Source organism: Eschscholzia californica, unplaced genomic scaffold (genome assembly GCF_041429995.1).
Source record: "Eschscholzia californica isolate CP2 unplaced genomic scaffold, dmEscCali1.0.p SCAF_1, whole genome shotgun sequence".
Taxonomy (NCBI): Eukaryota; Viridiplantae; Streptophyta; class Magnoliopsida; order Ranunculales; family Papaveraceae; genus Eschscholzia; species Eschscholzia californica.
Window position 1 is genome coordinate 59,896,968 of NW_028238198.1, and position 71,738 is coordinate 59,968,705.

The window sequence follows — 71,738 nt, forward strand, 5'->3', positions numbered from 1 at the left end:
CTTTATCAAAAATTCCCAGATGGCCCCTTTTTTCAGTTACAGTTAGAACACTGTTAACCAGTCATCAACTATCTCTCCTACATCTCATCACCTCTCTCTGCCACCTCATCGTCTTCTTCGACGAAGGTCGTCGGCAGACGACCTTCGAATATAATTTTTTTTTATTTTCTCTCTCTTCTCACTCTCTAAAAAAATAAAATATATATATATATATATCTCCTCTCTCTCTAAATACTCCAACGAAACCCTCCTTCGCCGGAGTATTTTGAGAGAGAGGAGAGAAAATAAATATTTGTTTTTAGAGAGAGAAAATAAAAAAAATTAATATTTCAAGGTCGTCGACCGGAAAATTGGCCAGCCAACGACCTTCGTCGGAGAAGACGATGAGGTGGCGAGAAGATGAAGTGGCAGAGAGAGGTGATGAGATGTAGGAGAGAGAGTTGATGACTGGTTAACGGTGTTCTAACGGTAACTGAAAAAATGGGCCATCTGGGAAATTTTGATAAAGTTAGGGGCTAGGCAGGAAGCTGGTCACAAAGTTAGGGGCTATTTGCGAAACAACCCTAATACATATTACCTTTTAAAAAAGGGTTATTTCCCAAATGGCCCCCAACTTTGTGACCAGCTTCATGCCTGGCCCCCTACTTTAGCAATAATTCCTGTATAGCCCCCTTTTTCCGTTATCTTTAACATTCTGTTACTCTCTCCTCCATCTCATTCTCTCTCTCCTCCAATTTTCCGGCCGGCGACCTTCAAACATAAAAAATAAAAAATATTAAACTCTTATTTTTCTCTCTCTCTCAAATTTTTTTTTTTTAAAAACCTTCTCACTAGATCTGGTGAATCAGATCTAGTTCACCAGATCAATGGCCTGCGGAACAGAACTTGAAGGTCTGTTTCGCGGCCATTAATGTCTTTCGAAACAGACCTTGAAGGTCTGTTTCGCAGGCCATTGATCTGGTGAACCAGATCTGGTTCACCAGATCTAGAGAGAGAAGAAGGTTTTTTGTAAAAAAATTTAAGAGAGAGAGAGAAGAGTTTAATATTTTTTTTATTTTTATGTTTGAAGGTCGCCAGCCTGAAATTTGGCCGGTCGGCGACCTTCACCGGTGAAGATGATGATGTGGCGTGATAGGTGACTTGGCAGAGAAAGAAAATGAGAAGGAGGAGAGAGAGTAACGGAATGTTAAAGATAACAGAAAAAGGGGGTCATACGGGAATTATTGCTAAAGTAGGGGGCCAGGCAGGAAGCTGGTCACAAAGTTGGGGGCCATTTGGAAAATAACCCTTTAAAAAACACACAAACATGATTCCGTTTCCTTCTTTGAAGTCTAAGTTTCTCTCTCATCAACCTGCTTATTAAGCTTGTTAAGATCTTCTAGCAAAATTTTCTTAGTGCATAGAGTCTCAAACTTTTCAACCAACTAAAGTTTTCTACACCATTCTTCATTCTACCTGAGTATTAAGTTCCAGCCTCATCTATGGGGTTAAAAGGATAGAATAGAGCAACCACAGGCCGGATGGTTGAAAACCTAAACACTCAAATTCCATGGCCTTGCCTGGGAAATATTCGGGTCAGCTTAACAGTCTGACACTTGGTTAATGTTACCATCGACAGACTGCAGTCTAATAATCAAAAAAAAGTTTAAGCATTTCAAACATGTTAGTTCTCCACATGACAGTAATTCAACCTGGGTTAGTTGTGATAAGCAATTCTTAGAAAAGAAGCAAAATTTTGACGCTTACTGCATTTTGTGGCATTCCATATTTCTAGAGTTTATATAGTCGTCGTATAGATATATCAATGAGGCAATATCTTGTAATCATATTTCTAGAGTTTCAATCTTACAAAAGTAGTGCCCTCTATCGCCTTCGCTAGCAGAGGGTCTCAAAAAGAATCATCAACACAACTTCAGGTTTTTTTTTTGTTTCCAATTTTCGTGGAAAGCTACTATGACAACACGAGACATAGAAAACCATGAGGCAAACGAATCCAAACTAATACAAAGATATCAAAAGATTTCGTACGTGGAAAACTCAATGATGTATAACTACGGGAGGAATCTTATATTTACCCATAAGGAATGGAATTACCTCCGGTTTTTCGATCAAATCGTTGTAGAACGCGTATTCCGCTTCATAATCATGCAAATGAAGTTCTGATTTCTGATTAGTATGATAATGATGCTTTGCTTCTGTCGATTTCCCGAACCCAAAAATACTAACTCTATCACAAATACCCAATGCCAACATCACAGCTTGCATACCGGAAGAATAATGGAAAACACTTCCATCATGAGCAGGTCCCCATTCTTCCGGTGACTTACCCGTTTCTTCTATAAACAGTTTTAACGAATAATACTTCACAATTCGAGCACATAAAAGATCGAATCTTGCATCAGTAAATAGTAATGGAGCTTTATGAGATGAATTACAAACTGTATAATCCATAAGATGAATAGCTTGGCAAATGTACATAATAATCGGTACTTTTTCGCCATATGGATGACAAGAACAACTTCCTCTTCTAGCACAAAGATGAAGGATATTACTATTCACGAACGATATACTAGTTTTTGATCCTACATTCCTCTGATACCCTATCGTTCGAGCATTATTAAGTCGGATAACAATCTCATGACTATCAATCAAACTCCCATATTGAGTCTTAAGCAAAATTCCACTATTTCCGACAACTGCACAAGACGAATATCTACTACTTTTCGAACCGAAATCAAAACCATAATGTTGATCAATAGGATGTTTCACTAAGTTTATCAATTGAGACATAATTTCAGGTTGAAATCTTTTTTTATGAAACCAATCACGAAGAATTCTACGAAAATCCGGCCAGTTTCTATCATACTTAGGAGATCGAAAATGAATTGGTATACCTCGATTCGAGTATCTTGATCGTCTACTAAGTCCACTTTGTTTCTGCAAAGCAGAGATCGAACGGTATCTTCCTTGACTACTACCATAGTCTCCTTCAAGTAATTGTTCTATCTCGTGCTTGGTTTTTGCTTCACCAATATCAATCTCTGCAAATTTTAGTAATGTGGAGTTTAATTCTGGCAATGGTTGTTTAACCTGAAAGATATTTTCAGTCGGAAAAGAACTGAAACTCCCGCGAGTTGCGATTTTACAGCTGAGAGAGGTGATTATAGCTAGTAAGAGAAGAAGACTAAACAGGAACCGAAGTGATCTTCTCATTAGAACAGATCAAATCTTTAATCTTCCAATTTATTAGGGAAATTTTGTTAAATTAGGTAAAAGAATCGAACAGATCTTAACCAGATAAATCGAATATGAAATCTCATCATTTCAGTAAATAGAACAAAACCCACTCTCTCTCTCTCTCTCTCTCTCTAGAATTTCTTTCTCTATCTCTATCTATCTTGTTCTTTCTTTGCTGAGCTACCAAACATAAACCCTAACTGGACGAATATAGCTCAGATCTTGAAGTAGAAAATTTGCCATTTTTATTCAGAAACTCAGAGAATCAAATAGAAAACTGAAACAAAATCATATCAAACAAAATGAAATATTTCATGAATCAACCAAAGAAAATGAAAGAAGTTGAAATTTCTTACTTTGTGAAAAAGAAGATTTGCTTAGCTAACGAAATCCCCCAATATCTTGTGAAAAAGTTGTGATTTTTTTCTTTCTCTTTCGAGGTCTGGTAAAAATAATCTGTCGAATTAATGACGACCGCTAGATTATGAAATGGTCGGTTTGTGATTAATTTAGTAACGACAAATGAATAGGGCATCTTAAGTTAAATAAACTATAAACATATCATAAATATATAAAAATAAATAACTATAATAGATTTAATGGGGGATTAACAAGGAATTTGCCTATTTAAGGCCAGCGCTTTGGGGAAAGCAAAATAGTTTCCGGGGTGTGAAGATTTGGTCAAAAGTTGGTCAATTTTGTTCTTCAACAGACCGGAACTCCGGCGAAGGGGTTCTTGTTCTTCAACAAACCGGAACTCCGGCGAAGGGAAACCCCTTCGCCGGAGTTTCTAGAGAGAGAGAGAATGAGTGAATTTTTTTTTTTCATGGTCGCCGGCCGGGAAATTTTCCGGTCGGCGACCTAATCGGATAAGAGAGAGAGAGAATGGTAGGGAGAGAAAAGATGAGGTGGAGAGAGAGAGAGATGTGAGGTGGAGGGAGGTGAGGTGGAGAGTTTTTTTTTTATTTTGAACCATATTCCCTATAAAATATGTTTCCCCGAAAACTTTTCAAAATTTTGCATATTACCTTTAAAATTTCATACCCCGGAAACTATTTAGCTTTCCCCAAAGCGCTGGCCCTATTTAATTAGGCCGCGGCTTTGAAGAATAAAGAAAATTCTCCGGGGAATAAATTCTCGAGGGAATCTAGATTTTTTTAAAAGTTCTCCGGAGAATAAATTTTTATGGGGAATACAGAATACATTTTTTTGAAAGTTCTCCTCCATCTCATCACCTCTCTCTGCCACCTAACCTTCTCGACACCTCATCGTCTTCTCCGGCGAAGGTTGTCGGCCGGAAAATTGGCCGGTCGGCGACCTTTGTCGGAGAAGATGATGAGGTGGCGAAAAGATGAGGTGGTAGAGAGAGGTGATGAGATGGAGGAGCCTTCTAAAATTTGTTTTATTTTGAACTCCCAAAATTAGAAGCCCTTTAGCCATAAAAAGAAACATAAAAGTCAATCTTATTTGACTAATTTTAAGAAAAGTCTTTATTCCCCGGAGAATTTTCTTTACCCAAAGCCGCGACCTTTAATTATCCAGTTAATTACATGATATTAAAGTTGCACGTCCCTTGCCATTATTTATTTTATTGGCTTATTAATATTCAGCTAGATACAATACTATCTACACTAATAAGGGATGAGGGTACATGTCGAGAATATGTCTAATTTTTTAGTAGCTGAAATGACACTTTTGAAGGCCGACAATTTCGAGAAACAAAAATAATTTTCCAGGTGCAAAGATTTTGTTAAAAGTTAGTCATTTTTAGGTGACAAATTTATTTTCTAATTGTTACCGGAAAAAATATTTTAGTTGACCATTTCTACTCAATGTCCAACAAGAATTGTCAGTAAACTGTCATAGATGTCGACCTTGATTTTATTTTTTTCAAATCTTTCTGTCTCATCTTTCTACTTCCGATCACCAACTCTGGCCACCACCTACGATCACTAGCACCATCATTTGTCTCTCTCAATATCTCTATGTAGCTCTTTTTATCTCTCACTGTGTTTCTCTCTATCTCCCATTGCATCCCCCCCCACCCACTCCAATTTTAGCTTTCTCTCGCCGAGTCTCCCTCTATCTCTGACCGAGTCTCTCTCTCTCAAATCTAATTTCTTCATCACCTAAATCTCTGTATTTCTCTCTCCAACAAACACGACCAAAACTTCTGAACTAAAACGACATATCATTACAAAATGTGTATCAATTCTCTTCTACTTTCTCACTCTTCTAGTTATCTTTCTTGTTCTCCCTTTCACAATTTTCAAACCCAAAGACCCCAAAACTAAACTTCTCTCCGCCGAAATCAATGGAGTTTCTCCTCATGTTTCATTTCCATCTCTCAAGATCGAACTCAACATTTCCTTAAACCCCCATACTCATTGTTAGAGTATATGGTCAGGTGTAATGAAGGTGTAACAATCACAAAGCTTAAGTCAAATGATGGTGCCTATAAAATCCTAACAGACTTTCCAAAGTTAGTTATGAAAGCAACAGTCGTTAGAATTCTGTTATGAGTTAGTTATCATCTAACTCTTTCTCTCTAAAAGCTACAAATACTCTATCATGTAATTGAGATGATTGATTGAAGTTTAATAAAATTTAGCTTTCTCTATTTCTGACATGGTAACAGAGCTTGGTTGATTTTTTTTCGAGTTCATCTTCTTCTTCAACTTTCTCTCTCTACTGTGATTACTAAGACAAACTAATTACTCTCTAATGGCATTCTCTTCTTCATCTGCTTCTTCTTCGATTGTTCCGATGTTTGGTAACTCAATCTCTCATCTATCGAATTATGTTTCAGAAAAACTTGATGGATCTAATTACTTAATCTGGAAAATCAATTTGTGCTACACTAAAATTACACCTACCAAATTTATCTCAAAAGATTGAGATTGTTGGATTCTTTGGTGGATAAAGAAAAATCTTCGAGAAAGAAATACTTAGTCAATAAAGATATACTTATGGGGCATATTTATTTTTTAGCTCAAAAATTTGCCTGATTGTTCTTCCTCTAATCTTCACCTCTCCTCTCCACTACAACTTCCGACAACCACCGCTATTGTCGACCACGAACCACCTCAACCACTAAAAGCCTAAACCGAATGTTAAATATCTCAAACGTTACTCAATGGAACACCTTGATCAGAACTAGTGTAAATGAGAACTCCCCTCCTAAAGTTGTCCTTATAGTCCGCCAAATGAAGCAATCCCATTATGAATCGGTTTAACATTTGCTTTCGTAGCTAAAACATCTGCCAAGCTCTTTAACATCAAATTCTCTTAAATCATTCATACACATGTCTTAAAGTCGTTGTTCCAGTTTCATATCTTTGTACAGACATCTACGGTGGATATGCACACGAAATGGGACCAATTAGGATATGCTTCGAAGTTGTTCCATAGAATACCTGAACCAGATGTTCCTTCTAAGGATGTCATGGTTACTAACATATACAATGCATAAATAATTATGTTGACAACATAAATAATCATGTTGTTAACAACATATACAATGCATTAGCCAAAATATTGTTTGTCCATTAATGGGTTTGTCAAATAGAAAGGATAATATGCATAACTTTTTAATTTTTGCAAAATTCAAATAGAAAATGCATTAATCCAAATGTTTTTGTCAAAAACAAAACAAAAAGTGCGGAAATCATTTTTTCTTTACAAGAGAAATCAAAAATGTTTTAGCCAAAATGTTACTATCAGTATGTAATTGTTAAATGCAAAATATATTTGCAAAATAATTTTGAGTTATTTCCTTTTGCCCCCTCCTTCGTGACCAGCTTCCTTCTTGGCCCATATTTTTCATAAATTCAAATTTTACCCCCTTTTTTCAAGTAAATGTCATAACTACCCTTCCTAATTTTAAAATAAAATATTAAGAAAATATATATTTCCACCTCACCTCTCTCTTCTCCGGTGAAGGTCGTTGACCGGAAAATTTTCCGGTCAGCGACCTTCAAACATAAAAAGAAACTCTCCTCTCTCTTTCTAAATACTCGGGCGAAGGGGTTTCCCTTTGCCGGAGGTATATTGAGGTTCAACAAATCTGAAGGCCGAAAAGACCTTTAGATCTGTTCGGAACAGATCTTCGAAGGGCTGGTTCAACAGACTTTCGGCGGAGGGAAACCCCTTCGCCGAAGTACTTAGAAAGAGAGATAGTAGAGTTTCTTTTATGTTTGAAGGTCGCCGGCCGGAAAATTTTCTGCCCGACGACCTTTGTCGGAGAAGAGAGAGTCGAGGTGGAGAGAGAGGTGAGGTGGAAATATCTCTTTTTTAAATATTTTCTTTTTAAATTAGGAAGGGTAGTTATGACATTTACTTGAAAATATGGAGCCAAATTTGAATTAATGAAAACTAGGAGGCCAAGAAAGAAGTTGGTCACAAAGTAGGGGGCCAAAAGAGAAATAACTCAATAATTTTTTAGTAAAAACAAACTTGTTCAGAAATTTACAAAATGGCTGAGAAGTTTTGTTCAGAAATTTTCAAAAATGTTTTTCACGTTAATTTAAGGGTAAAGTTGTACTTTCACAAGTTGATTCTTTTTCCAAATATTTATTAGATTTGGGTCTAGTTTTCTATTATACCCTAACACCAAATTTTGGGTTTTCAAATTATCCTCCGGTGAGTGTAAGTGGTGGTCACCTGTTCAACTCCATTCCCTCTTTTGTCTGTTAATAATAAGAAACCTACTACTTTATTCAGTTGGAGAGTGTGTTTGCTTTAGAAATATATATATTCTTTTTCTTTAGAAAACAAATTTTACTACGCTAATACAAATATTTTGTTGGTTAATTCTTCTTTTCCCACGCAACAAGCACAATTAAATGAAGTTTTATTTACCCTAAAACGAGGTTTTCGAATTTTTTTTTTCTGTATTTCAATGTTCTTTATACCAATTTAAAAAGTTCTCTTACTATGGGCATATATGCATCATGAGAGTTCCAACAATGACAACTATCTAATGTCTTCGTTTCGTTTGTCTAGTTTGAATGATTTCGTAATCTTGTTGCAGTTATGATCATATGCGTTAATTTTCAATTAATAAAAAAAAATCAATTTTCATTTTTTTTATCAATAAAATTGGTGATTTTTCTTGACATCAATTTTTAGCCCGTCTCTACTCTAAATCCTGGCTCCACCTCTACTTAACCCAATCAAAATATAATGAGAAATATTTGAATTCTGTAAGAGTCATTCATTGCTTTGAATTCAAATTGGGGTAGGAGATGTTGTTTGGGTTTCAGAGAACATCATGAGAGAGATGGATGAAGAGAAAATGAGAGATAAAGACATAAGGAGATCAAAAAACAAAAACAAAAAATCGACCTAAAGTGAAGATGTCCCCGTAGGTCAAATCTTATTGACCAAAATCTTTATGCCCAAAAGTCGCAACCATTGAGATTACACCTCTAAAATTTATCTTCAAACTTTCTTCATTGGCTAGAATTAGACCTCTCAAACTTATCTCCAAGAGGTGAAATTATAAATTCGATAAAACTGTTTGTATCCAGTGAACATGCAGTATACCCTTGTAAACTACATAGTTGCTCATTGATATTTTTTTAAAACAATTGTTCTTTAATGAAATACTAGGGTATATCCCGTGACTTAGGGCACGGACACTTGTATAAATCAAATGTTACGAAATTTATTGTTATATTTTATAGAGAGAGAGAGATTTTTATTAGTTATTATTTTCTCTTAAATTAGTTAGGAGTATTATTTTATTGAGAGTGAGAGAGATTTTAATTTTTTTTTAACCCTTAAAATTTTTTTGTTTTTTTTTTTCTTAAATTAGTTATTTTATTTCTAAGAAGGAAAGGACTATTGTTTTTTAAATAGGTAACTTTAATTCTACGAAGGACTATATTTTAAGTTTTGAGAAGGGCTTCTAGACAATATCATTTATTAAAAAAAGATGTTTGTCCCAGTCATCATTTTCCCTTCTGTTTTATTAAATAGACTAGGAAAAACCCGTGCCCATAGGGCACGGGAATGCTAAGAAATCGTAACAATCCAAAGATTCAAATACAAATGAATTAATACCATAAATTTACATAATCAAAATATATAAGAACAAAAAAGATACAGAACAACAGTAGACCAGAAGGTAAAAATAGTTCTACGTATGATACTCCGTTGTGCAAACCTGAATTAGCGTACAAAGAATGTCCCAACAAATTCAAATGGACTCTTGAAAGGTGACAAAGTGCTTTTGTATTGGATCCAGTGTCATATTGAGGACTAAACATTACCTAAATATGACTCACGTGAGTTGTAGCAGAGGTACAATATAACCATCACCTATGCATGACTAAACATTACATAATATTAAACCACAATACATTAACCAAGCACTTTAGCCACAATGGAAACATGAAATACCAAACGAAGAGAACTTAACCTAATTAATATAGTAACTTATTTCGTAGTTTCAGGAATAGATACAAAATGGAAAGAAGGAAAAAAAGGCGGATTAGTAAGAAATACAATAGTCAGTAGATAAAAAAGAGGAGAATAAATGTCAATAACTAATTATCAGAGCTCATTTAGCTATCATTTCTGTTATCTCTTGTGTTTTAATTTAGATAATTTTCTTCAGTGGTGAAATACATTGGGAATAGAGAAAGCCAATAGCGAGGATGGAAAGGCAAACTTATGACTGGAACCAGGACATAAAATTATTTTTCAATATGAGATGAAAGAACCTCAAAATATGAGATATGGAGTTATGTGAACCAACCAAGACAACTTCAGTATCACGTTAATACATTATATCTCTACTTCACTTCCAGACTTCGTCGCTTTCTGTCTCATCACCCTATTACTCACCAACAAACCAAAACACCTCAAAATGGTGCTTACCATATTGCACATGTGAAGAAACAAATATGTTCATAAAAAAAGCCGAGTACTTACAATTACACTGCAAGTTACGTATCTCAAAGTTACACATAATAAGCAATGTCAAAGAGGGCTCTAAGGGGTGAACTATGAGCAAATTGTTCCTCCCCGGAGAATAAATTTGTTCCTAAAAAAGCCGAGTACAATTATATAACAAGTTACATATTTCAAAATTACACATTATAAGAAAAATAAACAAGAAAATTTAATTTTTAACTGTTTGCATCAGGGGGGGGGGGGGGGATTAGTAAGAATACAAAGTCTACCATAAAGACGATGTGCTTTTACTTGAAAATCAAGATATTTTCAATGAGACGTCTATAGATCAAACATAAGATATCTTCTTTGCAACCAAAGCCTACCATAAATAAATTAATCGAAATAGATTCATCCCTCATACATAATATAAAGAGATATTTCAACTAATGAATGAAGAAAACAAACATACCATACTCTAATAAATTAAACCCTCCAATAAGAAAGTAAAAACCTAAAAATGAAAACCTAAAAACCCCCTAATTTAAGGATGTGGCACCTCTAAAACAAAACTAACATATGAAAACCTTGTATTAGTTAATTCGTCAAGATGATGTACTCAGAGATTCTGAAAAAATAAATAAAAACAAAAAGTATAATCCGGGTAACAATATAATAACCTAAACACAACCATGAGAAGTTTTATCCGAAGATTGGAGTTCAAAGCTTCTTTAAATACAAAGGACATTCAAAGTTATACAAAAAGGATAAAAAAAACCCTTCTTGATCACTTACCGCAATAAAAAAATTCATAAAAGTCGTAGAAGATCGAACATATCAAAATTCAGAATTAGGTAGCAGATCGCAACTCACCCGGGTTATCAATTCATCAATTAGGTATAATCTCTGGAACTTGACTTTATGAGAGAGATGAGTCGTGGGAGGAATTGATAATCCAATTTATGCTTGTTGAAAGAAATGGTGAAGGAAGAAAGCACAAGACCACAACATATCTAGATTGTTATGAAGCACTATCAAAAACTCAAATAATAATAAAAAAAATTAGTAAAAATAAAATAAGTTTTGTATAAATAAAATTGTAGTACAAACACACACTCGTATCAGAAAATTACTGATCCATCAATGATGTTCTTCTTCGAATTGATCAGCAGGAAACTTCTCTTGACAAAAACTTTGCTTATTTTAAACAAATCATTTGTTTGTAACCAGTCTTCTTGGTGTATGCTGCTTCAATAAAAGTTTATGCCTTACATGGTAAAATCGAACACTATACAGAATTGAAAGTCATACACAACAGTACAACACCAAACTTATAACGGCTAGAGCACGATCATGCACTCATACTTTTGAAATACAAATAAAATGAAACATTACAAACCATTTCTTTTAATTTATAAGAAGAGAAACTATACATACAAAGAACCCATAGAGAGAGAAAGGAACCTATTCAGGCAAAACATTCAGGCCTTGTAATGGATGAGGGATATCATTTAGAAAACACCATTTATAGAGAGAAAGAAACCATAGGGACAATGTGAAAGTACAACCTTGGGAGTTGAACACTGAAACGGAAAAATGGTTGAGATGCCCACTTAAAAGTCGTATCAGAGAAATGAAAGCGAGATAAAAAAGGGTTATTAGGATTTAGGATATTAAATTGATTGGTGAATTGATTTCTGTTGAACGTTACAAAGAGAAACCGTTACGATTTAGTTATGAGAAATAAAAGTGGGAAAGAGAAATTAGGGGATTAATTAATTAAATTGATTTCTATTTAACCGGTTAAATTGTGGAGAGGTAAAGGTTAAGAGATAAATAATTGAAATTAAGATGGAGAGAAAGACTATTTAGATTAATGAGGGGAGTTAGTGAGAGATTATTTGCATGATCTAATGGCCAACCTTGGATCCTACTGGGAAGAATGGTCATCATTTATATAATAGATTCTCAACGTTAATCATAAATGAAATAATCTAAAAGTTGATCATATCTGACGTCCAGATTAGAGGTTTTATTTACTTTCTTCCATTTAGTGGGTGAATAACTTTTCTTTTTTTAAAGTAGGTAATAGATCAAAGGGTGTGGATTTTATCAAAATCTCAATAAACGACCGGATTTGTCTTTCGACTTGTCCCAGTCAGCACAAAACATTGTGTTTTGTTATATAGATATGAGCAATTCTTTAGAAGTTTCTTAAAGGACGTGTAAGACATAAATTTGTAATATTGTGGCTAACAACCTTTAGTTTAAGCAGTTACTGTTGAAATATCTTTCTATATATTAAGATATCCCATATAATAGATATTAGGAAATATCAAATATTAGAAACTAGTAAGATTTAGGAACTAGTAAATATATTAGTATAAACTATTAAGAAACTAGTAAAATATTAGAAACTAGTAAAGTTAGAAACTAGTAGTATTGTAACTCTATAAATAGAGTCTTATATTTCTTTTGTAATCATCAAGGAATAAAACAATTTCTTTGATCAATTTCAACTTGGTACCAGAGCCAAAAGTCTTAAATTTGTGTTTGGGAATTTATATTGATTGAAAGAGAAGAGCCTTTCATCTTCATCTTGTTTTTTGGTTTAGCTAAAGTGAAGGGCAACTGATGCTTCCGCAATAAGGACTCTCAATAAGGCAAATTCAAATTTTGCTAAAGTTGTTGGTCAATCTGACAAAATTACTTATAAGTGTACACAGTGCAACAAAATTGGTCATACCAAAAGTCATTGTTATGAACTATTAGGCTATCCAGAATGGTGGGATCATAATCGAAAGAAAAACTCTAAGAAGACCCTTTTAGATCCAACTGTTAAGCAAGCTTCATCGACAATAGCCACTACAGGTAATGTAGGCAAGACTTTAAATATGTCTACACAATTTTCGAATAGTACTTGGATAATTGATTCTGGTGCTACAGATCATATGACTTTTGATTCTAGACAGGTCTCAACCATAAACGAATCTTCACATAAATATGTCTCTACTGCCAATGGCACCTCTGCCCCTGTTGTAGGGGAAGGACCTATAACTCTAACGAACACATTGAACTTAGACTCTGTTTTGGTTGTCCCATCTTTAGATCATAATTTATTATCAGTGTCTCAAATAACCACCACTCTATTTTGTGTTGTCATATTTTGGCCTGAATTTTGTGTCTTTAAGGACATCCGGACAAGGCAAACAATTGGTTATGGTGTTAGGCGAGGAAAGTTGTATTACTTGGATTTAGTATCTGAAAGCTCTAATAAATTACGTCAGGCATTAGTAGTGAACAATTCTGAAATAAAAAATAAAGATGAAATATGGTTATGGCATCGCCGTCTGGGGCATGCCTCCTTTGGTTACCTTAAGAAGTTATTTCCATCGCTATTTATTAAATGCGATGTTTCAAGTTTTCAATGTGATGTTTGTGCACTTGCAAAAAGTCATCGTGCATCGTTTCCGTTAAATTTAAATAAAAGTCCAACTCCTTTTATGATCTTACATTCCGATGTCTGGGGTCCATCTAAGGTTCCTACTTTGGGTGGGGCTCGGTGGTTTGTTACCTTTATTGATGATTGTACTAGGATGACTTGGGTTTGTTTGATGAAATCTAAAAGTGAGGTAAAGTTATTGTTTCAGAAGGTTCATAAACTGTTTAGTACTCAGTACAACGCAAATGTTCAGATACTTCGTAGTGACAACGAAGGAGAGTATATGGATCATGAACTTCAAACTTATTTGGTTTCTCATGGTATTGTTCGTCAAACTACTTGCCCAAATTCCCCTCAACAAAACGGGGTCGCTGAAAGAAAGAATCGTCACTTGTTAGAAGTTATCAGGGCTATGTTGATCGAAGCACATATGCCATTATCTTATTGGGGAGAAGCACTTCTTGCTGCAACCTATTTAATTAATAGAGTACCATCTAGTACTATTGATTTTAAGACTCCTTTTCAAGCTCTATCGGATGCTACAACTTCTCCGACAGTTTCAAATTTACCTCCCCGTGTCTTTGGGTGTGTAGCATTTGTTCATCTTCATGAGCACCAACGTACAAAATTAACTCCAAGGGCATTAAGATGTGCATTTGTAGGGTACGGTGCAAATCAGAAAGGGTACAGATGTTATCATCCTCCAACTAAACGAATGTTTGTTACATCGGATGTTATCTTTCATGAAGATTCTAAGTATTTTTCACCTGAGTCTGAACTTCAGGGGGAGAAAACTAAGCATGAAGTTCTGACTCTTGATTATGAAGAAACGGATAATCATGTAGAAGAGAACAAAATTGGGTCTAATATTGAAGTAAATTTGATTCCTGAAGAAATAAGTAGAGCTGAAATTGAAATTCCAGAATTACCAACACCTGAATCGGTAATGGAAGAAAGTGTTAATGAAATCTTTGAACAAATTGTGGATTCACCTCCGACTGAAGCCGTTGAACCAAGGGTTAGTAACACACCAAACCAATCAGTTGTCGAGGATGTTCCTGAAGCACCTTCCTAACCACCTAGGAAAATATTACCGTCGCGTCAAACCAGAGGTATTCCTAAACCGACATATAAACCTGAGCTGACTAGTAGAGTCAAATATCCTATGAGTCAGTATGTGTCAGATCATCGGTTGTCAGAATCAAATAAGTCGTTTGTAAATCAATTATCTACTGTATATATTCCTAACAATGTACAGGAAGCCTTATCTGATTCAAAATGGAAAGCAGCTATGAATGAGGAGATGAAATCCTTACAAAAGAATGACACTTGGGAGCTAGTTGATCGTCCAGAAGATAAAAATCCAGTGGGATGTCGGTGGATTTATTCAGTGAAGTATAAAGCAGATGGTACAATTGAACGTTACAAAGCGAGACTAGTGGCAAAAGGCTACACTCAAACTTATGGAGTCGATTACACAGAGACATTCGCTCCAGTTGCAAAAATCAACATTGTTCGCGTCTTGTTATCGTTAGCAGCAAATTTAGATTGACCACTACAACAATTTGACGTAAAGAATGCTTTTTTGCATGGGGAACTATTAGAAGAAGTCTATATGGACCTTCCACCGGGATGCAAGATACCACAAATACATAGCCAGAAGGTATGTAGATTGAAAAAGTCATTGTATGGATTAAAACAATCACCAAGAGCGTGGTTTGGAAGGTTTACAAAGGCTATGAAGGAATTCGGTTATCACCAAAGCAATTCTGACCATACCTTATTTACAAAAAGGCAGAAAGGAAAACTCACAGCACTTATTGTATATGTTGATGACATGGTGGTTACTGGGGATGATCCTGAAGAACGAAAGGCTTTACAGAATTACTTATCTAAAGAGTTTGAGATGAAAGACCTTGGTCCATTGAAATACTTTCTTGGAATTGAAGTATCTCGATCTAGTAATGGAATTTTCTTATCCCAAAGAAAGTATACTTTAGATTTGTTACATGAGGTGGGTATGTCAGCGTGTGAGCCGATTGATACACCTGTCGAAGAAGGATTAAAGTTGTCAGTGGAGCCTAATCAGATACCTGTTGATAAAGGAAGATATCAACGACTGGTTGGAAGGTTGATGTACTTGGCGCACACGAGACCAGATCTTACATTTGCGTTAAGTATTGTTAGTCAATTTATGCACAATCCCGGTGAAAAACACATGAATGCTATTTTACGCATTTTGAGATATTTGAAGGCGGCTCCTGGAAAAGGTATTTTGTTTACTAAAAATTCGAGTTGTCGAACTATTGATGTATATACTGATGCAGATTGGGCCGGTGAAGTAAATGGTAGGCGATCAACTGCAGGATATTTTACCTTTGTTGGTGGAAATCTTGTTACATGGAGAAGTAAAAAACATAATGTTGTTGCACGTTCAAGTGCAGAGTCTGAATTTAGAGGAATGGCTGATGGCATATGTGAAGCGTTATGGTTAAGACTCCTGTTGGATGATTTAGGATATCCTTCTGAAAGACCAATTCAATTATATTGTGACAATAAAGCAGCATGTGATATTGCTCACAATCCAGTCCAGCACGACCGCACAAAGCATGTTGAGGTGGATCGATGTTTTATTAAAGAAAAGTTGGAAGACAACATTGTAGAGTTACCAAAGGTCCGATCTGAAGATCAGTTGGCTGATGTTCTTACCAAAGCAGTTTCAAGTCGAATATTTTCGAAAATGGTAGACAAGTTGGGCATGTGCGATATCTATGCACCAACTTGAGGGGGAGTGTTGAAATATCTTTCTATATATTAAGATATCCCATATAATAGATATTAGGAAATATCAAATATTAGAAACTAGTAAGATTTAGGAACTAGTAAATATATTAGTATAAACTATTAAGAAACTAGTAAAATATTAGAAACTAGTAAAGTTAGAAACTAGTAGTATTGTAACTCTATAAATAGAGTCTTATATTTCTTTTGTAATCATCAAGGAATAAAACAATTTCTTTGATCAATTTCAACTGTTACCAAATTAGTTTGAGTTTCTCAACAAAAAACATCTATTATATTATTTTTTTCTATAAGAAAAATAATCATTTTATCAATAAGACCAGATTCAACCAGTGATGCTGGCAAGATTGCTAAAAAAAATATAAGAACAAAAAATATTTTTGAAATGATGTAACCTAATGTCAAAGATTTTAAATAATTGAATAAATCATTGCTTTGACAAAATAGAAGTGCTTAGCATTTAGGAAATGTTTGAGATTTTAAATAACTGAAGAGAAACTCTAAAGATGTCATAGAGAGTAGAAAATAGAAAAAGATAAGACTACTATCTACCCGATCGTATTTCTAGTCGTACTTACTTTTTTTTTTTTGTTGAACTCTAGTCGTACACTCGTACTTACTTAATGATGGATAACATGTCTTTGGAGAAAGGGGATTTGGAGAAACAAAATCATTTTTCGGAGAAACAAGAGCATTTTGTGGAGAAACAAGAAAAATTGGGACAGAGAATCGGAATTCACCCACACTTCATTTTTCTCAAATCTTTTTCCTCCTCCAACCAAAACAACCTCCGATTCTCTTTCTCACACTCTCTATCTTCCTTTCCTGGCCTCTCTTTATTTCCTATTCACACTCTCTCCGTCAAAACTACAATATCAATAGTAGTCTAGAAGGTTGGTCCGCATCAATGCATCATCCTTATAATAAATTTTCAGTTATGAAAAAACAAGAACGGTCACCGGAGGCATCCCACTTTTGATTCGGCTACGTGGACATTGGTCAATCGAAGTTGACGCAGTTGACTTGGATGGCAACTTCAGTCTTTATCCCGTTTTACACCGTCATCTTCACTTCATCATCTTCAACACCAGGCACAAGCCGAGGACAACTTAAACCCTAACCCCCCAAACAGATTCAAAGAATGAGGCGAACGCTGCTGAAACTCTCCACTTCTTCTTCTCTATATTCCCGCCATTCAATCTCTAGTAGTTCGACTTTAAAACAAAACCCTACATTCTTTGTCCATCCTCCCACTTCTTCACCTCCATTTCTCAAATTTTTCTCATCAGAAAACGGCTCACCTACTCCTTCTCCTACCACCAGTATACCAGACGTCGACACCAAAGGTAAATAAACTCTCTATTTCAATCAATTCTAGGGTTTCCAGTTAAAACATGGTGTACTCGATTTTTTATTGTGGAATTAATTTTGAGTTCTGTTTTGGGGTTCAGACTTCAAGCGACTAATAAATGAATACTATGATAAGGGGAACGACGATGCAATTCCATTGATCATGGAAGCGATTTTAGCGAGGAAATTATCGGGCAAACACGACGACAGTGATAACGAGTTGATTGAAGAGCTTCCTCCATCACCACCGCCTGATGATGAAGATGATACCGATAAAGATTTCGATTCAGATGGTTAAAAGATAACCTAATCTTACCTTGGGGTAAGCTCCTTCATATGCTATTAGAGTAGTATTCTAGCTCCCATATATACATAGTTGATTTGATTATTGAAGTTTAGATAGGATTTTTTTAAAAGAAAGTGATTTGAAGATATTAACAAAACCCTAGTTGCTGGAAGTCTGCATTTTTGCTGGGTTAGTACAATAGTACATATAGGCTATAGTGAAGGCTTTTGTCCGAAATGTTGTTTCTTTAGTGTAAGACATAACAATTCCAACACTAATCTTGAAAGATGAATCGACTAAAAACGATAAGTCATTAGCTTCATTCTTAACATCACATAGGAACATGCTCGAGTTCTTATAACGATTAAATGAACTAGTAGTATGATATGATGCATCACCAATTCGATAGAAGTCTGTTTTCAGTTTTTTTTTCATTTTGAATCGGGAAATCAAGTTTGTGAATGGTATCCTACTATAAGTTTGACAAACTAGGTCATACGTTTCTAATAGAGAAAAAATTATCTTCTATCTTGTTGCTGGCATGTTGGGATACATCGTGATATATCACAGGCTTTATTGTAAGTACATTCCAAGAAGATGTTCTTGCAAATATTGTAACGTTATCCCCATAGTTAGATGCGGATAGCCCGGGGTCGGTCTATTGTTAGAGTAGCCGATATAAAATGATGGTGGTGGGAGGGGGTGGTGTTCACATTATAAGTGTGAGGGAAAGCCTCACCTCTTGAGCTAGCTTGAAGATGGCAATCCACCCATACACCCGGCTCAACCTGTAGGCCAGATCCGAGGAACTTGTAGTTGTAATCCGAGAACATCATATTGCTGGCTCTCTTATCCGACAGAAACATCCTAAGCAACCCAAGGAAGTTAATTTTATTACATATAGTTTAGGAAACCTCTGTTACGAGCTCTAATATCCATGGCTAAGGTGTCTTAAATTCATAATTGATGTTGTCTTCCTCTAGTGATGGTCTATCATTTGGTATTGGACTGAACCATATTTCGTTTTCCAATTGTACAGGAAAGATATTCAAAACAGTTTATGGAAGATTAATAGAAGCGAAGATATCAATTTTGAAGTCTGCTCTATTTTTCAAGAGGGTTGGCTCTGCAAAAACATTGAAGATCAATCAGCCATGTGGGATGCTTATTCTGAACTCTTGTTTTCATGATTTGTTTGTGTTTTTTCTCTTATTAACTTAATAGGAAGGTCCCTTCAATGACGATTTTCTTTTCTTCTTAGAACAATTAACCAAAAATTATGTACACTCTCAGGTAGAGCAAAATCGCTTAGCTAGTGTTTCTTTGTTGTCAATTATATTATTTTATATCGATTAAATTCGATTTATCTGAAGTTTATCTCCCATTTACGTATGTGATTTTGTCAAACATAAAATAATGTGTTGATTCCAGTTTGGTTTCAATTTGTGAGCGAGTGATTTGGACTCTATATTTGGTTAGGTTTCCAATTTGGCCTCCAAGACTAATGAAATGATTTCATTAGTTAAATTTAACAATCAAATTTATCTTCTCTTTTTTACCTTTTCCATCTTGGATTGTCCAGTAAGCTTAGTTGCAAATCTTCTGAAAACGCCCATGAAACTGAGATGCGGATCTTCTTGCATTTTCCACAAAAACAAGTTGCAGTTATTGGATTATCCATGAAACTGAGTCGCAAATCATCTTTGTTTGTCTATGAAAACAAGTGACAGACTGGAACTCCGGCGAAGGGAAATCCCTTCGCCGGAGTTTCTAGAGAGAATTTTTTTTTATCTTTCTAGGTCGCGGGCGACCTAGTCGGAGAAGAGAGAGGTGAGGTGGAGAGAGAGAGAGGTGAGGTGGAGGGTTTTTTTTCCCTATAACATCTTGCAAAATAAATTTGTCAAACTAAATTGACCAAATTTTGACCGATTCTTCCTATCCCGGAAACTATTTAGCTTTCCCCAAAGCGATGACCTTTTTTTTTTTTTTTTTTTTTTTTTTTTTTTTCACCAATCTGTCAAGAACTAGAGAGAGAAAGAGCTGTGAACGTCATTTAGTTGCCGAGAGGAAACGAATATTTAGAGAGAGGGAAATCGAACCTAGGGCTTGAGCTAATCCAAAGGTAAAAAGATCTTCACTCTTCAAAGACTTCAACTCTTCATCATTTTAATTTTTAGGGTGGTTACTTAAGTGAAGTTAGGATTTAGGAATAATTTTAATTTCTCATGAAGGTAATTAAGTGATTTTGTTTTTCAATCTTTAAATTTTGTGATTACTAATTAGTTATGTAGAGAAAATTAATACTGACTAGGAAAGTTTTTTCAGGCTCTTCTTCATCTTCTTGAAAACTTTGTTTAATTTGGTTTTCACTTTTCAGGAACATTAATTAATTATATATAGGAGATTTGGGATTTCTTGTAGAGATAGATGCAAAATCTTTGCTTTTAATTTGTACATTTTTTATGATTGTCTTCTTCTTCTCCACTTTGATTTCTTCAAAATAAAATAGAGATGATGAACTGATGATGCCATTAATTATTATGGGTTCTCTGTTTTGTGTGAGAAAAGCTTATTCTAGATTCATTGATTTGGTAATTGAAATGGCACTTTCCTGTTCATTTCCATCTCTCTCTATCTAACATAGTTCTGATGAGAGAGAGAGAGAGAGAGATAGTGGGACTATGGGAGCATATAAACATTGGATATTTGGATCTTTATTGGTAGGACAAGACAACCGGTTAAAGTCAAGCTAGTAAGTGACTAAGTGATTATTTGTGACAATAATGTTGCAACGTTGTACTTTGACACCAAAAATGCCTCTACATGTTACTTTCGGCGATTATATATTTACCGTAAGAAGAATTTTAGTTATAAAAAAATTCGTTAGTCCTGTATAGTTTCAAATCCTGGCTCCGCCCTTGGGTATGATGGTAGACCATGAACCGTAATCTAGAGAGAGAAGTAGCATCACGGCTGAAGTAATGTAGTTTCTTCCATTTGAAAAAAAATCCCATAGGAGTTCTCCCGTTGGAACAGATCCCCAATCCGGTTATGCGGGTTCCTGGCAGATTGGGTGGCATTGGCAATGTTGACATATGTCTTCGTTTTAGAGGTTAAATTTGTAAAAATAAAATTGAAATTCTGGTCAAGAAGGCGGTAAAGTAGATGGTACATATAGCATTAATTACTCATTTTAAAGAAAAGGCGAATAGGTATGTATTTTCTTGTGTGGTTTATTCAGAAAAAACGAGTTTGGCGGTGATGATGAGGAACCTCGGAAAATTACTGACACGAGTTCTTCCTCGAAGACGATTTTATCAAACAGATCTTCTTCCTTCTTCAGCTAGAATTTTTCTTCCTTTTTCTCTTCAGAATCAGAGATACTTTTCTTCTGCTTTCACTCCATCCAAATCTCCCTCTTTTGATTCAACAAGATGGAATCCTTTCGGAGGTTAGTTTTCTCTTCTTACCTTTTACTTTTGCTTTTATTTCCATACGTTTAGATGTTCACTATGTATTCAAAACCCTTTCAGAACTAATTTCTATGTGATGTTTAGGAATCTCGAGAGAGCTTATAGGCATTAGTTTTTTGAGTTTTTTTTTCCTTATTTGGGTAAATGGTTATTGTTAATTATCGCTCATAAAATGTTGCTATATTCCTCTTTCCTAGATGATGTCGGCATGCTAGCTTATCGACTTATCGCTCATAGAATGATGCTAACTTCCTAGAGGGTGTTGGCATGCTAGGTTATCGAGGCTTATCACTCATAGAATGGTGCTATCTTCCTAGAGGATGTTGACATGCTTAGTTATAGACTTTTCGCTCATAGAATGGTGCTGTCTCCCTAGAGTATGTTAACTTGCTACCTTATCGACTTATCGTTCATAGAAATGTGGATATCATCTAGTTGCTGTGATTGATGTACATATCCTATTTGTGCGGCAGGTGGAGGGAGATATGTTTGTTGGTGGTTTTGTTTTCCGGTTTCAATGTAGTTTGGGAATTTTATATATGGTATTATTTGAACAGGACAGAAGAGGAGTATGTTCATTCAAACTCAGTCAACACCAAACCCTTCATCTCTCATGTTTTACCCTGGGAAGCCAGTTATGGAAGTTGGAAATGCTGACTTCCCGAATGCTCGTGCTGCTATGAACTCACCACTAGCAAAAGCGCTCTACGGCATTGATGGTAAAACAACTCCGGCTCTTGTTTAATTTTATTCCTGATGTTAACCCATTACAACTGTCGAATGACTGCCAACTGAAACCGCATGTGATGTTAAAATCTTGAACCCAGTTATTCAATTACTTAGGAAATGTGAAACCTGAAAGTGCAATTACGATATTCACCTATCTCTGTTTGGCTGGCACCTTCATTTCTCGGAATTGGGGTTTGGCTGCCACTTTCGTTTCTCTCCTAGCCAATATATACCCAACAGATTATGATCTTATTTAATCTCCAATTATATTCTCGGAATTGGGTTTGGACTTCCTGCTTATTAAAAATTTGAGTATCTCTCTTTTAGAACTATCCTTAGTTCCTTACTTGAAGTCATCCCACTGGTTTATACTTTTATTGTAGGTTTCGCCTGTATTGTTATATTCAGATGTTAACCAATTTTCTGAAACTCCCAATTTATGCTTTTCTCTACTTACTGGATATGAGGAAATGAATGAAGATATGGTGGAAATATATATGTATGAAAGAGAAATGTTTGACCATCACTCTTGGTGTTGTGAATACAGGAATTACTAGGGTATTCTACGGATCGGATTTTGTAACCGTAACAAAGTCAGAGGAAGCTTCATGGGATTTTCTTAAACCTGAAATTTTTGCAGCAATCATGGATTTCTATACTTCAGGACAACCACTTTTTATTGATGCTGCTGCTGCAGCTTCCAAAGACACAGCCATACATGAGGTATCCCTACGACATCAAGAAGATCGCTAGTTTTCTTGCTTTCCTTGTACTCTCTTTGAAATATCTCGTCGGGCAAAAGTTGTTAAAAGTGATGCTATACACTCCTTTTCGGAGTCCGGTATTTTATTCATAATTCATGTATATATATTCAAAATATATTCGATTCTGCAGGATGATTCTGAAACTGTGGCAATGATCAAAGAATTGTTGGAGACCCGTATTCGACCTTCAGTGCAAGATGATGGTGGGGACATAGTATACCATGGGTTTGATCTGTAAGTTTATATCGCCATGATGACATTTAAAACCAACTTCAAAGATGAAGTGATAATTATACTGATATATTGGCATCTTAATTGACTCTTCAACATCATTTACTTTTTCAGAGAAACTGGAATAGTGAAGCTAAAGCTGCAAGGAGCCTGTAGTGGTTGTCCTAGCTCATCAGTCACTCTAAAATCAGGCATCGAGAACATGCTCATGCATTATATCCCTGAGGTAAGAAGCGTATTTCGATTTAACAAATTCATTCGCCCATCAACATCAAAAAGTGATATTAGATTAGAAGTTGAAAGTAAGTTAAGTAACAACTCTCTCTTATGGGGTGGTTTGAACTACTACTTTTGGTGGGACATTACCTAGTCTACCCAAGATCAAACTAAAATCATTTAATAGGAAGGTATTGGCGATTTGATTACATATTCATTTGTTGTTAGCATCTGAATAAGAGAACATATACTTGCAGGTGAAAGGTGTAGAACAAGAAATGGATGGCGAAGAAGAAGATGCAGCTCTTACCAATTAGATGGTGGTTGCTTCTAAAGGCACCGGGCCAAAAGGCTCTTAGCATCCGAAAAATTTATTGATTCGGGTCAATGACTATTGACTCGAGTTCTCTATAAGCACCGATTTTTAATGTGGGTGACGGTCACCTTCGTTTGCTTCTTCCATCTTCTTTCAAAACAAAAGGAATCCTGATTAATTTTTCTTTTAAAATAAAACCCTAAAAAAGTCTCCGGCAACAATTAAGAACCAATTAACAACATCTCAATTTCATTTTCTATCACCAGAACATCTCACATCGCCCCTCCCACTGGTTGTTAGGTGAAAGACTGTATCTTGATTCTTGAGGAAAAATATATATATATATATATATATATATATATATATACACAGAGAGAGATTGTTGGGTTGATTTCTCTATCTTCTTCTTCTTGGAATCAATCCTTCAACTACCAATGCTTAGGTTTTAATTTAAACAATCAAGAACCAATTAACAACATCACAATTTCATTTTCTATCAACAGAACATCTCGCATCACCCCTCCCACAGGTTGTTAGGTGAAAGACTGTATCTTGATTCTTGAAGATATATATATATAGAGAGAGAGAGAGAGAAATTGGTAATATTACAAAATGGGTTTTAGAGGTAATTAAATTACTGAGTTATATCTAGAGAGAGAGGTAATTGAGTTTTCTATGTGGATTACGTGAAGAGAAACGGATTAGCCAATCCGTGAGTATGTGAAGAGCAACGGATTGGCTAATCCGTGACTTACTAGAAACGGACGGACTGGTCTAGTCCGTCTAGTATGTCTTAGGGCATCATTGTTCTTTCCGAAATTCTGGTTGGATTTTGTGAGAGATGGATGGAGGGGTTAAGGTTAACTCCACTTGACCGGTGCCTACATAGTTAGACGGTGCTAACAGAGAAAAGAGCGGTTGGGCCTGGTGCTAACAGAGATGGATGCTAACAGCCCTTTGGCCTGGTGCCTTTAGAAGCACCCTTAGATGGTTTGTGACTCACTCTTATGTTATATGTCTGAAATTTTGAATATACTTGTTAGTTAAAGAGGGTTCTGAGTAAATTCTGTAGTAACATCCTTTTGATCTTTCTTTTTCCTTTGTATCCACTGAATCTGTGAGTGTTATTCAATAAAAACTTGTTTTCTTTTCCTTCTAGGAACTTACATATCTGTGTTATATCAGTACTTTTTCTATGTAAAACCTTTGGCTTGCAAGCGAGTGGAAGTAATGACCTTTACTTGTCTGTGTTATGTCGTACAATATCGGAAGAATACATATTTCTAGTTGTGAGTCTTTCATTTCTCTTGTTCCCTTGTTGGTTAATATATTATCTCTTTTCCAACTTTTACTTGTAAACTAACCAGAATTGGTTAACTAGCTAGAGAAGTGTATTTTAAGAACAAAACATTGATTGATGAAGATATATTACCAAGATTTAGGGGGTCTGGGGGGTGTTTATTTTCTTTTTCAATTGATTGTTCCACCATGAGAGTTCTTTAAGAGACAGCTAAACTAAAATTGAACTACTACAGGGAACATTACCTCATGCATATGGGTACATTTTGTCCACATAATGTGGACATAATAAAATGTCATTCTACACCATCAAATACTTGGGTTGACAGTGAAGGGTCGAATCAAGATTTAATATGACAGTTTTTTTGGTGAAGGGGAAAATTGACCTGCTATATTTATTTTTCTTTTCCTTCTTCCTTTTCGTCTTGCTTTTGTTAAACCCTTTCCATTGATTTTAAGCAAGGTTAGAGATTAAAAGGACTAACAGTAAAACCTAATTAAACTTATGTGTTAATACAGTAGAAATAATATTAAAAGAACTAACAACAAAACCTAATTAAACTTGTGTGTTAATAATTAAACTTATGTAATTAGTAGAAATAGAGTATGTATTAAGATAACGTAGATCAACTTGGTAAACTGGAGACTATTTGTAACCAACGCCCTTGTTGTTTTTTTCTTTTGAGAAATCGACTACGATCTACGTTAGTCTTTATAAGACATTGATACATAATGAAGATGTGATGAGCACGATAACCGCCTAATTTAAACCATAAATGAAAGAGTGAAATGTGTTGTTGGAGTCCAGACTCTAGAGGTGTTAGGACTTGCAGCATCTTCATTGAAAACTTAGAAAGATTTTTATTAGTTTTTTGTGTCAATATCAAATTGCCAACTGGACTTCTCATTTTATAGGTGACGGAAATAGAAATCTTCAGTGTACAAATTTAAAATTATTTTGTTTATCTATATGACATGGTTATTATACTGTAATTCGTCATATTTAAGATATATGAAGAATTGGTTTCAATTAGTTTAAGTATACGGAACGATAAACAATTATACTCTAAAAATAGAGGGTATTTTTGAGATATTTCAATTTAACTACCGGCATATCACTTCAATGATTCGAATTAAGTTTTGAACCGAAAAACTTCCATAAAAATTCTAAAAATAACTACGACACTTAAAATTTCTAAGATTAAATGTTGCATTGGAGATGCTCCTAGAAGATTAAAACTGAAAATAATATCACGCTAATCTTTCAACAAAAAAAAATGTGACACTCAAGTAGATTGTCAAATAACTATGTCAGATACCATCAGAGGACAAACAGAGGAATGTGAGTGCATAGCCATCCTACGGGCTGTTCAGTGGGCCAACGATCTCAAACTTACACATCTCCTGATAGAAAACGACAACATCAACCTGATAAATCATCTTAAAGGTACGATATTAACTGGCAATCTATGAAGCACATGGAAAGAATGATTTCACTTAGAGTAGAATTTGGAAAGATTCAATTCACCTATGGTCCGAGATCAACCAACACTAAAGCAGATAAATTGGCCAAGTGTGGAAGGAAAAATGAAGTTAAGCGGATCTGGCATTCGAAAGAAGCTATGAACGAGGATGTAGAGTTGTTTTTCTAGTAGTTCGCTCTTTGTTTTCTTTCAAAAAAAAAAAAAAAAAAGTAACACAATTGTCAAATATTGTTCTTCACCTGCCAAACATTTAATTTTAATTACTCGCATAAAAAAGAGAAGCAAATTTGACTCGCCACCAACAATAATAATTTCCATAAAATATTCAATACATGAACTAACGGACGGAAATCAAATTAATGAACCACCGCTGAAACAATCAGGAGTTCAAAATGAAAATATCAATCCATTTTGATCGAAATGATCAAGTTCAAATTTTCACTGTGGTTTTCATATTCAGATTCAGATTGATTCAGATCTTCTGAAGCTTTTCAGCTTTAACAATTGGATTAGCTCTAGCTATAGCTTCTCTTCCAATTGTTTTGAAATCAAAACTACATCCATGTTGTTCCGGATACCGATGAGACGAACAAAACGTTACACCACACTTACACTTAAATCCGGTCAATCCGACACGTTTCCGACACGTTGAACACCGATTCGGCCTCGACACGCCGACACAAGATGTCGGTGATTCCAATTTTGATGTTGCAGCGGTAGGATTTCGAAAATCAGATGATGATGATGAAGCTGGTAGAATCAAGGTAGGAGGAGAAGAGAAAGATATTGTTGTCGCCGATGATGATGATGAAGCGGCGAGAGATTTTTCAACGGCGAATTTAGCAGAAGAAGCTTGTTCTTCTTTGAGATGAAAATCATTGTAACATTTAGAACAAAGATTTAGGGTTGCTGGACTACCGAAGAATCCACAGTTATTAGCGCATAATCTATGACCTTCACCAGGAGCTTCACATCTCTGTTCTTCCGCCATTTTATATTCCTTAATTGATGATAGTCCTAGATTGAAACAAAATCAATAATTTGATTAACCTACCTAAATAATCGACAAAACAACAAGAACTAGAAATGAAAGAAATCAAAATTGACCTAACAAAAAAAGAAGAAAATATATTTTCTTACCTAAATTAAAGGTTTGTGGATTCGAGTGATCTTCAAGAGATGAGATGAAATGAAATAGTTTCTAGAGAGAGAGAGAGAGAGAGAGAGGGAGAGATGGGTTCAGGGGATGAGAGAAGGAAGATTATATGAAGGAGGAGGTTAGAGAGAGAGAGAGAGAGAGAGGGAAGGTGGGGTGGTGTAGGTGAGGCCCCCCTTTTTCAAGACTAAAAAAAGTCCCAAAACTTTACCACTAAGGAAAACCACTCCTCTTTCTCTCTCTCTTTAGCTGTTTTGTGTTGTTGAGTTTTAATACATTTGGAGGGGTATCCAAGCCATGTCACACTCTTCAATTTCATCATTAGGTCCCACCCACCGATATTCTGTTGAGTTAGAGGCCCACCTAATGTTAAATTTAGTAGTAGTACGATTGGAGCATCTTTAAAGTGAATTTTGTGATAAGGACCATGACATATACAATATACCCAACAAAAACCCTTCCATTGCTTTTTTTTTAATGAGTTTTTTTTGTTGATGAACAAAATTTCCATAGTTGTTATGTAGACATAATATAACAATTGAATATATTCATTAAAGAAATGTTAAAAAGAAAAAAAAATCGAATGAATTTAGAACGCAAATTTTATATAGTTCGATATGATTCTTGTTTCTGTTGATTCTAATTTACTAAATTTCAAATCACAACAGACTTATACGGTTCCTATCCGAAATCTTCCTAGATCTTTTGCTTCTCTAACATTATTCGTGAGTTAGATTCTAAATCTTGACGAAGCTTTCTACAAAAAACACTAACTACTGCAGTATTGTTAGTCTCTTATAGATCTGACAGTCTGACCATCGGAAAATTTTGAAATTCTTCTTGTACATATTTGGGACTCTAAAAGATCTTCAACAAATTTCCATGATGAAATTTATGGAGATATATTAACGGTGTAAATACTGTGTTTATCACGTGCAAGTAATCTGCCAAATTTTATTTAAATCTAAGAGCGCAAGGCCATGATACTGCCATGTGGTTCTAGTACCGTCTACTCCACTTGCGCCGTCAAATTACAACACGGCAGATAAACCAGGATGGAAGAATCCATTGTTTTTCCCATTTACAAACAAGTTCATAAATTTAACCAATTACTCAAACATCCCTTGTTTAACCAATCATTCCTTGAACATCCCTTATTTAACTGATTTTGTTGGCATATTCTACAATAAATTATTTCAACTTTAAATAATTCATTCTCGGGACTTTATCCAACACATGATTGAACGCTTTCGGCCCCCATAATACCAAGTCAAGAAATACTTTCAAGTATTTATACTAAAACTCTTAAACATTATTATTATTATTATCCATCATCTCAAATTTAAAAATAAAAGCTTTGTTTGTTGGTGGAAATTTGCCGGTTGGTAGTCGCATTTCTTGAATTTTCTCCCCCTCATGTTTCTCTCCCTATTTCAAAATTAAAGAATAGAAAATCGGTTATTCCACCAGAAGAAATTGGCCCGTTGAGGAAAGGGTCAAGTCGACCATTGCTTGGCCTTGACCGTCACCTTACACAAGACTAACATATTAGAAAAACACATTTCCTATTTCAACTCGTTTTCTCTAATAATTGTTAATTATTGGGTGGTTATCAAACAAAACGGACATTTTGAATTGATTCGAAATAGACTTTTGTTCCAAATAAGCCCTAATGTAATAAAAAATTCTTACGAAATGACAATTCTTTAATGATAGTAGCCAACTATGAATTGTCTACAACCCTTAAATCTAGAAGAAAGAGTCTATCGTACATTTCGCCATTTCCTTCTCAGTCCGAAGACCTAGAAAGTTTTTTTCATTTGTTTTCTGTTGAAAACTGCATTTTTTTCATGATCTGTGAATGTAAGTCGACTATATATATGACTAGTTTTAATCAGGAACTTGTAAAATTATAACTTGTTGGATACCCCACCCAAATGCAAAAAAAATCAGCTTAAATCAACCATTTAGACAAGTTAGGCCTCACAATTCAGACAATGGTAGAAAAACCAAAATCTAACAAGAGTTAATTCATCATATCCACATGGGGTTGAGGAGGAAAACAAACACTACCTAAATTAGCTTCTAGCTGCTTATTTTTAGATGATGCTTTTCAAGGTTATGCCGCCGATCAATAAACACCAAGGAGCAAAAAAGTTGAAGTGTTTTTTTACCTACCATTTCAATCATAAAAGAAAAGGGTAGGAGCTTTATTGGGTGTCCAATTATGTGGATCAAGCACTTCATTTTTCGGACATTCAAAAAAGTTTTCATAGGAGGCACCAACTCATACTTCCACTACTACTAGTGCAAAATCAAAGCAAAAAAAAAAAAAATCCATGACATCTTACAGATTCTTCTTCCACCTTGATCAAACCCCACAAGCTTTAGTATAAAGAATTTAAACCTAATCGATTTGTGGAAGATTGAAGATAACTATCAAGACAAGGCAATGAATGACAAACTACTCCATATATATTATCATCATATTGGCCTGTGACCACTGTGACCACATACACATTTATTTTACTTTATATTACGGATGAAGTCATCAATAATAATACCACTACCGGAAAGGATAACATATAAAAATGAAGTGTTCTCATACTGTTTCAAATATCTTTGTAAAACATTGATTTACACTTATGAAGTGACTTAAAATATGACGCCTGCCATAGTGAGGGTTGTGACAATAAATTTTCATGGGTCATACAAGTAATAAATCAAAATCTAAGTTGGAGCAAAACGTGAGAACGATGAAAAAAGGCAGAAAAACCATGTTACATATCATCATTCTTCTGAGCAATAACACAGATAAAATAGTGTTAAATTTTGCTTCCATGGATTGTAGAAAGAAAGCATGCTTCATAGAGAAGTATAAAATCCTAATACAAACAGTACGAATTTGATATCTTTGAACAAGCAACAAAGATATGTGGTATAATTCATCCATTCCAACAATGATAGTTTAAAAGTACATAAAATTACCTTACATTGAAATCGCTCGAATCTTGATTTTGTATTGGAATTTTATCAACCTTCCTCTCCAAACTCCTTTGTGAATCTCTCGTGCACATCGAGATCAGATTTGCTTACGGTTGGCCTTTGTCTTGCAAGTACTTTGTCGAAATCTGTTCTCATTATGGGCGGTGGAAGGATCTACAAGAAAAACATAATAAGTTAAATAGCATTTTGAGGCATTCACTTTCTTATACACAATAATATTACTTTTCATAGATGCCAAGGGGACGTTTCCTGAGACATGTTTTTACAAATGTATACTATTTGCATACATCTAATCTGACAATTCGAGATTAATACAATAATATAATTTTTCCGATGTTCTCTATGGAAATATATACACGATTTTATAAATACGGTAAAAAAATAAAATAATTAGTCTAGACGCAAATTAGTTCTCTGAAACGGTGTTTTTAAATCACAACGCGAACGGGCTATAACTGTCGAATTGAAAGTCTGATTAATGAAGCATTCTTGGGTGCTAGGGCATACCTTCGCAGCAAGGCCTTTTGATGCAAGTTCTTGCATAGTTGTCTGAACCGCTCCTCGTTGTTTTGGTCCACATGGCATCCACATGTCATTATCGGTTTTAATAAAGAACATGGCATCCTGTGTTTTCCGAACAGGTTCGAATAGAACATCTTTAACCTGTTCATGAAAAGAATTACTGTCAACTGCTTTTACGAATAAACTAGTGAAGCGAGTACAAGTGTTACAATAACGTGAATGAACAATGTCAATCACTTACACAAACGGAGACATCAGAACCTGAGAACCCCTCTGTCTTGTAACCTAAGTATTCAAAGTCACTCTCAGTCAAGTTATGAGGTGTATCACCCAGATGCACCTGCTCAGAAACCATAAAGTTTGATAAGAAAAGGACATGAGAATATCGACTTTAAGACTATTACAATTGAACCAGGGTGAGAACTTTATAGTTGCTAAAATAGTTTAAAGATATTTTTTTCTTCGTTTGAGACAAAATTGAGAACCTTGAACATGTGTTGTCTAGCCTTTGCCTCTGGTAGAGGAATGTATATCCGCTTGTCAAATCGCCTGCGGATAGCCTGTTAATCACTTTGTATCAGCACCAGTATTACACTACTTCTCATGACCTTGATAAATACACATAAACCTACATTTTGTTGTACAATCAAGCCCATTTGCAAATTTTGTTTACCTGATCAAGAGAATAGGGAGTATTTGTTGCTGCGAGGACAAGAACTTTCTGATCATTGTTTCCAACACCCTGAAATGTTAGCAGACTGTCAGTTCTAACATTTGGAGTTGAAGAAATTGGATGATTAATTCTACTTCCTTCATCAGAAAATTAAGTTCTAGTTGAACATGAACCTCCTTTTGTACTGAAAGTATATAAGTATAAGTAGATAACACAGACAGACCATATAAAGTAATAGAGAAACATCAGTTACAAAATATTTAAATAAGTTACTGTTTAACCAGGGTAAAGATTCATCAGACTAAATGGAATGTCCATATCCTTCTTTTTGGGATCTTTTACATAACATTTCTGCTATGTAGTTGGTCGCGGCCGTCTGGGCCAAGAATCTCGGGTCTCAGCTCGGTCTCGGCCCTCTCCCGAGACGAGACTCCAAGACACCGAGTTAGGGTTTGGCCGAGAATCTCGGGCGTCTCGCAGGGCCGGCCCTGACTTTTGTGAGGCCCGAAGCGAATTACCGAAGTGTGGCCCTATACTTTATATATATATATATATATATATATATATATATATATATATAGTGGAAAGTTACTTTGGCCAAAAGCTCTTTTTCGATTGAAGATTGGTCAATTATTTAAAATGAATTTTGTATGTAAGTTTGGATGGATTTACAAAAGCCATGTATATGCAAGATTTACGCACACGCTTGCACAAGTTAACATATAGTTGTATAGTTCGACAAGTAGTTGAAGTATGGAAAGTGTTCACATGATTTTTAACCAATACCAATAGAAAAATCGACTCCATTTCTTGTATATATATATATATCCAAAATATATTGATTGAAGTTGCATTATAAATACTACTGAAAAAAATCTTAAGAGACTCATCAGGTTATACTCATTCAGATTGTCAATATCACTCTCTACTGGAAAAAACAACTGAGATATAGTCTTTCATACTGACTTAAATCTTAAGAGTCTCGTCAAGGATTTCTCCATAAATTTTGGAGAGTGAAAGAAATAAGGGGGAGGAAATAGATATTAAAGAGGAGACGGAGACGAGAGAAAAAAAATAAAGATAACGGTGAGAGTGATGTGTGTTCGTGTGATACGCCTACAAATGAGCGACTTACACTTCTTTACAGCGCGTCAGTTTTGAGACATTAAAGTAGTTTAGGATACAGAAAGATTAAATAGGAAAATACTTTGAAAAGAAATAGTTAAAACGAAAAGAAAAAAAGCAAGTAATGGAATTATGATTTAGGGACTAAATTTGAGTATTAGATAAAAAAATATGGTGGCAAATTCTAAAGTTGGCTACATTTTGGGGCCCAATTGTAATTAGCCATTCCAAAAAGAAATGGTAACCGGCAGTCAGGCACGTGAAACTCAAAGGAGGAGAAGTGGGTCCGTGTGGGAGTTAGTTTACTGTAGGCTTTGTTTCATTAAGTTTTTTACAGGCACTCCTTATATCTTAAGACTGAAATAATGTGGCCCCCAAGATTTTGTAGCCCAAAGCGAGGCTTTGCTCGCTTTGGGCCAGGGCCGGCTCTGAGTGTCTCGGCCGAGACAGACCGAAACCTAGACCGAGACAACATCTTTTAATTTTTTTGAACTTTTTTTTTGGAACTTTAAATCCTAATTTTATACTATTATTTATTACCTTCTTAACTACTTATTATATTCCCAATCAATCTAACATAAGTAGCAATAATGTTATATAGATATTTTAGGTCTTCTGCCTTATACAAACTTCGAAAATTTTATAGAAACTTTGAAAATACTGACAGCTGAATCTATTCAGTAAGATAAGATCCTATAAAAACAGTTTGTAACAGCACCAAGCCACCAACAGCCAGAAATGAAATGAAACTTCGATACCCAATTCACTTTAACACTTGAGACCGGAATAAAACATACCTGCATCTGTACAAGAAGTTCTGTTTTGATCCTTCGAGAAGCTTCACTTTCATTTCCTTCCCCGCGCGTACCGCACAAGGAATCTATTTCATCAATAAATATAATAGAAGGTTCACTTTCACGAGCCATCTGGAAAAGGTTCGACACAAGCTTTTCACTTTCACCCATCCACTTTGAAACAAGGTCTGATGAGGAAATACTGCAAATAACAGCATTTGACACTTGTCAATTGATTGACCTGTTTCATACATAAATAAACCATGACTGAAGAAGATAAACCAACACCGATGTTAGAAATTCTTCAAAAACCCGACGTCTTAGTTCCATATATACTAAAACTGCATTGCAGAGGAAGGAAAAGGTTCTGCAAGCACCCCCAGCTCGAAAGAGAATTCATGGTGTTTGTATGAGAATCAACTTATTAGTTGGATTAGAGTGTCATGAATAATCCCCTGGTATATGAAACGGGGATTTGATCTGTAATTGACACTATGGTGTTAGCTAAAGAGAATATAGAAAAAGGAAACCATGGAAACTCAATTGTTAATGTAATGCCTTCATCACCAAAACTTCCCGGTTATGATAATGCAAATTATCTATGCAAATTGACAAGGGTTGACTTAGACAAGATGAATGTAACATGAGACAGTGTTTACAACTAGAAATCATGACAAGATCATCCCAACTAAACCAAGAGGAAGCAAACTAATTGCCTGAAAAAAGTTGAGTCTGCTTCTGTTGCGACAGCCTTCGCTAAGTATGACTTTCCAGTTCCAGGTGGTCCATATAATAGGAATGCCCTCCAAGGCCTCCTTTTGCCTAAGAAAGGAACGGTAAAGTGAACAATGTCAAGCAAGTATACGACAAGGTGGACAATAATATAAAAACAAAACTAATTCAGGTATCTAATATTAACAGTATAAAAGCATAGAAGTACATTAGCATGCACAAAGCTTATTAATTTATTGAGATACATATGATAAGAGCAGAAGTGCAGAACCCAACTTCAGTCCAACCTGATACCAAATTCTTTAAAACTTCATTGTTTACTATTTTCATTTTGAGGAGAAACAAGCCATTCACATGAGAAACAAGCCACTAAACCAAAATATAAGGGAATGAAGAAGAGCTTCTCTAGTTGCCGATCTTGTTTCTAGGCAAACGTCTTATATTTCTAAAATACATTATCTTAAATATGATTGTGTTTCCAAATATATTCTTACTTTGTTGTCAGTTCACAAGTTTATAATATATGACTCGAATTTAGTAATTCTAGAAATGAATATATTCTAGTATGGATAATTCATACACAAAGAAGTAAGGAAAATCGAAAAAACAAACCAACTAGGCAATTTATTTGATGAAAACTAACCAGTAAAAAACTGAGGGAACTTGACAGGCAAGATGACTGCTTCCTGTAAAGCTTGCTTAGCACTTTCGAGTCCAGCCACATCATTCCAGTTCACATTTGGTTTCTCCCTTATTATAGCTGAATTAAGTCCAGCCCTTAACTTTGATTGTTCTTCTCCTTCTCCTCCTTCACCACCTCCATCCTTTGGCTTCGTCTTTGGTCTTGTAGCTACAGCTGCATCACCATTAGAAGCAGGACCAGGTCCTCCATCATCTAAAACAGCTCGAATCTCCTCAGCCCGCCTTAAATACTCTGTGAATTTCTGAGTGATTGCTTCTTTAATCTTAGGGTTTTTTTCGTACTTCAAATGGGTCTTGAAGTACTCTAATGCATTCATGTAAAGGGGAAAGGCCTTAGCATAATTCCCTGCATTATCTTCTTGAACGGCATGTTTAACGTATTCTATAGCTTGCTCCTTGAAATTGCTATACATCTTCTTTCTTATTCCAACAAATTACATAGAAAATCAAAACCTAAATAACTACTAAAGAAGAACAAGAAACCCTAAAATTTCTTTTCTTTTATGATTCAAGATATAATTAGTTGCAGCGGAACCCTAATAATAATATGAACTTCGGACTCTCCTTTCCTGGATCGAATTTTCACGATTCTGAAATTGGTAGAACGACAAATTCGAGCAATATTAAATTAGGATTTTGACGTACCTTGATTCCGCGCCTTTATCAAGCTTGATCAACAAAGATCGATCAAGATTTCATTAAAGATTAATTAGAAATTCTAGGGTTTCGTTGGGAGAGAGAATGAGGCGAGGAGACTGAATGATCGTAAGTAGAGAGAGAATAAAGATGTGGAAAAGAACGTTACTTCACCTAAGGTGGCTGGGGTGCTCTTAGATGTGTATTTTGAAATGGACTGCCTAGAGCACGATACCACTTGAATTTTTTTTTTTTTAGGTTGAAATATGGAATATATTAAGCAACAAGAGTACCATTTTACAATACATACATCTATATAACAAAACAGAGTGGGTTTGTAATGACTGGGACAAAATAAATGCTCCTATTGCTGAAATGGAGAGACATGTGTTTATTGACTAGGACAACATGTGTATCTCGTGGTGACTAAGATGTATCTCGTGATGACTAGGATGTTTCGCATTAATTTCATCATTACTTATATTTCTCTACAACCATTAATCTAATTTTAATCTGACCCGTTCCAAGAGATCAACATCCACAATCGACTCAAATCCTTTCATCTTCAACCGTGACCTGCCAAAACCTTTTCCTTTTCCAAATCCATTACTCTCAATCTTCTATCTTGACCCGCCAAAACCTTTTCCATTTCCATTTCCATTACTCTCCATCTTCTATCTCTCTATCTACACTTTGGTGCAAGTTACTGTTCTTCGTTCTTTTGTGTCCTAGGTTTTGTTCTCCCATCTCTCTTGTTTTCTGTTGTTTTATTGCAGCAGATATAGCACAATTTGGTGCAAGGTATGGTCTTTTTTGTTTTCATCACGTTTTGTCCAATTCAAGTCGATATTAGGTAGCAAATTTCATATGAAATGTTAAAACTGTATATTTAGGTCTATTTCAGGAATTCAGGGTATCAAGTAGATATTTAAATCTATTTCAGGTATTCAGAGTATCTTCTTCCTAAACTGAGAAACATGTATTTAAAGATCTCGACATCTCTTAGGTATGATTTTCTGTTTGAATTTGGGTTTATTATTTTGTCCATGTTTCTCAAGTCACATAGATAGCCCAATTTCAATGTCCCACCGATATTTTCCAATTGTATTTCCTTTTTACTTATGTGTAGAGTTACTGCCATTATTCCTATACTACTTACAAGGTAAAATCAGAAGAAAAGCCACCAATCATCCAATTGTATGTTATTTTGTGTACCTTAACTGTTTGATAAAAGGTCTCTATAATAATTTTTTGGGAGGTTTCATTATATATTTATGCTTTAATCTTTGTTATTAATACGCAATGTGTGTTTCATCAATTTAAGATCCTTATTATTGTCGAATTTGTTATGGTAAAATCTACATCCGAGTATCAAACAAAATCCGGTGAGTTTCATAATTTAATTTTATCAACTTACGTCTCTCATTTTTTTCATCAAAATTTGCACTTTTCTTACTTTAAAGTTCCTTATGTATGAAATCATGGCATTCATTTGATTACACTTTTCTTACTTTAAAGTTCCTTATATTTTTTTAAATTTTGTACGGTTAATTGATTAATACTTTCGTTATAAAGTTTTTGTTGATTTTGCCCTAATCTTTTGAAGTGATAGTTTCATCTTACTGTACTTAAACTAATTAGTTTTGAGAGATTGATTACATATCAAGTAATTGGGATAATTTAGATCGATTCTGTGTTATTGCTTTCATTTCTATTATATGTAACTTCAGTGTTACTTCTTCTGGTGTTTTTCTCTTAATTTTATTATTTAAATAGTAGTAATGATTTTTTTTTTCAGTCTCTAACACAAACTTTTCATTGCTAACTTTCGCTCTATATAATGGTAAAATGCAAATGATAATTCTTTCACAGATACAGTATGCTGAATAATCTAATGTGGAGACGATTTTCTTGAAGTTTCCAACAATATGTGAAGAACTTCCTGTAAAATTAACATAGTATAACTTTTCATAGTTTGGTCATTTTCAGACACTTTTCAAGATTATCGCTTGATTATATCATTTAAATTTCCCGTCTTCATAGTTTGGTCATTTTCAGACACTTTTCTTATATCTTGGAAGCAATTGCAACTTTAGCTGAATAAGGAGTTGCAGCAAAGAATATAATCTTTCATTCGAAGGTAAAACAATTCAAAACATGTTGTTTTCTCTTTCTGCAGATTATCATTTTGAATTGTTTCATATTGTTCATTGAGTTTGATTATCATTTCGTTTAGTTAACTGTTTTCTCTCTTCGAACGGGTAATTAGATAAATATGTTTCGAGGTGGATTGGCATTAGCGTCTATTTTTCATGTATTATAGGAGCAAAAATGCTTGGTATGGGGTTTTTGGTATATACTAATATTTACCAAAAATACATTGTGGGTTTTCACTTGTTCCACATTCAAGTGAAGATGTGGATTAACTTCTTCGCAAAATACAGTCTACCACATGTCTAAAAGAATTTTCTTAAGTGAGTTATTCCCAACTGAAACCGAGTAGATACCTACTCTAACTATACTGTGGGTATGTTCAAATTTCAAGTAATCGAGCAACTTCGGCATTCTCTTTTTTATTTGCATCTTTTGGGTGCTTTTACTTGGATCTTCTGGGTGTTGTGAGAAATTAAGAAGATAAGAACTACTTTATGACCCAAGCGATAGGTGATTATGACTGCTTAGTAGTTTCACGTGTGTATTGATTCTTCCTTTATGTTTAATGCCAAAACTTAGAATGGTACTCCAGTATATAACACTAATACCAATGATTGAGTACCCATTAAATGTACCAGTCTGGTAGCACTTCGTATACTTCGTTTCTTACTCCATCCATGCTTCTCTCTTGTAGCACTTCGAAGTCTTGCACAACTACTACCTCCACCACTTCACGTTTCTAATTCAATTTTCTTGTATTCTGCATTGTTCTTTTCAACATCTTCATTCAAATTTGTCATCTTCTTTGCAATTTCTCTATTGGCAAGTCAAACCATTCTTCTTTGACCTGAGTTTGAATCATCAGTTGCTAACGGTGTGGCAAAGACTGAGTTGTTTGTTATGGAAAAAGTAGAAAAAACAATGATATAGCTTGAGAAGCCCAGATTTCACATTAAGTAATGCAAGAGCCTTTCTATATGGATCTTCTGTAGAGAATTGAATTACTGTTAACACAATCAGGTTTAGTTTTCTGCCTCTCGCAGGTATTTGGTTCATATTCCAGCACTCTACTAGGGAAGAGTTTGATCTATACATAAAATACACAGATCAAGAAGATAGTTACCATCCTGTTAGAAGTGAGCTCAATGATTTGGCAGTGTTCACCAGATTTGTAGTGAAGCTAAAAGGACCTAATCCAAAAGTGACCATCCTGTTCCCGCACACTCTGCTAAAACACGCCTCTCACCAGACAAGCCCACAATGCCGATAACCTCTTTACCTGAAATGGAGTCTGCATTTAGCCTGTACTTATTACTATTTTATGAATTTTTTAATGTTAAAGTACGTAGTGTTGTATGTAAGGACATATCTTTCCGATCGGTCTATATGAACACATTTTTTTGCATTATGTTAGTTTTTACAAATCACATTGATATGAGCTATCTGAACTCAATTGCTAGCAATATAATGGTATTTTACTCGACCATGTTTCTTTGTAAGTCTCAACAGTGAAGTATTAGTTTTCATTTTATTGAAATTCTTTTTTTGAATCACATTTATGGATAGTAATTCAATTTTTTTCAACTTGAGTATCTTCTTTTCCTAAGTTCAAGTTATTGATATTTTAATGGGTTTCGAGGAAAGCATGTTCTGGATCATTTTGAAACTGATTAAAAGTTGTTGTAGACCTTCGTAGTATTTTGAACTATTGAAGTCACACTATATAAGTTTTGTTATCTTGAACAACAAAGAGCCGTTGAAATTGCCCTGAAGAACATGGAGACATGGAGTTCATCTTAGGCTGAAAATTCACTTCTTAATATTGCGATTTAAAGATCTCGAGAGACAACTATAAAGTCAAGAAAGAAAAGAGATGAAATAAAACTAAAGCAAAATGTGTTTACTAAAAAATTCGCAATCGTGTAAAGTACTTAATAAAATTCACCGTGCCGGAGGCACGGGCTATACCTAGATTTTTTCAAGTCTTAGATTTATTCTTCTTGCGCGCCCATTTAGCTAGTTTGTCTGCCTGGATATTGAGTGTTCTCTTGACATGACTGAATTTGACAATGTCGAGTCTACTCCTGATTTCTTTGATTCTTCGGATGTGGATCGTCGATTGTCATTGAATTTTGTGTGTTGGATAAGGTTAGTATTGTCGCTTTCTATGATGATTGAGTTGCGGTGGTTTTTCTCTGCCCAAGTGAGCCCCTGGAGAGTAGCACTTTCTTCACTGTTTCTAGCTCGGGTTGATGTTACTTTGGCTTCCATGAACTTTGAGTGCTCATTGTGTACTATTATACTGGTGCCAATGTTAGTGTCAATATTTTTAAATGATGCATCTACATTAATTTTTAAGTAGGGTGACATCGGGGGTTGCCATTTTTCCACTCGACTAGGAGCCGGGTTTATAATAACTCTACTGGTTCTAGGAAAGGTCAAAATCATATTTATAACTGTACTTGTATTATTAATTGTATGCTGAAAGCAATGATCACACCAAGCTTTCCATATATATATATGCCATAAAATAGTAACAAAGTGAATATCGTTAGATGTATAGCTGTTTTGATTCTGATCCTGCCATGATAAAATCCAATCAGTTAAAGATGTAATGTTTGTCGATATGATATTAAAGTAGAACCAAATATTTTCCGCTACAGGCAGTTTAACAGTGTGTGTTCTATGGTTTCTGTTTCAGTACAACTCGGGCAAAAAAAAAAATGTTACCTATGTATTTACCTATTCTCTCCCTGACTGGGAGGGCTTTTGTGCAAATTTTCCAGATAAATAGCTGAATGCAGGGGATAGTAGGAACATACCAAATAAAATTCCAGTCAATCTGCTGAGGAGGGTGCATATTATTATTGATACTCAAATGCTGATACATGGATTTCACAGAGAAATTACAGATTCGGTGAGAGCCCATTTCAGTTGATTCAGTACCTTCGTTGTAAATAGGGATTGCTTTGATAAGATTTTGTGTGAGTTCATCGAAATTGGTATTGAGGATCTCGTCGTTCCAACAACCATTTGTGGTAAGTTGAGAGACTTTAATCAGATTAGAGTTACAGGAGTTAGGAACTGGGTTATTGAGATCGGGGATCCAATTGTCAGTCCAAGTGTTAATGTGCTCCCCAGTGTGAACTTCCCAAGTTGTTAGGTTATTGATCTGATCGAAATGTTTTTTGAGAACTTTCCAATTCCATGAGTGGTGAGATTTAGCGGGACCTGAAGATTCAGAGTTAGGGAAGTATTTAGCTTTAAGATTGAACTCAAATTGCATTGGGATCCGATTTGAGCCGCCATGCCAGTTTGCTGAGGAAGGTAGTGTTATTGAGATGGGGATGATGAATGCCTAATCCTTACTAGGGGCATCAGACAAGGTGACCCCCTCTCTCCCTTCCTCTTCACGATAGCCATGAAAGGCCTTAGTAGACTGCTCACTTCGAATTCTGGTCACGATCGGTATCTGGGGTTCCCCACGAATAACCCCAATCTTACAATATCCCACCTTCTCTTCACCGACGATTGCATCATCTTTGGCAAAAATTCGATCGAGAACATTCACAACCTTAAGAATATTGTAGATATATTTTGCTCCGCTTCGGGGCAGATGATTAACTACACTACATCGTCTACTCAAAAAAATCTCATCCCAAGTTTAAGCGTCTCATCATGCGCACCCTCAAAGTTAAATACACCTCCACTTCTGAAAAATATCTAGGCGCACAGTTGTTCATCGGTGCGCAAAAAACCAAAGTCTTTAACAACATTCTAGAGCAAATTAAAAACAAACTTTCCAAATGGAACCATTCTTTTCTCTCCCAAGCTGGTCGCACAGTTGTCATCTCAGCTGTAGCAACAACCGTTCCCCGATACCAGATGCAATGCTTTGCCTTTCCCAAAGGCATAAGCAAATGCATATCGACTTTGCAAAAGTCCTTCTGGTGGAGAAAGTCTAAAGGTATATGCACTAAAGCATGGTCATATATATGTCTCCCTAAAAAGTTAGGAAGAATATGTAAACGATCTTATTTATCCGTGTCTTTTAATTAAAAACTCATATATCGGATTTGCTATCATTGCAATATGTATTCATTACACCAATATTATTAGGACAGTTGAAGATATTTATAAGGCTGCAAAATATTAAAATAAAATTTGAGATTAAAGATCTCGAACAACAATTTGCATTGGTTTACAAATAAAAAGAAGTGATAATGGTACACTTGCCCATCATAAGTTATCTTTTGAGAAAATTTGAACAATCTAACACGAACAATGCATACCCGCTCAATACTCATATGGTTGTTAGAACACTTAATACTATGAATGACCCATTTAGGCCGAAGAAGAAGGTGAAACACTACTTGGTCCAGAAATACCACAGTTAAGTTCAATTAGTGTCTTATTATATTCAACTCAATGTATTGTTGGGATTTACACCCTTCTACTAGTGTTTATAGCGGAAATAAGACATCTAATGTCTACACTAGTATTCCCAGGATCACATGCATAAGCCTATGATAATCATTAATTAAAACTAGAAAGATAAATACCTTATTCGCTAGTTTTCCCTCGAACCTTTCCAATTGCTTATGAGAAGACCAAGAGCTTCAAGCGTAGTTCCTCTACTTGGGACACGAGCACTCAATTTGATCTCCCACCTTGTTGTATAGCTAGCACTCCAATGGTGGTTGGAAGAAGAACTCCTTTCTTCTTGACTAGATAGATAGTTAATGAGAATTAGCTCACTTTCTCCTCTCTACTTGATATGGTAGAGTAAGAAATCTTAGAGAGAAATTACACACCTTATTCTCTGCCCTAAGAGTGTTTATATAGAACCCTAATAAGAATCCACCTCCTTTTAGGTTTCCTAAAACACCCTTTAGAATAAGATTTAGGGAAATAGTCGAAAATAGCAACTATTGATATTTTCTCAATTCCCTAATGAGGAGGTGTCCAAACACCACGAAAATTTTCATGCATACTACTGGATATGTAAGAAATCTCCCCTCAAAATTTCAGCCCAATCCGAGCCCTAGAAGTGCCCGAATCGGCTAAGGCCCAAAAACCCTGTTTTTAGTTTTTGTACTATCTTTGCCTAATTCCCTTTTAGGCCTATGAGATATGTTTATGGGACATTCCCATTGTTATATCTCACTCCCACTAGTCATATCCTAGATCTATTTGACACTCTTATGTGTAACCCGTTGTAGGATCCGATCGAAATTAGCCGCGAATTACTTCGTAATTCGACGATCGTAGTTGGTCTCTAGCTACAACTCTACGATCCCTAAATCAATCGGACTTGATGATCTTCCACATCAATTGTCCTATCCGAAAAATTGTTCGCATTGTCACCTTGGTCGAAAGACATCTGATGGGCCCAGAAGGTTACCCTAAATAGGTCACCACCCGCAAGTATACGGGCGTCAAGTGATAATTCCGATAAGACCTGTTCGTTCCTCAGAGACTAAGTGAAACCTATTCTAAGACTTGGAAGTATTACGATTTTTCTTTTCAAAATTGGTTTTCGTGATAAAATATTAAAATAAAATAACGAAGACAAATAATACCGGTAAACGGATCAATGGGGGGAGAAGTCGAGGGTTTCGAGTCTATTCTAATCATGCATAAATGTAAATCTCATATCTCTTATGACTCAATATAATCAATTTTTAACGACTCTAACTATTACCTATCAACTATCAAGTATTCATCATTAAAGAATCTAACCTAAACATGATGAATCAAGATGTGTGAAGCATAAGCAATGAAAGAATTAGACATAACATTTGGCTATCAACTGAGAAGCATTAGTCATTAAAGATGTTACTCTAAATATGACGAATCAACTCAGAATTACAATCGACGAAGAAATTACATCTAAAACTCTATATATAAAGATGTTACTCTATATATGAGTTGCTTATCAAATTACTAAAATCATAAGTCAGTTTCATGCAAAATCAGAATTTCATCAAAAACTCCTAGATATAGAAAATTAGCTATTAATGAAACAGAGGAAAAATATCATCACAGTTTGGATCAATTTGTTACAATAATCAAACTAAAGAGTTGAGAGAGATTTCACCAAAAGTACTCCTCTGTTTTTCTTGTATTATTTCTATAAACTGAAACTCCAAAACAAGGATGATAAGTGAAGATGAATAGCTCTGTCCTCTCTGAATCTATCTCTCTCTCTCTCTCTACAAAGATTCTATGCTCTTTCTCTCACTCTCCACTCTGTTTCTCACTTTTTCTCACAAAAAGAAAAGAACACAGGAAGAGAAGATGATCAATGATGATGATTTATCCTTTCTGTTTATATATTCTGGGACTTTGCTAACCTTCTCCTCCTCCCTCTTCTCTCTCTGAAAATCAAACTTTTAAGCCCTGAGAAGAGAGAAGAAGAACTAGACCTCTCTCTCTGTTTTTTTAGCTCCAGGTGAAGATCCTCCCAAAGAGAAGATGTTCTCTTCAGTTTTGTGATATCTATATATATAGAGAAGAAGGCAGCCGAGTCTAATGGCAGTCCTATTTTTCTCTCAAATCATCACTGTAGATAAGAGAAGATATCTTCTCTATGTTTATGATTTTCAACCGAATCAATAAAATCCTCTATCCTGTCTTCTTTCCTTCTCTGCTTTCAATCTCCATATCTCCTTCTCAATAGAAACTCCAGTCGATCATCTTCAATCAAATTGCCTCAATCTTTCTGAATAACAAAGATTTTCTATGTCTCTCTCTAAAAATGGTTCAACCGAATTCATCCATCTCTCTTCCTGAAATCTCTCTAAATCTTTCCATCTTATCTCCTAAATACAACCATGAGATAATCTCCATCAATCTTTCTAAATCTTCCTTTGATCTCCCTAAAAATACCAACTTAATCTTCTCAAGAGAATATATCTCTTTCCTTTATCTCTCTACTGTATAATCTTGTTCCAGCTCACAAGATGAAGAGAGAAATTTCCTTCTCTTGGTTTTCTAATTAGTAGTATTTCCTAATCTTCCCTTTCTCTCTCTACTGTTTACTATTAATAGAGATGAGAGAAATGGAAAGATAAAAGAAACAGCATCCTAACTGTTTGGCCCCAATTAACGTGAGTTGGTGGAGATTTAAAGAGATGATTCTCTGTACCATGGAGCAACATAAGAGGATGTACCAACCGTTCGATCGGACATCACGTGTTTTAGGTCCGTTAGATTGATGAGGGGAGCATGGAAGCTCTAGTGTGGGACACACCAGATCACGTCCTAAGAGAGTCCTGTATGCCTTCCCGCGTAGCCTGAGCTTGTACCAAAAAAGTTCATCTTGCGTCAGATTGCACGCCACGTGTCCTTTAAAAAAAAACTCTACGTTAACACGAACTTTGACTCGCTCCATCTTTCCCGTCCGGACTCCGATTCGACTTCCGTTTTCACCCACGGGCTCATCTTGGACTCTACTTTTTACCCGACATCAACATTGGTTAAAATACCAGAATCTCTAAATGACCAAACTACCCTTTTGTGCGTCTTTCTCTCGTTTGTAACTATTTTCCGTGCTCAATTGCATAGAAACCACCTGAGTAAGAGAAACAAGAAAATCATTAGAGTAACCGCTCGAAAGTGACTAACTAACCCGAGTTAAGAGATTCAGATGAGACATTTTTATGTCTCATCAACATCTCCTTCAACTCCTTCATGTATTAGACCTGGCATCGTTTTTGCGAGAAACTTACAAGCTAGGTCTAGTCCGACACCAACAAAAAGACACTTGATGGGTGTGAAATAAATTCCGCGATATCTTCGTGGAACTACTAACATGGGGTTACTTTACTCAAAACTTCTATCTAATGATTCACAAATAATATGATACACTAATTACCGATGTCAAAAAATGGCTTTCCGTTTATGCTGCCTCAAACTGGCTTTCCGTCATTTATACGAAAGGAGTCCAAACGACAATCCTTCTTAGAGCATCTCCAACGGGGGTCGGGCGCAGACCAAAAATTCAAATTTTTGGCCTGCGCCCGACCCTCCAACGACAGTCGGCTGGGGCGGAGTCCCAGCCGATTGCTTCAGTCGCCCCTAACATTAGGGGCGACTGAAGCAGTCCCCAACATGACTGTTGGGGACCCAACGGTCATGTTGGGGACCCCTCCCAGCAGTTGGATTTGCTCCATTTCATTTCTATCATCTCACACCCTCTTCATCTCTTGACCCCTCCCAGCAGTTGGATTTTCTCCATTTCATTTCTATCATCTCACACCCTCTTCATCTCTCGTGTTTCTCTCCATTTCATTTCTATCTCTCTTTTAATTTCTTTCTCTCTTTCTTTCAATTTTTTTTTATCTTTTCATTTGTTCTCCTATGGATCCATGAGACATCAACGAATTCGACAACCAAATTTATATGGAATTGTTGTCCCCAAATTCTACTTACCCGTCGGCTCAATTAGTAGTTGATGATTATGAAGTATGTGAGGATTCTTCCGTGCAAGAAGGGACGACATGTCAGGAGAAGGCTTTAGGTTCCAACATGTTTACAAAATTTTGATGACACACAAGTGGATGGCAGATGTGGACGGTAGAAAATCACACAATTAATAGATCGTCGATTGGTGGGCCACCGACAACTTGGGCTTTAGACCTCGAGACGGACGAAGTTCCGGTTGGACCTGTAGACAGACAAAAACGAGTAAAACCGTGAAGTATTGGGGACACCGGGATGGTGTCTTGCCAAGGGCACTCCGACGGTCAAGTCAGCAAACTATAAAAGATAAATATTAATCGATTGAATGTTGAGGGTGTCACCATGTTGTATCGTCGGAGGGTGGCTAGACTCGTAGAGTGGCCGGAGCTTCGACTCTACGAGATAGTTGGTCAGATTGATCTCCTGGAGCAGGTCGAGAGGTCGTCTCGATCAGAGATTCTGGATAATGGAGAAGTGGGATGTAACAAGGACTTTAGAAGGACTTTGATAGTGATGGAGCTTGAAGATATAATATCGTCGTCTAGAGTGATCCCCTAGAAGATTACCCTTCAAGTCTTCTGGAATTTGAAGGTCGATTATCGTCGTCTAGAGCACTAATCAGAAGATACTAAAAATGAGAGAGAGAAGAGTGTTCTGTAGTTTTCTAGTCGGTATTCCATGCCTTTGGAGTCTAAGTCTCCTTCTATTTATAGGCGACTGATGGACTCGTGGAGTCTATCAGATCCGAGATAATTGGGGTCGAGGGTGACTCCAAACCCTAAGGGAGACTCGTTCTTGACCGTCGATCTGTCGCTTGGAGTAACTCGAGCGTACGATTACGCCGCCTCGACCAAGGGGCGCTTGGAGCATTATAACTTTTGTTGGCGACGTGGGGTTTTAGAACGACTTCGTCAAATGAGTACGTAGCGAGGTCTCCGGAGTTGAGGTTGACTCGGTAACCGACAGACTCGGTTGAGGGCGACCAAGTGGCGCTTGGAGCATTATAACTTTTGATGGGTTATTGTTCGTCTAGATGGACGTTCACAAGGGCTTAGAGCTGTTTGGACCTTTAGTTGGTCGAATTCCACGTTGGGAGTGTCCAACTAGTAGGCAAGTGGGTCGGGCCTAAGTGATATTTGTTCGAAGTAGGCTCGGTCTAGGCAACCTTTAGACGAGGTGGGGCCAACACGATTTTTGACCACTACAGTTCGTCCTCCACTCTCTAAGTTAGTGAGTTGCTTACTTAGAGAGTAGGTTGTAGCGTCGAGGGAACGCCCAAGTTCAGGGCCGTACTGGAGTCATAGTTCAGTTAATTTCAACCGTTACTGTGTCGGCCTAAAGATCTCGATAGTTCGTCGGATAATTTGAGACCATTATTTAGATATATAAAATGTCAAAACATCATTTATTGGTCTAAAATTAATCGATCAACTTTCTATACGAATGTTGGACAGACCAAGACACCGTCGCTAAAGAAAAATTAGAGAAGAGTGATGTGAAGGAAAAAGCCTCCAACCTGCCTATGGGCATTTTGGAGGGAAATGCCTCCAAATTGCCCGTAAGCAGTTTGGAGGGGATTTTCCTCCAAATTGCCCAAAGGCTGTTTGGAGGGAAATTCCTCCAAACTGCCTCATGGGCGGTTTTGGAGGGAATCTCTCCAAACTGCCTAAAGGCAGTCTGGAGGATCCTTCCATACTGCTGTTAGGCAGTTTGGGCAGCTCGACTTTTTTTTGTGTGTGTGTGTAGTATAGTATATAATATATATATAAAGGTGTATGTATATAAAGGTGCATGTGTGTATATATATATATATATATATATATATATATAAACATAAATATGTGTGTGTAAATACATTTATATATGTGGGTTTATGTATATATAATTATATGCATATGTGTACACCTATAATATAGTATATATGTGTACATCTATCATGTGTAGTATACATATATGTGTGTGAACAAATGTGTTCAAGTGTCATATAATTAAATAGACAACACATGTTTTTTGTGGGGGGTCTCGACAACTATATGACACATTTATGACAAAGTAAATTTTGTGGGTGTAATAGTACTACATGGTGATGTGACATGTGAGTTGGTGTGATCCACTCCTTTTGTAGCCCAACCCGTATATAAAGGAGTGAGGACCCCTCACTCCCTCACTTGTGTTGTGAGGACTTGGAGCAACTTGTGGAGGAATTTTGCTTGCTTTGGATATTTAAGGTAAGGTTTTTGGTTTTTACCTTTGTTCTTCATATTCTTTGCTTGTTTTTCCCATGTTCTTCATACTTCTCATGCTTTCCGTATTTTTTCCTTTGCACGCTGATGCACCCGAAAAGGTTGCACACCCAAGCGGAGGTATCAAGTAGTAACCGGTAAAACCGGAGTCGATCCAAGGATAGGTTGGTAGTCCGGTTATCGGGAGAGTCTAGCCCACCGGTCTACGAGTCACTCACTAACTTAGACTAAAAAGGAAAGAACAAGATAAAAGTGGGAGGTTTATGATTGAGTAAGCAACAAGAAGAGAATAAAACAAGTAAAACTAAACTAAACAACAAAGTAAATGGGCGAGAGAGATTCGAGAGAAGTGTCGGAGGAACAAGGGTCGGGAGACGGTAAGACTCGATTCGAGCAACAAATAAGTGAGAAAGGTGTCGAAGTCCGGGAATCCATAATGATAAACCTACGACTATCTGTAGTCCGATTTAATGTGTCGAAGTACAATCGATGTTCGACTCCTAAAGTAGATGTTTCTAAGTACTACGTATATCCGGAGATCATACTTAGTCAAACAAACGCCTAATTCGATTAATCCCGAGTCATCGAAAGTGTCGTCTAGTCGCCTAACTATGTGAAGTGCATGACAAGACACATGAAATTATGACTTAGACTACGATCGATATCGAATACTTCGTTTCGTCTATTAACTATGCGAAGTGCTTGACAAGACACATGAAAATACGATCAAAACGATAATCGAAATAAATGAACATCAATTTATAATCAAAACATCAAATCATATTAAACATAATCACGAATTCATCACATTTCATCTCATATAATCGACACACTAAAGTTAGCTAAACATGGTGATTAAATAAGAAATGGAAAGAAGATGATGAGAGAATCCCCCTTTTTCGATGTGGTTCGAGGCTAAGATCGTCGGAAAGATGAGTCTTTAAGGTTCAGCCGATCTCCCCTTAGCAAATTCTGGGTTCCCATAGCGACCATCATCATCTTCTCCATTTAGAACACAACCTCCATTAAAGCTAACCCTAGCTTTCTCTCTCTAGAAATTTGTAACCCAAAATCAAATCAAACCATATGGGAAGCTAGCCAAGATGATGGGGAGTAAAAACCCTAAGGTTTCCGGCCAAGAAAGTGGCCGGAAAAGTCTCGAGAAGTCCGGCTAGAAGATGACGAAATCCGGCCTAGAAAAGTGAAGTCCGGCCAAATATGACTGTCCCGGCCATCCCTAGCAGCTCCCGGGTGCGTTCCGAGCAAAGAGGCCTCCGTCCCGTGCCGTCCTTGAGGATCCCGAGCAGCAGCTCCATGAAAGATTAAACCGAGATGCTGCTGCAGCTCCATGAGAGCTGCTGCCATCCCGTACTGCTCGTGCCGGGAAGCTGCTGCTATCCCGTGCCTGCTGGTAGCTTCCCGAGCAGCGGCAGCTCCCGCGTCATCTCGAGCTCGAGCTGCTGCTCCGGCCAAGCTTTGGCCGGCCTTAGTGCTGGCCGGCCTAAGCTTGGCCGGCCCCCTTAACCTTCTTCTCTCTTTTCCTCTCCTCAAGCTCTTTTTCTAGCTCTCAAGAACACCAAACCCTAGCCTCTTGCCTCTTTCTCCCTCTTGCTTGGTTGATCCCTTGGTTCTTGAATGATGAATGAGGAAGAAGATGAATAGTGTATTTGACTCAAACCCTAGACTTAGTCAACCTTGACTTTGACTCAAACTTGAGTCCATTGGGTGCCTCCAAAATCTCTTCCTTCTTTCATCTTCTTTGGGCTTGGGTTTTATTCCTTCATATCTAGGCTCTTGGGTTTTAGACTTAGGCTTTAATCTACACTTGGAATCAAGGGGGGTGCCTTCATAGAATCTTTGTTGTAAGACCGAACCTCTACTTCTTTCTTTCACAACTTCCCCGTCCGAACTCGGAATGGACTTCCGTTTTCACCGTTGGACTCGTCTTTGACTCCTCTTCTCATTTGATTTGTTTGAAGTCTTTTTCTCTCGTTTTGGGTACATGAAATGATAGTGATAATAATTGTGTTGACCAAAATCCACACCAGGGCCCTCGACACTAAAAGCGCCCATTAAGACGTCAAGCTCAGCGCAACACTCTCGGGCCCAACCCAGAAGTCTCTTAATGGGACCTCGTCGCCTAGACCCTAAAACTTGTGTCGAGCCCAACCACGTGCAAAGAGTCTCCACGTGCACAGAACTCCACACGCCTGAGTCTCCACACGTCTGGCGCTTGACACGTCTAGATCTCCATGCACCACGTGTTAAAGATTATTTAATGAAGAGATACTCTACATGTCAAATATATCCATAATGACAAAGATATCAGACTTGGTCAACGTAACCTCAGCAACGAATATTCCCCCATTATTGACATGCATAACATGGTAACGTCTCACATAAATGTGAGACCATGCACATGCACAATCAGAGTAGTTGCCAGAGAACATGCACAACCGTTGTGCATGTACAGCCAGCGTACACGTCACCATATCCCAGGTATCTTAACATGCATTTACTCCGTAACGGTCAGCCTTTACTCCTCCCAACGGATCACTCCTCAAGCCTATATAAAGAGGAGCACTTTCATTTCTCAGATCACCGAATATAGAGCAAAGCAACCCATACTACTTCTTCTTCTCCACTCGCTCTCTGTTCTTCGATTATTCTTGAGACGTTTGCATACAAGTTCACCTGGTTCTGATCGTGGACACTACTAGACGCCTCAAGGGTGTTAAAGCTTATCTTTGCTCGACGCTTCCTGCTCGACGCTTCCGGCTCGACGCTTCCTGCTCGACGCTTCCTGCTCGACGCTTCCGGCTCGACGCTTCCTGCTCGACGCTTCCAGACGTCTTCGAGGAGATCACAACCTTCTTCTTGCTCGACGCTACTGGTAACATCTACTCTCATACTTCTGATCATTTCACTCCCGTAGATTCGAACTCCGGTCATTCTACGAGCCTAGCCACTCTCCGATTACACATCAACGGTTATACCCTCGGCTTTTCATTTATTATCCATTGTAATACTTTGCTGACTTGACCGTCGGAGGGCCCTTGGCAGGCACCATCCCGGTGTCCCCCCAAGCCTTCACGGGTTTGTTTGTGTCTGTTCACCTTCTTTTGCAGGTTTCTTTCACATGTTGCTGGTGCCCATCAATCAAGAATTCGACGTTTGGAATTCCAGAAGACGTTCACGCTTCCGACCTTCTGACTTCCGACCCGTAGACTTTTCACCGTCTACAGTTTGGCGCCCACCGTGGGGCCTCAGCAACTAACAACGAAGACAATCAGCCAAATGGAAGAGAACATGGCATCTGCTCCTCTTGACGTTTCTGCTCAACTTGCTGCACTTACCGCTCAAGTACGAGAGAACTCTGAACGCTTAAAAGCGTTGGAAGAAGAGAACCTGTTGGTTAGAGCAGAGAACCAACTACTCCAGGAAAAAATTACCGAACTTTCTATGATGACTCCAGGAGGTTCCAGAATTCATACCTCGAGAAATGCCAGACCAGTTCCTACAAGTACAGAAGGAGCAGGCCCCTCGAGTCAAGAAGTTCCTGTAACAGCTGGAGGATCAACTCCAGTCCCTACCGCTACTCCTGTCACACCATTACGTGTCTCCCAGCACACGCATCAAACTCTTCCAACTACTACCCCCTTTTACTCTTCTCTCCCACATACTTTACCTACTATGTATCCTATGACAAACGGATCAACTCAAGTTAATGTATCTTCTGATTCGCTTCCGTTTGCGTTTACAGGTACTCCTCTAGAACAGGCAATGGCAAAGAAATTGGCAGAGATGGAAGCATTGATTACACGTATTCCAGGAATGCCCACTCCTTTCAAAAAGAGTCTTCCTCACAGTTACGCTGACTCGCCCTTTGTCGATGCTATCGCGTTGGTGGAGATGCCAAAGAAGTTTTCTTTCCCGAACATGAAGATGTATGATGGTACGTCTGACCCAGATGACCACATTGCCTCTTACAAACAGAGGATGTTCACAGTAGCTATTCCAAGAGACCTGCGTGAAGCATGCATGTGCAAAAGTTTTGGGTCTAGTCTCATCGGACCAGCATTACAGTGGTATACAAACCTCCCAAATAACTCGATTGCATCATTTGCCCAGTTGACGGACACCTTTGTCGAACAATTCGCCAGCAGCAAAAAGTTGGAAAACCTTTCTGGTGACTTGTACCGAGTCCACCAAAGAAGAGGAGAACCACTACGTGACTACGTGGGAAGATTTAACAGGGAGAAAGTATCTATCCCTTATTGTAACCAGGAAACTACTGTAGACGCCTTCAGAAAAGGTCTTCTACTAGATGGAGAACTTTACAAAGAACTCACAAAGTTCAACTGCACTACAATGGAAGACGTATTAGCAAGGGCATGGGTAGAAATTCGTTGGGAAGAAGACGAAGCCCACCGAAACAGGTCATACTCGTATGAAGGAAGAAACAGTGATCGACGTTCTAGACAGTCCGACAGAAGGACCGATCGTCGACATGCAGAACCATATCCAACATCCAGAGGACCCTTGTCCCGAGAGAACAGGAAACCATTCAGCACCCCTCTGGGCGTCCAAGTGATAAGAATCAAGCGCCTGTTCGCTCCAAAATTCCAGAATACAATCTCAACATTGAACCTGTCGAAGTAGTCGCTGTAATGAAAGGAATGGGCAATGTAGTAAGATGGCCCGCCAAGACGAAAACTCCTAGTGATAAGAGAGACAATACCAAGTGGTGTGAGTTCCACGCTGACCACGGGCACATGATCGCTGATTGCATAGCCCTTCGACTAGAAGTAGCTGAACTCTTGAAGAGAGGTCACCTCACTGACCTATTGACAGATAAAGGGAAAAATACTATAGCCCAAAGAGATGTTCATCCAAAGGAACCAGAGGAACCAACTCCAACAAAAACATGTTTGGTTATCACAGGAGGATCAGAAGTAAGCGGAGTCAGTCATTCAGCCGCCAAAAGAAGTGCACGTGTAGCGGCCAACCCAGACGCTCACTCATCTAGAACATCTTCACCTGTCTTCACCGACCAAGTTCTCAGCTTCCCAGACAGTGAAGCATCAGGGCTCGTCAACCCTCATCATGACGCTCTCGTTATCTCACTTACTATTTCTAATGTTCTTGTTAAAAGAATACTTGTTGATAATGGTTCATCTACTAACGTGTTGTTTTTACATGCATTGCAAGGAATGGGACTGGAAGAAACGAGTATATGTCGCCGACCCACCATTCTCATCGGTTTCAGTGGCGAGCAAAAGTACACGCTCGGCGAAATTTCTTTACCTGTTTTTGCAGGTGGAATCAACATGAGTACAACCTTCGTAGTACTCGACAGTCCCTCTGCCTACAACATCATACTTGGACGTCCTTGGATCCATAACATGAGGGCGGTCCCATCAACCTTCCACCAAGTTATAAGGTTCCCTACTCCGTGGGGGTACGTGAAGTCAAAGGCGAACAGAGCACGTCTCGAAACTGCTACAAAAACACCTTGAAGACGCCCAAAGCTCCCTTATAGCAATTACAGACAGAACAACTACTCCATAGTGACCCAGACAAGCCAACTATGGAGGAGTTGGATGAAGTACAGATTCACCTAGAGCTAACGGATCATAAAATACAGATCGGTTCAAGATTGAATCCTACGCTCAGAGAAAAGCTAGTAGAATTCCTCACGCTTCACCATGACTGCTTTGCATGGTCACACGCTGACATGACAGGTATTGACCCGCAGGTTATCGTTCATAAATTACAGGTTGATCCGAGCTTCCCTCTGGTCAAGCAAAAGAGGAGAAAGTTTGCTCCAGAAAGAAACAAAGTAATCAACGAAGAAATTCAGAAGTTGATCGACATCGGCTCAGTTTGTGAGGTCCACTATCCCGACTGGCTTGCTAATGTAGTAGTGGTAAAAAAGAAGAATGGCAAGTGGAGAGTGTGTATCGATTTTACCGACCTCAACAAGGCGTGTCCGAAAGACTCCTTCCCATTACCACATATTGACATGCTAGTCGACGCTACATCTGGACACGAACTCCTCAGTTTCATGGATGCCTTCTCCGGGTACAATCAGATCTTGATGCATCCTGATGATCAAGAGAAAACTGCCTTTGTGACAGAAAGAGGCATCTTTTGCTACAAAGTAATGCCCTTCGGCTTGAAGAACGCAGGAGCCACTTACCAGAGGCTCGTCAACCGAATGTTCGCTGAAATGATAGGGGATACGATGGAAGTGTATATAGACGACATGTTGGTTAAGTCATTGGAAGCGGAACAACATCTCGATCACCTTCGCCAAGCCTTCGACGTCCTCAAAAGGTATAACATGAAACTAAACCCTGCTAAATGTTCGTTTGGTGTTTCCTCAGGAAAATTCTTAGGTTACATGGTGACACAAAGAGGAATCGAAGCCAACCCAGAACAAATACAAGCAGTCAAGAACATTCCATCTCCCACTTGCATAAAAGACGTGCAAAAGTTAGCAGGGAGAGTCGCCGCACTCAGTCGCTTCATATCGAAATCTTCTGAAAAGTGCTACCTTTTCTTCGCCACCCTACGCAAGTCAAAAAACTTCGAGTGGACGCCAGCATGCGAAGATGCACTTCAGCAACTTAAAGCGTACCTGACTTCTCCACCTCTACTCTCAAAACCCAAAGAAGGTGAGAAACTTTACATTTATTTGGCAGTTGCAGAAACAACAGTAAGCGCTGTGCTGGTACGGGAAGAAGATAAAAAACAACTTCCAGTCTACTACGTGAGCAAATCACTTCTAGACGCAGAGACCCGATACAGCCGGTTAGAAAAGCTTGCCCTTGCACTGGTAACTGCTGCTCGTAAATTCAGACCTTATTTCCAGTGTCACTCAATAGTGGTCGTTACGACATTTCCTCTAAAGAATGTCCTCCACAAACCTGAACTTTCTGGACGTCTCACCAAGTGGGCAGTGGAGCTGAGTGAGTATGACATTTCATACCAACCAAGGACCGCCATCAAATCACAGGTATTAGCTGATTTCCTTGTTGATTTTTCACCTAACATACTAATGCAGGCAGAGAAAGAGTTGTTGTGCTTAACCGACAAAAGCGAACAGAAGTGGAACCTATCAGTAGATGGTTCAAGCAACATGAACGGTGTAGGGTTGGGGATAGCTCTGACTTCTCCCGAAGGAGATCTAATACAACGAGCTATCCGTTGTGCGTTCAAAGCAACAAACAATGAAGCTGAGTACGAGGCACTTATAGCTGGACTTACGCTTGCAAAAGAAATGGGAATCCAGAGATTAAACGTTAAGTCAGACTCCCAACTCATTGTCAACCAGTTACAGGGAACTTATCAAGCACGTGACGCCAAGATGACTGCATACCTTGCTCACGTAAAGGAGTTACAAACTTCTTTCAAAGAAATGAACATAACACAGATACCTCGTCTAGAGAATGGACACGTTGATGCGCTCACTAACCTCGGTTCTTCAATTCAAACAAAGGTAACTCAAAATATTCTTCTAGTTTTGCTCGAGTGGCCAGCAGTGTGGAAAAATCCTACTTCGGAGGTAGCCGCTACGGATCAAATCGATAGTTGGATGAATCCCTTGATTCGATACTTGGAAAATGACGAGTTGCCAGAAGACAAAGGAGAAGCGAGAAAGATTCGTGCTAAAGCTGCCCGATACACCATCCTAGATGGACAACTACTCAAGAGGTCATACTCAGGACCTTATCTCAAGTGTATCACCCCACAAGAAGCCAGGTACGTCCTCACTGAATTACATGCAGGAGAATGTGGGAATCACTCCGGAGGACGCAGTCTAACAACTAGAGTACTCACTGCCGGGTACTATTGGCCAAATATGAGGTCAGATTGCATTGACTTCGTAAAAAAGTGTGATAGTTGTCAGCGCTTCGCACCCACATCTCATCTCCCCCCAGAACGTCTCAACTCAATACTATCTCCTTGGCCATTCATGAAATGGGGGATGGACATAGTAGGAAAACTTCCTACAGCACCTGGACAACGGGTATACATGTTAGCTGTGACGGACTACTTCACCAAATGGATTGAAGCAGAAGCATTCCACCAAGTTCGAGATAGAGAGGTAAAAAGTTTTATTTGGAAGAATGTCATTTGCAGGTTTGGCGTTCCAAAAGAAATTGTGACCGACAACGGTTCGCAATTCATTAGTTTCGACTTTCAAGATTTTTGCAAAGAATGGGGGATCAAACTAAACTTCTCAACTCCGAGATACCCCCAAGCAAATGGACAAGCTGAATCTTCCAACAAAACAATCATGAACACAATAAAGAAACGATTGAAGAAAGCCAAAGGCGCCTGGGCAGATGAACTACCAGGAGTCTTATGGGCGTACAGAACCACTGTTCGAACTCCAACAGGAGAAACTCCTTTCTCACTCGCTTATGGCTCAGAAGCCGTCATACCAGCAGAAGCAGGACTTCCTTCTACCCGTTACCAATGGACAGAAGAAGAAAGTAACTGGCAACAACTCAATCACAATCTCGACACGCTCGATGAAATTTGTGATATGGCAGCCATTAGAAATGCAGCTTACCAACAGAAAGTAGCACGTCATTACAACAGAAACATACGAGCTCGAACGTTTAAGGTAGGAGATTGGGTACTTCGAAAGGTGTTCCAGAACACCAAAGAAAGCGGCGCTGGAAAACTTGCACCTACTTGGGAAGGCCCGTATCAGATCACTAAAGTGGTAGGACAAGGCGCGTATAAAATTCAAGCACAAGATGGACGTGACATAAACAACAGTTGGAATGCCGTGCATCTCAAACTGTATCATTTCTAAACTCTATTGTTACCTCTTTGTTTTCTCTCCTACTTGTACATGTACTGACTTAGGCATCGGAGAGTCGGTGGGATTTCCACCGACTATAGCCCCTCAACGGAAATTGTGCAGGTAAAAACATCTTCACACCAGTACACGTTTCACGCTCACAAGAACATGTCGAGAGGAAATGGGAAGTAGTTTTCGCACTCTAAACTCAAATATTCCATCTTTCGCTTCTCTTTTAGTACTTGACTAACTTGAGAGTCGGAGGGTCAATGGCTATGCCATTGACCACTTGTTTCTTCCCCCACAGGAAATCGAAGACACCTCTCGCCGAAGGTTAACACAGCCTAAGTCCAGCACAAAGTCCAGTACTACACTTAGGCTGGGGGGAGCACACTCATGATGTATTTTCACAGGACAAAGAGATGTGGGAAAGAACAAGCATGAACGAAGAAGCAATAAAATGCACGTAAAGACGTATGAAGAAGCAACAGTTGAAGAAGAAATAAAATGCACATACAGACATGTGAAGAAGCAACATTGCACGTAAAGACATATGAAGAAGCAACAGATGAAGAACCAATAAAAACGCATGAAAAGACAACACAAACCAAGTGTGAATGTACAACAAACTCAACTACAAGACAATCCGTTTGTCTGTCTACATTCGCAAGCATCAACAAAGTGGCAACCCGATTGCTCATTTTCTTTACATGTACTTGGCAACCCGATTGCTCATCTGTTTTACATGTACTCGGCAACCCGATTGCTACCCTTCCCATAAAAGGGTTACATACGACAACCCGATTGTCTTGTACTCGTACTAGTGTACGAAATCTTCACACGTATCAATAAAGAATTTCCTGAGGTATTAATTCACTTAAAATCTAAGTCTCTTACTTCTACTTGTCTTTTTACATGCACAAAATACTTGCACAGATTCGGCATGCTCCACATCTATAAAACATAAGTCAACACGACTTATAAAAGGCAACCCGCTTGCTCATACAAAGAACGTTCACACCTTGTGTGCACAGTATAAGCGTAAACAAAATACTTCATTCATAATATAACAAGTGAGAATCAACGTTTCACCAAGTTCGAGTTGAAATACTTAAAAAGAATGGGGCAAAAACACACCCATTCACGAAGTCTATCAAACTAGTACTGAAACAAAAACAGACAAGCAAAGAAGGAAATAGAGTCCACGACTCAAAAGACATCTCTAGTCAGAGCAAGAATCTAAGTTGTAATCAACGTCCTTCAGGGCCTCATAATGCTCAATCTCTCCTTCGAGGTCCCATCCTTCATGCTCGTTTGCAACGTACTGCTTCATCATCTCGCCTCGAGCTACTGCCACAGTATTCGCCCTTGCATGGATCTCTCCGACTCTGCGTGGCGACTACTCTCTGCTTCGATCTGCGCGTTCAAAGAACTAATATGTTCCTGGGCGTAGTTCGCACTCATCATCGCCTACAACAAAGAATATGGACGTTAACACATACAAGTCGAGAAGCCGATGATGTAGCAGACGTCTGCTCTAACACTTTTTGAACTACAAACCTGAAGTTAAGGAGCTAGAAACACGTCGAAGGGAGGATGGATCTTCGAACACCGACATCGAGGAGGAAAAATCCACATGCATCGCTCCAGAGTCTGCCTCATGCGTATTAACTCTCGAGGAAGAGGGCCCAATACCAGAAGTAGGGGGATGAACGAGCACACGCTCGGGAGACGTTTCGACGCTCGGCTTCTTCGTTGGAATTTTCTTCTTGGAGGCCACCTCCTTAGCTGATGGTACCTTCAAACTCTGTCTTGGAGCCATGTTTCCACCTGTAAGAAACAAAGGAAACAGCTGAAGAAAACATCTACACACACGGAGGAAACAGGTAAAAGTCAAACGCATGGAGAAAGCTGATGAACGCAAAAAGCAGAACACGTACCCTGTGCACGTCTAGGACCTGCGGACTCAGTCCCTCCGAAAACCAACCTTCTCCAACTCCTCCTCAATGCGGGCTCCTCCCAGAAATTTTGGAGCCTGACTATCTGATCGATACGAGAAAATCCGTGCAAATTCCCGTCTGCTAATTCTACATTACACAGAGCAGATGTCAGAGCAAAACATGTGAAACAAAACACGTGGAGCAAAACATGTGAAACAAAACATGTGGAGCAAAACATGTGAAACAAAACACGTGAAACAAAACATGTGAAACAAAACACGTGGAGCCAAACACGTGGAGCAAAACATGTGAAACAAAACACGTGGAGCAAAACATGTGAAACAAAACACGTGGAGCAAAACATGTGAAACAAAACATGTGGAGACGAACATGTGAAACATGTGAAGACGAACATGTGAAACATGTGAAGACGAACATGTGAAACATGTGAAGACGAACTGATCATACAAACATGTGAAACATGTGAAGACGAGCTGATCATACAAACATGTGAAGACGAACTGATCATACAAACATGTGAAACATGTGAAGACGAACTGATCATACAAACAACACTCACTAGCATCCCGCCATTTGAACGGAACATTCCCGTACTCGCGTGGAGTAAACACACCATCCCTCTTTACAAAACAAGAGCACGTACAGACGAACCACATTAACTTGAGGTATTTTCTATACTACTTAAAGGTTGAATAATTTTTTCTCATTTATGAACAGATATACGCCAGGCATCATACACGCATCCTCCTTACGAGTACGTGTACATCTACGCGCATTACAAAGTATATGCGTACACTTACGTGTACTCCAAGTTTACGCGTACACCTACGTGTACTCCAAGTCTACGTGTACATGTACGCGCATTACCAGTCTACTTGTACACCTACATGTACTCCAAGTTCACGTGTGCACCTACGTGTACTACAAGTTTACATGTTCACATGCATAAGAAAAGTAGTATACATGTCAAGATTTACAAGTCTTAGTATCAACAAACATATTAAGCGGAAAGACAAACACGAAATAACAGGTTCATGGGCATCCACATGTCGCAACTTTACAATTCGCCAAATTCAAAGAACTTTCTGCGCCAAGGAATAACAGAGGAGATACCCTGCGTGCTATAACAATTACAATTTCTACGCCATAGCAGAAAACAATCTCCCATGCATCCGGACGCGATCGGCTCAGATGCCACTCGGCGCGGACGATGCCACTCGGCGCGGACGACGCCGCGCCATGAGACAACGAGGTTCGACCCCGTGCCACCGACGAAGTAAAGTCCTCCACGCTGCCAGAAAGCGTGGGCGTATCCTCCACGCGGTCATGCAGCGTGGAGACGTCCCCTACGCTGTCCGGCAGCGTGGAGAAGTCCCCCACGCTGCCAGACAGCGTAGAGACGTCCCCCACTCTGTCCGGCAGCGTGGAGACGTCCCCCACGCTGTCCGGCAGCGCAAAAATACCCTCCACACTACCCAACAGTATGGAGAAGTCTTCAATCCCAGTTCGTCGCACAGAGGACCCACACCGCGTTCGCTAACTCTGGGCAAAGTTCCTGACTGACCCGCACAAAGCAGTTCCATATTGTTATCTGAGCCCATGCGACTAACACGGGATCTATCCGACTTACGAGGCCACCTCTTCGAATACGCATCTACTCTCTAAGAAAATAAAATATTTACTTAGAGAGTGGGGGACAAACTGTGTTGACCAAAATCCACACCAGGGCCCTCGACACTAAAAGCGCCCATTAAGACGTCAAGCCCAGCGCAACACTCTCGGGCCCAGCCCAGAAGTCTCTTAATGGGACCTCGTCGCCTAGACCCTAAAACTTGTGTCGAGCCCAACCACGTGCAAAGAGTCTCCACGTGCACAGAACTCCACACGCCTGAGTCTCCACACGTCTGGCGCTTGACACGTCTAGATCTCCATGCACCACGTGTTAAAGATTATTTAATGAAGAGATACTCTACATGTCAAATATATCCATAATGACAAAGATATCAGACTTGGTCAACGTAACCTCAGCAACGAATATTCCCCCATTATTGACATGCATAACATGGTACGTCTCACATAAATGTGAGACCATACACATGCACAATCAGAGTAGTTGCCAGAGAACATGCACAACCGTTGTGCATGTACAGCCAGCGTACACGTCACCATATCCCAGGTATCTTAACATGCATTTACTCCGTAACGGTCAGCCTTTACACCTCCCAATGGATCACTCCTCAAGCCTATATAAAGAGGAGCACTTTCATTTCTCAGATCACCGAATACAGAGCAAAGCAACCCATACTACTTCTTCTTCTCCACTCGCTCTCTGTTCTTCGATTATTCTTGAGACGTTTGCATACAAGTTCATCTGGTTCTGATCGTGGACACTACTAGACGCCTCAAGGGTGTTAAAGCTTATCTTTGCTCGACGCTTCCTGCTCGACGCTTCCGGCTCGACGCTTCCTGCTCGACGCTTCCGGCTCGACGCTTCCTGCTCGACGCTTCCGGCTCGACGCTTCCTGCTCGACGCTTCCAGACGTCTTCGAGAAGATCACAACCTTCTTCTTGCTCGACGCTACTGGTAACATCTACTCTCATACTTCTGATCATTTCACTCCCGTAGATTCGAACTCCGGTCATTCTACGAGCCTAGCCACTCTCCGATTACACATCATCGGTTATACCCTCGGCTTTTCATTTATTATCTATTGTAATACTTTGCTGACTTGACCGTCGGAGGGCCCTTGGCAGGAACCATCCCGGTGTCCCCCCAAGCCTTCACGGGTTTGTTTGTGTCTGTTCACCTTCTTTTGCAGGTTTCTTTCACACGTTGCTGGTGCCCATCAATCAAGAATTCGACGTTTGGAATTCCAGAAGACGTTCACGCTTCCGACCTTCTGACTTCCGACCCGTAGACTTTTCACCGTCTACAATAATTCGCTCCCTTTATTCCGAATTAAGTTCTTTATTCCAAATATGGTACCTAAACAAGAAAAACACATAAAATGTTATTGATAACACTCGAAAAGGACTAATTAGTCTATGTTAGGCTCTCCAAATGTGACATTTTAGTGTCACATCACACGCTTTTAGCTAGATATTGATGCTTGAATCTTTATGAAATAATGTATTTGTTAAAATCCATGTTTTGCTATTTATGGAATATTGACCTTGAATTTGCTTGAAGTAGTCTAGATGGCTAAGTGTCGGCTCGTTCCTTAGGTGTTATGGTAGTATTAGATGCCTAGCCATTAAAAGTTTAGCAGGACTTTAGTTATCCTAGAGAGACCAAATATAGTCTAGCTGGACTAAGTGTTGGCTCAATCCATTTAGCGGGACTTTAGTTGCCCTAGAGAGACCAAATATAGTCTAGCTGGACTAAGTGTTGGCTCAATCCATTTAGCGGGACTTTAGTTGTCCTAAAGAGACCAAATATAGTCTAGCTGGACTAAGTGTTGGCTCAATCCATTTAGCAGGACTTTAGTTGCTCTAGAGAGACCAAATATAGTCTAGCTGGACTAAGTGTTGCCTCAATCCATTCGAGCTAGCGGGACTTATTTGTCCTAGAGAGACCAAATATAGTCTGGTTAGACTAAGTATTGGTTCGCTCGCGAGTCATACGTGCAAACATTTGTTGGATTTGTTCCAGACAAAAGTTTGTAGGCCTCGACATTAGGTGGGAAACAATTGTTCACCCTTTTCCGTCGATGACTTGTAGGATGGAGGACCCGAGCATGTGCCTTACTGATGACAACGGCGAGGGTGCCTTAGACTCGTGTAGTGCCGAGATAGAGGATATGCCAGAGGGGTGTTGTTTTTCGATACTTGATGATGAATATGTTAGTGGATTGCGACATAAGTATGATATTCCACCCGAAGTCGATATTAGGGCGGCTGGCCCTAACGAGCTTGCCGACTGGGGCAGTCCCCCGGGTTGGACGGCTATCTACGAGCATTGCTTCCGTTCGGGCCTTAGGTATCCCGTGCCTCCCCTAGTTTGCAGAATGCTATCTCGGTACAAAATAGCCCCTTCTCAGCTCATGCCGAACACTTGGAGGTTGTTGTTAGCTCTAGCTGCCTTAGCGGAAAAGGAAGAGCAAGATGTAGACGAGGTCGACGTTTGCGCGTATTATTACTTGAAAGAGAATCACCTAGACCGTGGTCGGTATCAGCTAAAGATTCGCAGCGGTATGGTCCACCCCATCCTTAATTTGACCAAACATGATAGGAATTGGCAATGTCGATACTTCTTCGTTTGCGGCATGTTTGGTTGTAGTGCTGAGCAGAACTTTCCACTTGGTTGACGTCGTCCTTGTGAGTTATGCATGCGTTGTTTCTTTGATTTTTGTAAAGTAAAGAGTTTTGTCACCTGAATATCTTCTGCTTAGGTGTGAAGAAGGGCAACCGCCACGTTTTGACTTTCGAGGAAGATGAGTCTAGACTCGAGGCTTTCACTTTCTTAGAGGTCGAAAGGAGAGATTGGACGACCCTTCTTTGTCTGACGAACCTCCGACACCAACGTATCACTCGCCCTCTTTCTATCGTTCCAACAGGCACATCATTTGGTTAAACTAACGAGTTATAGTTGCATTATGTTTCACTTACCTTTTCTCTGTTTGACTTGTTTAGCTGACGATATGCCTCCACGGAGCATTCTTCCGCCCTCGGCAAAGGAACTTGCCGCTAAGGGCGCAAAGAAGAGGAAGCTTCAGTCTGCTCCATCTCAGCCAGTCGGCCCTTCGACTACCCCGGTCGAGCCTGCCCCTTCAACTGAGTGTGCTCGCCCCGAGACGACCTTTATGCAGATTCGAGTTGGTAATATCGTACTCAAGTGCCCGAGGGTGCATCAGTGTTCCGAGACCCTTCTTTTGTGCAAGGATTGTCTGATCTCTACTACTTGGATGGTGATGTGGACTTCCTTGGTGAGTTGGGCGCTGAGGAGGCGATGAGGCGTGTGGCCATCGGTGGTGCCCAGGTAAGCTTTTGTACTTCTCGAACTCTTAGTTCCTCGATTGATTGAATGATTAATGTATTTTTATGTTTTTTGCAGGATGTGTCTGGGATCTTTCATGCCCAGAGGCTCATTTCTTCCTACGCAAAGCAGGTAGCTGAGCTGAAGGAGGAATGCTCGAAGGGGAAGGGCAGGGAGAGTGCCCTTGAGGCTCGCATTAGTTCTCTTGAGGAAGAAATGTCGAGGTCGAAGGTTACTCATGAAGAGTTGAAAGTTTCATCTAAAGGATTCAAGGCGGAACATAATGACTGTGCGACAAACATTCTCAAAATGGGGGAATCTGCAGCATTACGTGCTCGAGCCGAGATGGCGAAGGAATACCAGAGAGGTCTTCATACAACCTGGGTCGTAAATGACGAGTTGGAGAACTGGAGGGAATGGCGAAGGGAGAACGGGTATGATTCTCATGATGATACTATAGATAGACCAGATGTTTGATCAGGTCTTTGATGTTGGGTAGTTTTTTGTTTAGACGTATTTTCGATGCCCTTGAGGCAAGTCGCGCCGTCTCGGTGCCCGTGGGCTTTTATGTTGTTTTCGTGTTCTAGACGTGTATTAAACGCCCTCAAGGCATATGCAACTTCAGACGCCCATAGGGCTTTTTGCGATGCCTTGTTGTTGTTTTAACTTTCCTTTACTTGGTTTTTATCGGTAGAGTTGTAGTCTTGAATATTTGAATATTTGCAAGGGTGATGATTTCTTCACTGAATTTTATGAGTCAAGTCACTTCAATCAAACACTCAAAAAAGGTACTCGTAAGGAAATATTACAATGTAACAAAAATGAGTTGAGTAAGAAGTATTACAAAGTAATTTAGACTTGAGGTTTGTCATCTCGAGCCTAGTGGATGAAATTTTGAGGGTGCTCTTTTTGAGCTTGACCCTCGGGATTGCGCTGTCGTCTACAGAGTTGTCCCTGGGCTAGCATTTTCGAATGCATTCTTCTGGAATGGCAGAATTCTAAGACTTTGTAGTTGGAGTCGAGCCTTGAGGCGTAATTCCGTCATGTAGAGCTCGAGGTCGTATTCTTTCGGGAAGAAGGTGAAAATTTCAAGTCGTTCTATTGCTTTGATGATTTCGAAGTCTTGAGCTCTTTTGTCGTTTTTAGGTAACATCCGAGGTGTTAACATTCCTCGGGTTGTGTTTATCTCGAACCTTCCTTAGGCAGGGTGGAGTCTGGGAGACGTCTCGGCCCGCATGAACTGCAATGTGTAAAGAGAGTTATATAAAAAGTAATTAATAGAGGAAGTGAGATAAGTGGCTTCTTGTGTTGTGTGGCTGAAATGGGGGTGCGAGAAGGTGTATGATGTAGTAGTACTTCCTGTTAGGCAACCTGGAGATCGAGTGTGAACCACGTCGCTTCGTTGAAGTGACAGTAAGACTGTAGAAATTATTGTGCTTTCGTCGAGGTCTTATGTTCTTCGTCTAGAAGTTTGAGGTTGATTACTCTGGTCTCTTATACGGCTATGCAGGAAGTTCAGCTTGCATTTTGGTGTGACGTTGTTCTTGTTAGGCCAACTAGAGTTCGAGCGTGGACCTTGTTGCCTCGTTGAAGTCACAATAAGCTTCTAGGAAGTACTGATTTCTCGTAGAAGTTTTGTGTTCTTCGTTTGAAGTGTAAGATCGAAGCTCTAGTCTTGCTTTGGCTTTGAGGGAATTTGAGGCACCGTTTATCCCCCAGCCTAAGTGTAGAAAAATAGTTTTTCTGGACTTAGGTTGTTTACCGGTCGGTTAGCGTCAGTGGATGAGTGAAGATTGTGCTTCTCCTGCTTGTCCCTGAGCCGACCTGTACGCATACAAAAACGATGGTCGATGGCAGCGCCATCGACCCTCCGACGCTCAAGTCAGTAATATTCTATCAATAGAGGGAAGGATAGAAGTAAGTAGTGAATACATTCAGTACTTCATGGAAGTTGAGATGAACATTGTTTGACCTTATATGGAGTCTTGGATTGTGCAAGACTTAAGAATGGTTTGGTTCGTTCGTGCTTCCAAGGGATCATTGACAAATTTTGTGTCCCTGATTGAAGGTGGGGAATGTTTCACGCCTTTTAGTCTAGAAGTTGAATCAACTTTTCCAGACTGTTATCTTTCGAGTCGACTGAAGCTGGTGGATGATGGAGGTTTTGTTTTCCACCCATGCTTGTCCCCCTGTCGTTCGTAGTCGTTCTGCAATTGGGTGGGAGGTCGATGGTGGCGCCATCGACCCTCCAATACAAAAGTTACTTAGTAGAGTTTTTAAAACAATATAAACTTTTGAGGTAGAGTTTTGGAAGGTTAGAGATACACCTCTAGCGAGACGTCTGTTTGTCCGGGTAAGATGCTCTAACCTGCAAAAAATCGAGCTAGAGGGTTAGTCGGTGGCGTAGCCACGATGCTTAAGTCAGTAAAGTGTTTGAGATAAAATTTAAACAAAAAGTTTAGAGTTTAGAAATGATACAGCTTAAGATGTGTTGCATTCCAGCTGTTATTGATGTTGAGTCCATCTTTGGCTTGTAGTTTGTATGCACCTTGCCCTACTATTCTAGTTATTAGGTAGGGTCCTTCCCCAAGTTGGTGCTAATTTTCCAGCCCCAATTTCTTTAGTGTTCTGGAATACTTTTCGAAGTACCCAGTCACCCACTTTGAAGGTTCGAGCCCTGATATTTTTGTTGTAGTGGCGAGCTGCAGTCTGTTGGTAGGCTGCATTTCTGATTACTGCCAAGTCCCGTAACTCGTCGATAGTGTCTAAGTTATGGTTGAGTTGTTCCCAGTTCCCTTCTTCACTAGTCCACTAGGATCTAGTTGATGGAAGTCCTGCTTTGGTTGGCAGAACAGGTTCTTAACCGTATGCAAGGGAGAAAGGTGTTTCGCTAGTTGGAGTTCGAGCAGTGGTTCGATACGACCAGAGGACTCCAGGTAGCTCGTCTGCCCATGCTCCTTTAGCCTTTTGAGCCTTTTCTTCAAAGTTTTTATGATAGTCTTGTTCGAAGCTTCTGCTTGACCATTCGATTGGGGGTACCTCGGGGTAGAGAAGCTGAGTTTGATCCCCCAATTTTGACAGAAGTCTTGAAAATCAATACTGATGACCTGAGACCCGTTGTCTGTGACAATCTCTTTCGGGACTCCGAACCTGCAAATAATATTTTTCCAGACAAAAGTTTTTACATCTCGATCTCGAACTTGGTGATAGGCTTCGGCCTCGATCCACTTGGTAAAATAGTCAGTAACGGCTAGCATGTATACTCGTTGCCCTGGGGCTGTTGGAAGTTTGCCTACAATATCCATCCCCCACTTCATGAAGGGCCAAGGTGATAAAATGGAGTTTAGGCGTTCAGGTGGCAAATGAGAGGATTGGGAGAATCGTTGGCAACTATCACACCGTTTAGAGAAATTTGAAGCGTCGGTTCTCATGGTTGGCCAGTAATAACCAGCTGTGAGGGCTCGGTTAGCCAGGCTGCGACCACCTGCATGATTACCACACTCACCTTCATGTAATTCTGTTAGTACGTACCTGGCTTCGTTAGGAGTGACGCATTTGAGGTATGGGCCAGAGTATGATCATTTTAGTAACTGGCCGTCAAGTATAGTGAACTGCGCAGCTTTGGCTCGAAGTCTCCTCGCCTCATTTTTATCTTCTGGAAGCTCATCATTCGTTAAGTATCGGAGTATTGGAGTCGTCCAATTATCAGCTAGATCTGTATTGGCCACTTGGGAAGTTGGAGACTTCCATACAGCTGGCCACTCGAGGATGACCAGAGGGATAGTCTGAATTGCTTTAGTCTGGATGGAGGATCCCAAGTTGGCCAGCGCATCGGCGTGCTCATTGTCAAGTCGAGGAACTTGGGTTATACAAGTTTCTTCGAATTCGACTTGCATTTCTTTTACATGGGCCAGATAGGCTGTCATTTTGGCGTCTCGGGCTTGGTAAGTTCCTTGAAGCTGGTTAACTACCAGTTGGGAGTCTGACCTGATTTCAAGATGTCGAATACCCATGTCTTTGGCAAGGGCGAGGCCAACAATAAGGGCCTCGTACTCTGCTTCGTTATTGGTCGCTTTGAAGCTGCATCTAATGGCACGTTGGATGAGGTCTCCTTCTGGAGATTGGAGGACCACGCCTAGACCGACCCCGTTCATGTTGCTCGAGCCGTCTACAGACAAGATCCACTTTTGTTTGCTTCGATCTGTAAGACACAAAAGTTCCTTCTCGGCCTGTGGCAAAGTGTTAGCTGAAAAATCAACGATAAAATCGGCTAATGCTTGGGACTTGATGGCAGTCCTAGGCCGATAGGTTATATCATATTCACTTAATTCTACGATCCATTTGGTGAGTCTTCCAGACAACTCTGGTTTACGGAGTATGTTTTTCAAGGGGAAGGCTGTGACAACAACTATTGAATGACACTGGAAGTATGGTCTCAACTTCCTAGCTGCCATGACTAAGGCCAATGCGAGTTTTCAAGCTGACTATAGCGAGTCTCGGCGTCGAGCAAAGTTTTACTAACGTAATAAACAGGAAATTGCTTACCTTCTTCTTCTCGAATTAGCACAACACTTACAGCAGTCTCGGAGACCGCTAGATATATATATAAATTCTCACCTTCTTTAGGCTTCGAGAGTAAAGGTGGAGTGGTTAAATACCTTTTCAAATCCTGAAGTGCTTCTTCGCAAGTTAGAGTCCAGTTGAACTCTTTGGACTTGCATAAGGTGGAAAAGAAGTGATGGCACTTCTCTAACGATCGTGAGATAAAGCGACTTTGAGCAGCTACTCGGCCAACCAGTTTTTGGACGTCCTTGACACAGGAAGGAGAAGGGATATTGATGACCGACTGGATCTGGTCAGGATTTGCTTCAATGCCTCTCTGGGTAACCATGTAGCCTAGAAATTTTCTTGATGACACACCGAAAGAACATTTAGTGGGGTTGAGTTTCATGCTATACCTTTTTAGGACATCAAAAGCCTGCTGGAGGTGTTCGAGGTGTTGATCATCGATCAAGGACTTGACCAACATGTCATCGATGTAACCCTCCATGGTGTCGCCTAACATGCTGGAGAACATTTTGTTGACTAGCCTCTGGTAGGTTGCTCCAACGTTCTTGAGCCAGAAGGGCATAACCTTGTAGCAGAATATGCCTCTATCAGTGATAAATGCAGTCTTCTCTTGGTCGGCTGGGTTCATCAATATCTGATTATATCCTGAGAAGGCGTCCATAAAACTCAGCAACTTATGTCCAGCAGTGGCATCAACCAACATATCGATGTGAGGTAACGGAAACGAGTCCTTAGGGCATGCTTTGTTGAGGTCAGTAAAGTCTATGCAGACTCTCCACTTCCCATTCTTCTTTCTTACTACTACCACGTTGGCCAACCAGTCTAGATAACTGACTTCTCGAGCTGACCCAATGTCAATTAACTTCTGGATTTCTTCATTAATCACCCTATTGCGCTCTGGAGCAAACTTTCTTCGTTTCTGTCTCACTGGAGGGTGGTTAGGATCCACTTGGAGTTTACGAACTATCACATCTGGATCGATACCTGTCATGTCAGAATGCGACCAAGCAAAACAATTATGGTTAAGTGATAAGAATTCTATGAGTTTGTTACGCAATATAGGATTGAGCCTTGACCCAATCTGCACTTTGTGGTCTGGAAGTCAGGGTGTATCTGGACTTCATCCAATTCTTCCATGCTCGGGTGATCAGGGTCGTTGCTTCTCGTTCTGTAAATGCTATAATGGAGACTTCGGGGCCTTCAGACTGTTTTTGTAGCAGTTCCTCGAGGTGCTCTGTTCTCCTCTGAGCCTTGACCCAATCTGCACTTTGTGGTCTGGAAGTCAGGGTGTATCTGGACTTCATCCAATTCTTCCATGCTCGGGTGATCAGGGTCGTTAAGAGGCTTCTCGTTCTGTAAATGCTATAATGGAGACTTCGGGGCCTTCAGAGTGTTTTTGTAGCAGTTCCTCGAGGTGCTTTGTTCTCCTCTGATATCTCGCACTCCCCAGGGGGTTGGAAATCTGACTACTTGGTGGAAAGTGGAAGGGACATCCCTCATGCCATGGATCCATGGTCTTTCGAGAATCAAATTGTAGGCTGAAGGGCAGTCCAACACTACAAACGTCATGCTGAGATTGATTCCTCCTGCGTAGACTGGTAAAGTGACCTCTCCAAGTGTGTATTTATGTTCACCACTAAAGCTAATTAAGATGGCTGAGCGACGACAGGTGCTAGATTCCTCCAGACCCATACCTTTCAAGCCATGTAGAACAAAACGTTAGTCGAAGACCCATTATCTACAAGTATACGTTTAACTAAACAATTAGCAATTGTAAGTGAAATAACGAGGGCATCATGATGAGGGTTAATAAGAGTAGAAATTTCATTGTCCAGGAAGCTAATAGTTTGCTCAGTATAGGAGGGCGCTGTGGTTGAGCTGACGATTGGGTTGACTGAAGCTCGAGCACTTCTTTTGGCGGCTGAGTGACTGACCCCACTCACTTCTGATCCTCCTGTTATGACTAGGCATGTTTTCGAGGGTGTAGGCTCCTCTGGTTCTCTAGCCGGCACATCTCTTTGAGCTAATGTGTTCTTTCCCTTGTCGGTTAACAAGTCAGTGAGATGGCCTCTCTTCAGCAACTCTGCCACCTCGAGTTTGAGGGTGATGCATTCAGCAGTGGTATGTCCATGATCACCATGGAACTCACACCATTTAGAGTTGTCTCGTTTCTCGCTTGGGGTCTTTGTCTTTCCTGGCCATCGGACATTGTTTCCCATACCCTTCAAGATTGCTACAACTTCAGCTGGTTCCACGTTCAAGTTGTACTCTGGAATTCTGGTACAAATTGGTCCTTGTGGCCTTTCGCTAGTTCGACCTGGTGGGTCAAGTGGTTTTCTGTTGTCTCGAGGTTGAGGTCTCCTTGAGGTAGTGTAAGGCTCTGAGTATCTACCATCTGACCTACGATCTGTTCGTCTCAAGCGACGTTCTCGGGATCGCTCGTCGCTAAGGTAGTGTCTGCTTCGATGGTACTCGTCTTCTTCCCAGCGGATCTCTACCCAAGCTCGAGCAAGGACATTCTCCATGGTGGTGCAGTTGAACTTGGTGAGTTCTTTGTAGAGTTCGCTGTCTGGAAGTAACCCTTTTCGAAATGCATCTACTGCCGTCTCTTGGTTGCAATAGGGGATCGAGACTTTCTCTCTGTTGAACTTCCCTACATAATCTCTAAGTGGTT

At 38.8% G+C, this 71,738-nt stretch overlaps 4 protein-coding genes, 1 long non-coding RNA gene and 1 pseudogene across 10 annotated transcripts in view; 2 read left to right on the forward strand and 4 right to left on the reverse strand.

Moving 5' to 3' along the window:
* Window positions 1–1,805: 1,805 nt before the first annotated feature.
* Window positions 1,806–3,737, reverse strand: LOC147567920 (Glycosyltransferase family 29 (sialyltransferase) family protein). Its single transcript, XM_086654414.1, has one exon. It carries the CDS (start codon window positions 3,211–3,213, stop codon window positions 2,038–2,040), a length of 1,176 nt encoding a protein of 391 aa, XP_086510540.1. The 5' UTR covers window positions 3,214–3,737; the 3' UTR covers window positions 1,806–2,037.
* Window positions 3,738–19,992: 16,255 nt separating this feature from the next.
* Window positions 19,993–24,898, forward strand: LOC147567921 (nifU-like protein 4, mitochondrial). 4 transcript variants are annotated; one of them, XM_086654417.1, is made up of 8 exons: window positions 19,993–20,139; window positions 21,259–21,468; window positions 22,048–22,209; window positions 22,767–22,942; window positions 23,114–23,217; window positions 23,329–23,440; window positions 23,688–23,750; window positions 24,734–24,898. In XM_086654417.1, exons 2-7 carry the CDS (start codon window positions 21,279–21,281, stop codon window positions 23,745–23,747), a joined length of 804 nt encoding a protein of 267 aa, XP_086510543.1. In that variant the 5' UTR covers window positions 19,993–20,139; window positions 21,259–21,278; the 3' UTR covers window positions 23,748–23,750; window positions 24,734–24,898. The 4 variants fall into 4 exon arrangements, with proteins under 4 accessions (XP_086510543.1, XP_086510541.1, XP_086510542.1 ...); XM_086654418.1 differs by lacking the exons at window positions 19,993–20,139; window positions 21,259–21,468 and adding exons at window positions 21,575–21,630; window positions 21,765–21,867 and having other exon boundaries at window positions 21,964–22,209; XM_086654415.1 differs by lacking the exon at window positions 19,993–20,139 and having other exon boundaries at window positions 21,066–21,468.
* Window positions 24,899–26,213: 1,315 nt separating this feature from the next.
* LOC147567922 (zinc finger A20 and AN1 domain-containing stress-associated protein 4 pseudogene) lies at window positions 26,214–27,961 on the reverse strand (annotated as a pseudogene). Of its 2 annotated transcripts, XR_015230903.1 has the most exons (3): window positions 27,670–27,961; window positions 26,746–27,546; window positions 26,214–26,351 (listed from the first exon to the last, which is right to left on the reverse strand). The product of XR_015230903.1 is annotated as a zinc finger A20 and AN1 domain-containing stress-associated protein 4 pseudogene, transcript variant X2 (transcript). The 2 variants fall into 2 exon arrangements; XR_015230902.1 differs by lacking the exon at window positions 26,214–26,351 and having other exon boundaries at window positions 26,816–27,546; window positions 27,670–27,804.
* Window positions 27,962–30,530: 2,569 nt separating this feature from the next.
* LOC147567923 (protein SUPPRESSOR OF K(+) TRANSPORT GROWTH DEFECT 1) lies at window positions 30,531–36,131 on the reverse strand. The gene is made up of 8 exons (XM_086654419.1): window positions 35,181–36,131; window positions 34,522–34,627; window positions 33,809–34,007; window positions 31,887–31,955; window positions 31,699–31,773; window positions 31,455–31,553; window positions 31,199–31,354; window positions 30,531–30,844 (listed from the first exon to the last, which is right to left on the reverse strand). The coding sequence occupies exons 1-8, from the start codon at window positions 35,650–35,652 to the stop codon at window positions 30,719–30,721; spliced, it is 1,302 nt and encodes a 433-aa protein (XP_086510545.1). The 5' UTR covers window positions 35,653–36,131; the 3' UTR covers window positions 30,531–30,718.
* A 236-nt stretch (window positions 36,132–36,367) lies between these two features.
* Window positions 36,368–39,434, forward strand: LOC147567924 (uncharacterized). Its single transcript, XR_015230904.1, has 2 exons — window positions 36,368–36,676; window positions 36,819–39,434. It is a non-coding gene; the product is annotated as an uncharacterized LOC147567924 (long non-coding RNA).
* Window positions 39,435–70,761: 31,327 nt separating this feature from the next.
* The window catches only part of LOC147567925 (uncharacterized), a 1,158-nt gene continuing 181 nt past the window's right edge, over window positions 70,762–71,738 (reverse strand). Inside the window, exon 1 of the mRNA XM_086658749.1 lies at window positions 70,762–71,738. This exon is cut by the window's right edge and continues 181 nt beyond it. Coding sequence (XP_086514875.1) covers window positions 70,762–71,738 — 977 coding nt within the window.

Excerpts from the sequence above, each read along its gene's own strand:
- LOC147567920 (XM_086654414.1), bottom strand. The coding sequence starts at position 3,213 with ATGAGAAGATCACTTCGGTTCCTGTTTAGTCTTCTTCTCTTACTAGCT.
- LOC147567921 (XM_086654415.1), top strand. The coding sequence starts at position 21,183 with ATGGTACATATAGCATTAATTACTCATTTTAAAGAAAAGGCGAATAGG. Across the intron at positions 21,469-22,047 it reads AAGATGGAATCCTTTCGGAG|GACAGAAGAGGAGTATGTTC; the intron begins GTTAGTTTTCTC and ends TTATTTGAACAG. Across the intron at positions 23,441-23,687 it reads TCATGCATTATATCCCTGAG|GTGAAAGGTGTAGAACAAGA; the intron begins GTAAGAAGCGTA and ends ATATACTTGCAG.
- LOC147567923 (XM_086654419.1), bottom strand. The coding sequence starts at position 35,652 with ATGTATAGCAATTTCAAGGAGCAAGCTATAGAATACGTTAAACATGCC. Across the intron at positions 34,628-35,180 it reads GTTCCCTCAGTTTTTTACTG|GCAAAAGGAGGCCTTGGAGG; the intron begins GTTAGTTTTCAT and ends TTCCTTTCTTAG. Across the intron at positions 34,008-34,521 it reads GCAGACTCAACTTTTTTCAG|TATTTCCTCATCAGACCTTG; the intron begins GCAATTAGTTTG and ends TGTTATTTGCAG.